Here is a 60948-nt window from a genome sequence, read left to right as displayed (position 1 = left end):
CACAAATAAAGCGAGTTTTTGATTGGGGCTACGTGGCGAGCAGCGCAGAAAAAATCCATTGTGCTGTCCTGGTATGCTCCCAGACATTTACCAATACACGCTGACCAGCGGGGTGAAGTATGGTCGAATATGACCCCACAAGCCGCATCACGTGGGGAGGACCTCATGCAAGCAGTGGATTGACTTGACGATAGTTTACTTTGTACAGCCACTTGTTATTTTTGTTGGATTAAGAGCCATTCCAGTTGCACTTTGGTCATTTTTCACTCTCAAACTCACCCCCCTATAGGTTATACAGCAACATCCAATGGCATCCATCAGTATTGCGTTGACATTAGTTGATGTATTAGAGAGCAGAAGTGTGAAACCCTCTTGCATTTCCATTTCATGCTTATAAATCAACTTTATTGAACCTTCTCCTGCAAAAAGGATTCAGTAGGTTAATGTTAAATGAACGCACACGGAGATTTTTAATAAAACCACGAATGGCATTTGAGTATTTATTTTAATATACAAAGTTTATTGGGTTAATAAAAACTTAACAGAAATCTAATTGATATTAACAGTGACTACTTGACTAAAAGTAGCAAGCGAATAAACAACTAATTTGCATACATTACCGAAGGAACTAACAATATTTGAACAGGATAATGGATTTCATATAAGTGGTGTAAAATGTAAGTTTTGTTAAATTTACTCATGATTATTTCGACAGCCCCAAATCACGAATCAAAACCCCCGCTCTAACTCATGAGATTGGAATATGTATTTAGACTACTGTTTTCTAAAATAATTTGATAGCTTTATGAAAAGAAACTCGTACAAAATGTATTTTTTGTTGGAAAACAAATGGATGTGAAGCTGATAGCAGAGGCCTCTTTGGAAACTGCACATGTTGAACTGTAGCAGAATATACTAAAAACACGTACAATGTAGTTTACACTTTCATTTAAGGGAACAAAGTAAATATACATTTACAGATTGCAGGTGAGAAGATATACCGTATATTTAAAAAAAATCATCTTTGTTTCTTTTTCAGGCAAAGTACAATTTAATCATTTCAGATCAATCATGTGTCAAAACAGCTGTTGCTCACTTAAAGACTAGAAATTCACCAAGTCACCAACAGTAAATGAGAAAAATATACATGTTTGTATCTTAATACCAGAAAATTCCGAAAATAATCCTCTGTAGCAAAACAATACACATCAAAATATTATTACAAAAGCAACAGACACTTAAGGAACCAAGGCATTTTGGTCATAAATTGGGGGAAAAGTTCAGTAGTTGAATGGGTATATTAAACAAGATAATAATACCCAAGCATGTCAACCCTACACTAATCATGTCAAACAAATGCAAAATAAACCCCCCCCCCCTTTGGTGGGAAAATATTAACGTCTAATCTTTCTTTGTACGTGATTCATAACCAGCAAACGCACTGTTACACACACACACACACCCCCAGATTCCACATCTACTCTCAGTGTCACCCCCTATCACAGTAGCAGAGGCACGTTAAGGTCTTGGGTTTGTGGCGGATTTTTCACAGCTGTATCCCTGAAGTTGGCTGCATCATTTTGGCTGAAGTTACTATTTTCCATTAGGACCCTGCCCTTAAAGGCAAGTAAGTACACCCTTAACCTGGGCCTCAGCAACTCTGGAAAATGCTTACTGCTATTAATGGCAAAGTACGTCAATAAAGTATTTTCTAGAATTTTCTTACATCTAAGTGGCCATTTAGGCATTGTTAAGACTTAATTCTGGCGAGGACTACGTATACAATTGTTGGAGGATAAATCATCTGTTACACAGTGTTGCGAGCCGTTAAAGTGAATTTAGCATTTTTAAGATGTCGAGCTAGAATGTACAATGTACTATCTAATTAATTTGCAAGAATAGGAAAGATAAGAATGCCGCCCCGGGGCTAAAAGTGGTCAATAAGCACTGAAACGCAGTTTGCTCCCTTGTAGTTGGGATCGCTGGCCTTCTGCCAGTTACTGGGCTCACCTGCAATAAAGAGAAAATCAATGTTAGCAATTTTACTCATAAAAGATCAATCATAAACAGAAAAATGCATCGCATTTACACATATATATCATTCCAGATGTCAAATGTGGTGCATTTTGAAATATATATATTCTCCACTCGATCTACTGTTGGGCAAAGACCTGCGCATATTGAAGCCACTGTATCTGAGAAATGAATTAAAATAAGTTACGGCTAAAGGTTTACATTTTAATGTTGACATCATTACACAAATGTGACACGTATACGCTAATAAAGTACAATTCTTATTGCTGCTGTAATTAATTACTGGACTCCAACAATGACATACTTATTAGGTGAGAATACTTAAGATGGATTATTACATCGCAGAATCATGGGAGATTGTGACAGCTTTAGGAGGCCTTTGCCCAGCAGTGGATTGATCATGGACGCTGCTGCCGATTTAAACATTCATCTTTCCTTTCAGCACACAAGTGCAAAGAAGGCGTACGGTGTTTGATGGCACTTACAGTGAGGGAGTCGGAGTTCCACTGGCTTAAGGAATTTGAGGCCATGGGGGCCACACATCACAAGAGGGCTCAGCAAGGTCTCTCCTGCACAACGCAGAACGAGTAATGATCAGACAGCCAACAACTTTACAAACATGAAACGTGGGGGGAAAAAACCCTTGAAACATCAAAATCTTTTTTTTGTAATTAATTTCATATACATATAAACACTTTAGATGTATTACTGTCGTATTTACATATTTTGAAATGTTAAAATATACATTTTTTAGATCAAACAAAAGAGCATCTACAAAAACGTATGAAAAGTAACATAAAAAATATATACTTCATAATCAACGTTTTTGGGTTTAGATCGCGTTATTTATAAATGTGTCGTAACCCTCCACCACCCGACCTAAACCCAAAAACGTTGATTATGAATAATATTGGCCGCGAAAGCCTACGTGTTAAATAAAAAATATATAGTTTGATAATGGTCAAAACATCCAAGCTTTTCCCTTGCATCAGACAGCACAGCAGGCAACCAACCGGGGGGATGGGGGGGATGGGGCTGGACCTCGCAGACTCCCACGCTCCGCCAGACTTCTTACCCTTCTCCTTGTCGAGAGGAGGCAGGATGCTGTTGTCTTTGCAGACCTTGAAGTAAATCTCCTGCTCCACGGCTGGTGGGATGGCTCCCTTCGGGATGATGATGCTCACGCCCGTCTCCACGGAGCTGAGCACCCCACCGTGCGTGTCGAAGACGCCGCGTGCTGTCGCCAGCACCGTGTGGCTCTCGTCCTCCAAGGCACTGGAACTTGAGATACGAGACGACAAGCGGCGTCAGAAAAAGCCACATGACGCGGGTAGATTTCCGCGCATCAGTGTTTCACAGCTTTCCAATGTAATTTGGGGGTTGTTATCGCGTGTTGTGCGGCATGATGTCCTGACATTTTGCTCTACGTGCCGGGAGCACTTGCACGAAAGCTCCCAGCACATCGGAGCAAAACCTTGAACGTCACGCGAAATAACACACAGCACAACGCATCCGACAGCAACAATGTTGGTGACGGGGGTGGCTCGGGAGAGCTAACATTAGAATCGGAGGAATGTTGCTGAGAATTTACAGTAGATTCAATTCCAGATAGCTACCTGGGGTTAAACCAGGTTCTCTCGAGTGCAGTTGATTCTGCCTGCTTGCACACCAAACAATATATATTTCAGGATTTTTTAATAATTAGGCCTATTCAAGTTCGAGAGACAAAACATTTTTTTGCCCATTACCATGCAATACTCTTACCCAGGGCATATAATGGAGCACCAACAAAAGGCTCATTGAAGTGACTTTTAAAAGTAATTTCTGCAATGTCACATTTGAGAGCTATTCTCTGTCATGACATGAGGCACCACTTAATGAATGTGGAAATGTATTTGGCTTATAATGAGGGCGATGACAATTTAGATATAATTTTTGCCAAGTTAAAAATAATTTGGCAGTGATTCATCTCAATGTTACCAGCAGCAGCTCAAAAACCAAATATCAAATTACTGACGGAAGAAATTACTCATTACGAGAGATAATTCGCAGGGAGTGCAGGTAAGGAGTATTTTTCATACAGATACAATTACTTAAGACAGTTCTGCATACCAGAAGCTAACATGTTTAACAGTGGGATTTATTAATTTTAGTGTGGCATTCCATTACCATTTAATAGGCACATGCTTTCGGACTTCTTGCAGTACATCATGTACTTTTGCAAGATTCATAGAAGAAATGTCATGCTGTTAAATATCATGGAGATCATTTATTTGTATACCCAATTGAAACATCACTGAATTTCACTTATGTTCAGAAGGTTTCTGCTTAAGAATGTACACAAGTAAAAGCACAAATGTGAAGCGATAATGCAATAATAAATCACACCGTTATGTCAGTAACCTGTCTTACTGCCTCATGGGCAGCTTCAAGCCATGCAGCACTTTGTTCATCCCCTGGATAAGCCAACCTCACCTCCGTAAAAAAGACTCTGCTGTTTAAGTTCTCATGTGCACGTCCACAACGTTTGAGCATTGTAACTGCGATGGGGTCACATTTAAAAATAACCATTCAAATCCGAACTGTGTTTTACCGCAAAACTCATCTTATCCGTGGTGATTTGAGGAGGTGCTATTTTTTAGGTAAGTGGTAGTATTAACATTAACTTAAAATGCTTCCTGTTATCAGTGCCGTCATCTGTCTAGATAAAAATAGAAAGCTATTACCACCACTTCTACGTGAATCCTCCAATCTGCAGAAAGATGCGGATTTTAGGATGAATTTAGCAAATCAGAGAGACCATCCATACATTAACCATCGCTGGATTACCACCGCCATCATCAACTAGCACAACACTCGTTGGTTTAAGCCGATTGGGTGAAACAAATGCGAGTACTTGATTCCAAAGGAGACTGCAAGAGATACGCACCTGACAGGAATGGCTTTGGGGGCAACAGTCATGGTCTCGGATTGGAACTGTTGCTTTGAGGGCTCCTGAGGTTTCGTTGTGATGTTGATGCTTGCGGGCTCGTACTGCTGGCTGCTGGGCCGGAGCCCACTGCTGTCCGCGTCATTGGGAAGCAGGTTGTGTATGAACTTGGGGCTGTCGAACTTCCGCTGGAAAGGCTTGGCAGTGCCGGGCGTGAATCTGCTGTAGGACAACGCTGAGGTCAGTCCCGGCGTTTAAGACGGAGCAATGGCAAAATGGGTTCTCGCTTGACAGAGGCGACACTTTAAGTGCATGATCTACAAAATATGTACAAGTGCTGCAGCAAGTGTGCTTACTCACACAGGTAGTTCAAAACATGTTATTCTGCCTCTTTAAATACTGCACTGGTTTCCCATTTACATCAGGATTTATTTTAAAGTTCTGCTTACTACTTATAAGGCCAGCCTTTAATGGTGTTGGGCCCTCATGTTTACAGGAACTGTGCACACCTTATTGCTTCGATTTGCACATTGAGATGAGTGAATGCTGAACTTTTTGTAGTTCCTAAAAATCGTCGAAAATCATTACGGGGGAGAGGTTATCGTTGGTTGTATCACGATCTCTCGATGGAACTCTTCCAAATTATATCAGGCAGGCACATCGGAGATTTCATTCATGGATAAGATATTTTATGTAATATTTGATTCATAATTAGTGTATTTTGAAATAGATCACGTAGGCGCAATTACAACGTTTAGATATAACCCTCCCCCATCATCCTACACAGCCAATCAAAAATCAAGCAAAATTTTGATTTAAAGCTTTCGTGACTGCAGGGATTCATATTCTTGGTTCTTTCGGTAAAGTCACGTAGAAGGGAAACAATAAAATAATAAAAAAGTAAAATAATACAAATACAAATATAAAACAATTATTGTTTTCCTTCTACGTGACTTTACCGAAAAAACCAAGAATATAAAAATCAAGTTGTCACGTGGGCGTGTATGCCAGTTCATTTGGTTTATTGGCTAAACCGAAGGAATGTTTGAAAGGGAAGCAAAACTCGCGAGAGTAGACCTCTTGCGACCACCTGATGACGGCTGGATGTAATCACCAGCAATACGTTGCATGAAAAAAATTGTCATAAATTTTGCTTGCTTTTCAATATTCAAATTTTGGCTGATAATCTAAATCAAATGGCATATTTGCCCACATGCAAACTTGATTTGATTGGCTCTGTTGGGTGCTCGAGGGTTATAGTTGGGACACTGGCATTCTACAAATGTAATATACACTGTAAAAACGCGGATTATGAATCATTGGTCACGAAAGCCTACGTATATAAAAATATTAACACTAATTTGTAGGAGATTGCTTATTTAACAGCTATATTGAGGTCAATGTCTTTTTTAGTTTTTATTACAAGGAACCCAGAGATGCAGAGCATTATATAAAAGCAAATTCCACTATATATAACCTTAATGGATAAGATTTGGTAATCTTTTGATTAAAATTGTTTGTTTAAAGCACTGTAAACACTATCGTCTAATCGAATAGTTTCTGTTACACAGCCATTGACTGGCCATGTATTTCATTCCCTGTAAGAATTTTCTTTCATAAACCAGAAAGACAAAATATATCATTGCTCATGACCTCACCATGACATAAAAAGGTTCTGAAAAAAAATTCCCATCCTTGCATAGATAAATAATTACGTTAAAATACCAGGGTGTCTTAATTAGATCAGGGAACGACGATTATCCCAAAGGTAATTAAATTTAGACACCACACAGATCTAGTTGTGACCTCTTGAAACCAAAGCGACACAAAACACCTGGTTGAAGTGACGTAGAGAGGGGGCTGTCCAAATGTACGATTCCTCAAAACAAGAATGCACCAATTTAAAATGGCACACAAACGCCAGAGATGTGTAAAGCAAAAAAAACATAATATCGTGCAAAACATTGGGAAATTAATTTTCAATCCACATGACGTCATATTATAAGAAAGTATTTTTTGGAAATCCCAAATTACATTTTGAAAATCCTTAACAGAGGTGGTCAGGAAGCTCACGAGTTCAAAGCACTGAAATCCTGGGTTCAAACTGTGGGTTTCGACCACCGGTGATGGAGGTGGGGTCTCAAAGTGTAGTGGGGGGGGAGCTGATGATGAGTCTCGGCCTGGTCAATAACTGCAGAGAAAATCACCATGCAAAAACTTGGTTCCGCGAGCAATATGCTGGGGACCCTCGCATGGTGGATAAAAGGTCAATTGAATAATTTCCAGGAGCAAGTTCTGCAAGATATCCGTTTAACAGACAATCCTCCAACATGGGGTGATACGCTGCTCAGCATCATGTCAGGACAGAGAGTTCAGAACAGTTTAATCCTCCTGACGGTATGCCGAAAAGCAGACCTGGGATAAAATGAATAATTTCCTCAACACCTAAAGAGTTTGTGGATGGATCAGCGACTTGCAGTAAAGGAGAGTGGAAGTAAACATACGTTTTCTAAAATTATAATTTGAAATAATTCATGCAAACACAGAAACTAGTAATGCAAGCAACTAACAGTCAACCCGAATACAACACTTAAGTTGTTTATTAACAGCATTATAACCATTTCATTATGGTCTAAATAACAGTCGTTTAATTGTACTGTAATTACTTAGCATTAAACAGCTACATTTATTGTAAGTCTTATTTATTATATTAGATTAGAGTCATTTACATATATTATTCAATATACAGTTGACATATTTTAACTTATACCAGGTCTCCCTTCGCCTAAAATATTTGCATCGCAATGGGCTATTGGTTCTAAATAAAGGTCGATTGATCTACATCTGTTAGATTAAAATTGCGGGCCATCCATCACTATCAGCTTTGCAACTACATTTTAGGGCTCATCACCACTTAGACTGCATATAAGTGAACGTTCAGAGATGGATGGGGGGGGTACCTGGCGGTATAGGGAGTAGGGTTGGCTTTGTACGGTGCCGGAGTAGACCCGTTCACGGAAGGCTGGGTTGTAGCTACGGACGCTGGCCCCGACTGGAACGGCTTCTGCACGGGAAAACTGGGCTTGGTTGCCAGCTGGGGGGGATCCGGCTTGGCTTGGATGGTAGGAACGTTCTCCCGAGACACTGAGCAACAGTAGGGCAGGAGCAGATGTGAGCACACTACCCCGTCAGTCTTATTTACTCCACAAGCCTCGTCACATCGTGGCAGGCAACAAGCCTACGTGTTTTGTGCGTGAACGTGAGGTGCACAGATATACGTGCGCACAAACTGGCGTCTATGCAGGTTTGTAACATTTATTTACTTTTTTTACCATGAACATGTTTACGTATTATTTGTATTGTTAGACACATTTTGAATTATGAATTAAACCAATATATATCTTTAATGCTATCTACAACAAATATATGTTATCATTCTTGCCAATGTAATGCAGCATCTTTAAAAAAAACATGTTTTACAACAGTCTCATTATAAACACGCACCAAAGTGTAATTTATGAACATTGCATTCTCTTGACAATCACTGCCCTTTCAGATTAATAATGAATTTGCTAGCTCCAGTAAGCACACCACGTGTACATTTCAGAGTCATTAACTTATGAAAACCATAGGACATGTTTTGTTAATTACCTGCATAAATTGCCTGCCGAGCCTTGGAATCAAACCAAAGACCCGAGGCAAAATACTAATTTGGCGAGCATGTTACCTATGGCCATACTTAACCTGCTCCAATTTTTGTTTCCCATTTAACAGCTCGATTAAGTTCAAGTGTCAGGTGTTCACTTGCGGCTTTGCGCTTACAGGGCAGCAGTGGGCAGGCATTGTGCTTACCAGAACTCTGGTAGGTGTCGGTGCCACCAATAGAAGCTGGTTTCTGTGTGATGGCTGGTTTGGGATAAATGGGAGGGGCATAGCCGACGGCCTTGTGGGCAGGCGAAGCCCCAGCCGGTGGATCGAGGGGCTTGTCTGCCACCTTGGGCTTGGTATCCAGGGATTCCAACTCTCCTGCCCTGACCCTACACACATACACACACGTGCGCTTTTAACGCTGCAATGGCTCCAATCGAAAATTTTCGTCGTCGGTCATGGGGCATACGCAGAGAGAGAAGGCAGGCTGAAGCCTCGTCATCCATGAGCGGTGAAAAATGTAAAAGAAAATGTGTGCAGCTAAGCAATGAATAAATTATGAAAGCATTACATGAAATCTGTTCGGCTCTGTGCATTAGTTCATGGAACAGCTTTCTGTGTTTAGCTTGTTGTCCTTCCCCCGCATCTCCGATTAGCACGATTGGCTACGTAACGGTGCGAAAGAAGTTCGACATACATATAAACACGGACTGCACACCCCACGAAAATTGCACAGTAGAATGTGAAATTTTTTGTCATTGAAAAAAAAATATTGTTATTTAAAAACCACTCAGGTTTATATATTTATTAATTAACGTTAAATTGTGGATTTGGTCATTGTGTGGATTAGTACTAATGGCACAATCAAATTAAAATGGAAAATGGATGCTGTTGCTTCAGCGATGTTAGAGATACATACATCAGAGATCTCCCAATATATACGAAAGCGGATGGAGTGGTTTCCTGTCAGTTCTTACCGATAGATGCCTCTCCTGTCAGTGGCACTTACATTGTAAAAGCTGAGACAGCATGAAAGGGAAACATTCAAGAGGCGGTATCAGGTTAAAGTAGTGAGGGGCGGGGGAAATGGCCACACAACTTGACAGATGCCTTGCCAAGTGTAAGAGTATTTTATATTAACATGAAGATTTAGATTTGGAAGTGTTCCATAGGTTTCACTGGGTTGTAAACACAATTGGATGACCCAGCCTCTGTGTGTAATTTAATTCATTTATAAACTGATCAATGACAAGACAATTTAATTTGGTTGGATTATCCAAGGCACAATATAAACACACTTATGCAGTTGAAGGTTGCGAGATGCAATGCTGGGTATATCCATCATAACCTCTGGGGTTGATAAAATTGAGTAGCATTTTTTGGGAAATCAACAGCAGTCATCCGATGGAGGGTCTATCTCCACCACTGGCTGAGCCACCAAGGAAGATTTGCTCATAAGAGCAGGGAGACACACAAACCTTGATATGATGGTATAATTTCATTAGCACACATGTAATAGAGTACTTTATGCAGTTATGCAAATATAAAGTCAGTCAACGCAACAACGATGCTAAGCGGAAAATAATGAACAGCATTCATGCAAAGTATATTAACAGGCACATGTTATGGGCACCTTGGACATGGTATTATGTGCCTATTTTGTGACATATGAAAAACAATGAAATGCAGTTAATATTTGAGCAGCTTATGAATTTGATATGGAGGGGCTCTGGGAAGCACAAACCGAGACAACACACAATGTGGCACTGTTAGCGAATCCCAAACGCTTCATGCCACAAAGCACAAAATGAAATCTCCGCGGAATATTTTATGCACACACGTGCATATACCTGTGCACAAAACGACTCGTGTATATTTTCGCGTGTGAGCACAACCATGCACATTCACATGCACGTGCATGAAAGTGGAAAGCACAGGAGATGGGGGAGGGGGTTTCACCTGACTCCGGATACAACTCAAAACCTAGAGTCGTTTGTAACGCACGAGAGAATGCTTGTGGATTAATATAGGAAATAAATAGTAACGATCTCTTGTAAAAATATATATATACACACGAAGTGCGTCTTGTGGTGTATTATTTTTAAGGCAGGATGTTGGTGGTAAGTGAGAATAAAATCAGGCAGGAAATAACAGGTCCTTTTTCTATAACCCTGGCTCCAACATCTGATATTACTGCCGAATAACACATGGGTGAGAACTGTAAAAAGAAACAGCAGCACTGGCGCGTACCTTGGAGCAAAGCTTCGTCTAGCGGAGGGAACCGGCACGCAGCAGGCTAACAAAAATTATTAACGCAATATGATACATGTCCAGAGTAAATGCATCCTAAGTCTCCATTATTTCTCTTTAATGTCTGCAAGAATGAAGGAGCACATGCACTATATAAATTCAAAGGTAATTCAAGCTACATGTTTTATTCCAAGTTTTAAGGGGATATATTTCCAGCGTTTCCATAATAAACTGTGAAAAGTATTTCGTGCTCTTCCTGCTTTTATGTCTGTTTTCATTTACCAAAACCCTCTAAATTGAGAAAAGCCGGCACATCCCCTTTATTTCATAATTTTCTTTCTTTGACCTTTTAAGAGCCCTAAAGGTTAAGACGTGTAATCTGAAGTCGTGGCGTGCTGCTCTGTAGCCCTTTGACATGCATTATTGCCTTCCTGGGACTAAAAGCGAAAGGCGACAATGGCCCCAACAGATGGCCCTCCCTCTAGGCAGTCACAACTGACCTTTTGAACTGCAATCAGTGGGAGGGCGGCCAAAAGCCAGGCAACTAAAAAAAATGAATAGCTATCGGGGACACAATTCTTTCAAATGTGCAGTCTTCATCCAAGAGGGTAATAAAACTGACTGCTGAGAATAAGTATAGCTTTTGTGCCATGCCAATAATTATCCTTCTATGAATGTATATAAAAAAAGTGCCAAAATTATTTGTATTTATATGCTCTAAATGTATAATTACGTGTAATTTCGCATGTAATTAAATCTTACAAACTGCCACAAAAAGGACAGGGGATTAAACAACCTGCCCTTTTCAACACTAACAGCATATTATGCATAATTCACTTGTGTTTAAATATTACGGGCAGCTTGCAGTGGAATAGCAAACTGCAATTTGACTTGATGCAGCGGATCTGGCTGTGGCGGTCCCACCTGATGACGGAGACTTGTGTTGCCTCCGAAACGTCGTGATTTTTTATTATTTAATTTTTATTAATTTTTATTTCATTTTTTACCTACGTGACTTTACCGAAAAAACTAAGCGTATGCAATTTGAAGCTGGTAAAGTAAAAACACAGTGCAATTGAACAGAATAAAAATTATATATTAAGACAAAGAGAATAAACGCCATCACCACAATCATAATCGATACCGATTTATAACAAAAATATATAATTGGCCAATCCCAATGACAATCGCTCTTCTTCAGAGCAGTGAGGTCAGTCACAACATCTGCCTCGCTTATACGAGGATATAACATTTTGGAAACTAATGCCTTAATATCACGAGGCAATATTGAGTGTTGAACTTTGAAACATACAAATGGTTATCTAATTGGATACTTTCATCATCATCCATCATTGTTAGCCATGATCAATCAACTGTTAGATAAAGGCCTCCCCCAAGTTGCCACCATCCTTCATGATACTGTGATGTAACAATCTATCCAGACCCTGTACCCAAGCCCATCTCATTGCTCCATCTCCATGGCAGACGGCCTGAGGCACTCCCTCCTTTGGCTGCGAAAGTCGTTATTTTCATCCAATGACAATTATCCCTTCTCGGAACAAGTCCTGTCCAAGCCCAATTACTTTTTAAATCCTCAATATTACGTCTCTAACCTGCATGTTCTCTAATCCAAATGTCCCTATGTCGTTCTCTCAGCGAAACCCCAAGCATGCATCTCTCCATGCTTCTTCCTGCATTTTTAGCTTATGTTCCAACCTCTTCATCAGTACCCATGATTATGATCCGTATATCATCGCAGGTAATTGGCACTAATTAAAAACTCCCTCTTCAGATACTTTGGTATGTTGGTTTTCATCATGAAGTCCGGCATTTCAAAAGCGCTCCAACGCATTCTCAAAATGTAAAATAAACAAATGTATTTTCATTGACGAAGGCAGTAAAGCGAAAACCTGAAAACCTGCACGAGAGGAGGTCAAAAGGCAACGCCTTACATTGACATAGCAGGTCAATATACAGCTAACGGCTTTAGGTAAATTTCTAAAATGCCTTCCGTGGGCCCCGTACCTGTTGTGTGCGGCGAATGCCGATTGGGCGGGTGGCTCTGAGGGCTTGGGTGCAGGTGGGTCCTGGCGGCTGAACAGGCCGAGCTGCGTGCGGTACCCAGCCGCCTCGTCCTCATCCTCGTCCTGCGAGTTGGAGTAGCGGTTCACGGGACGTAAATCATCTGCAGGTTTCACCTGCAACCTTGGCGCTTCGCCCGCTCTGAAACAAAAATCAGCAGCCGTGAATTAAAATCGGAGCAAGCATTGATTGAAACGTTATTAACCAACGCCGGTCGCACTGGAGCTCATCCTGGGGGCGATACGGCCAGGTGGCATTGTGGCAGATGGCTCGACTCGGCAACATCAAGTTTGCAAGTTCAAAGAACGGTTCGCGGTTAATCCCGATAAAAGTGGTTATTTCACCGGAGCTGATAAAAGGAGTAGAAATAGAAAAATTTACCTATCCCCCACTATGTATTTTAATCGTTTTGATTCCAAGTCTCCATTTGACTCAAGTAACAAATAATGTTGGTCCCGTTTCTATCGTTTCCTGATGTTTTGTTGTTGACTTGTACTGTTGCGTTCGATCATTAGGCTACATGTATTATTTGCATATTTCTCAAATAATATGCACAAAAAAATACATTTGATATACATGTCGTATAAGTAAAAATACATTGAATACGCAAGTCAATGCATGTCTAAAATCGGCACCACTTTTTGGTGAGGGATACTTTCCCATGGAGATACTAGTCCCTGCCATATGAACGTAGAATTTTCACTCCAAGCTGCCAATGGAGGCGTGCACCTCTCACGAATCAACGTGCATTTTGACGTGGACACTTAATGTAGGTAATGGCAGTGAGGACATCTTATTTTTTTTTCCACAAGAGGTCCCCATTGCGCAAACGGTACACCGGGACAAAATGGACGCTTCTGAGATGCAGAGCCAAGGGGCTCATCGACGACGATACTGTTTGGAGTGACGCAGGCTTTGTAAACAAAGCAGTGAATGGCACGTCGGATAGAAATACTTTACATTTACTCCTCATACTCAACTCACAAACATTACCATCGGTTGGATTTGAAAATGTTTCAACTGAAATGCCAATAGCTAAAGTAAATGTCATTCCACTGCGATTAGAATCGACAAGGGGCTGGCTGTAACGTCATTTCGCAGCTATGAAGCACTGGTACCTGTAGGTCTGCGTCGACTGTTGAGCGGCATGCGTCAGCGGTGGGACAGGCTGAGCCACGTGAATGTCCACCTGCAACGGAGAGAAGTCACCATCTGCTGATCGTGCAGGGTAACTACACCAACCGCGACCATCCCTCGTGCGAACTACACGCTGCAAAGACCAAGCTGCAGCGCGTCTTGGTTATGAACGATAGCAGTTGCGCACGATTAGAGCCAATGATTCATAATCAACTTTTTGGGTTAAATCGCGTTATTTATAAACGTGTCGTAACCCTCCACCCCCCGACACGGCCAATCAGCAAAAAAGTGTCACGTTGACAAGACAAATAGTTCACTGCTTTAGCCCACCGGTGTGTTGAAGCGTGAAACCACAACATTTACAATTTTTGAGTACGACGTTTCGCTGGTAATTGCATCCAGCATCATCGGGCAATTCGCCAGAATGGTGAGGCTCTGCTCTGACGTCATCATTTAGATCCAATGCGTTTGGGTTGATACACAACGAGTCTAAGCTCAAGAACCCTACACGCTGAATACAATATGGTTGATTAAAAAAACGTCCCGTAGATAGATATAACTGCTTAATCCAAGCTATTCATGCTTGCTTGGCTTTTGCATTGTACTTGTACTGATCGCCTTTTGGCAGCCTTTGGTCTAAGACTGGTTGAGACAAAGCCATAAACAATTGCCGTCTCTGGTGCAGGCAAATCAGTTTTAAGGACAATGCATACATTATCAAAGCATATGGTTTGCATGTTTTACCACAAGTTTGTGTGGTTTGTACACAGTCGATGCCTTGTAATTGATGTCTATCTGTTGTTTGAACATCTTAAGACCTCCTGTAGTTATGCCAGAAAGGTTAAAGCCCTTTTTAACCATCTTGATAATGCCAAAAGGGTCCCCTTATATACGAATGCATTATGGTTGTTATAAATTGGATGTGAGGCTACGAAGGAAAAAAATAATTGACTCACTCCCTTGATTAAACATCTAACGTTACCAATCCGAAATTACCAATAATAAACTGAAAAACTGATTAGTTATTGTGAATTATTTTACATTTTGAACACTGTCAAAACCATACATTTTTGAAATGTACACAGACAATCAAATTGACCATCAGCAAATATGAATCGAGTGAACAGTTATATCGGGTTGGTAGAACGTTTAATTTCACATGCCAACGTGCATGTTTGATTGATATTCTAAGAGACTCCCCACGAAAATACGACTCTCCTCAAATGTGTGATATGAGCACCCAATGAACTATACACGATTGTGTCAGCTCTTCTTCACAGTGCATTTTTCTTATTGCTACCAATGACACAGACGCAAAGACCTAATATGCAAAAGTACCCAATCACTGAGCACTAACAGCAGTAAATCAGATGAGCGAGAAAAAATCTTAAATTGAACAGGACTAGGCACTACGGAATGGAGCGTTGATACAGTGATTAGTGCACTGCTCTATGAACCAGCAAACAGTAACATTCTCAGCCATGGCTAACATCAGCCACCAATTAAATCTTGAGTTGGTCATGGCCACCCCTCTTCACCAACCCACAGTGATGAGTGTATGGCGAGACAACCCACATGACCGACAATACAGGGGAGGCCGTCATCTAGCAGTGGATTGATAAACGGCCATATGTTCATTTTAATTAGGTAATGGAAAAAGACAACGGGAGAGTTCAAATGTGGTCGTGTAATTTTCCAACACATACACACACCTTGGGCTGCTGTTTCTCAAACATCTTCACTCTGCCAAGTACAGACTTGGGGATGACGGGCTCCGAGTCGCTGTCCTCCCGAGGAGGGTTTGTAGCTGGGGCTGGTGGTGGGACCTTGATGGTGGCCTGGCGTGGGGGTTCCGTGGCACTGGGTGGCGCAGGTGCGGCAGAAAACTGTGAACGGCTGGGCTGAGCTTCGTGGCTTCGGACATCACCATCGTCGAAGCTGTGGGGCTGCTGGTAGTTTCTTTGCAGGCTGCCATACTGGCGTTGAGCATTGTCATTGGCTCTTTGACTTGCGCTGTCGTACGAACTCGGCTGAGCATCATATGGCCGCTGCGGCGCATTATTAGACCGTGGGATACTATCATATGACCTTGGCTGCTCATCATAGGCTCTCAGCGATCCCTCGTCAAAGCTTCGGGAATGTGGGTGCTGCTCATAAGCACTTGGCGGTTGGCGGCTGTCATAACTGTGAGGCTGCCTGCCGTCGTACTGTAGCGGTGACCGAGGCTCTGGAATCTGCGCTTGTCTGGTTTCGTATTGCTGCGGTGGTCTAGCCTCATACTGCTGCGGCTGGCGGACTTCGTACTGCTGCGGCGGAGGTGGTTGCCTGTGATCCTGGACCTGCGAAGGTCTAGCCTCGTATTGCTGCGATGGCGGTCTCTGCTCCTGAACCTGCGGAGGTCTGGCATCATATTGCTGCGGTGGTGGTCTCTGCTCCTGAACCTGCGGAGGTCTAGCCTCATATTGCTGCGGTGGTGGTCTCTGCTCTTGAACCTGCGGAGGTCGAGCCTCATATTGCTGCGGTGGTGGTCTCTGCTCTTGAAGCTGTGGAGGTCGAGCCTCATATTGCTGTGCCGGTCTGTGCTCCTGGAACTGGGGCTGCCTCGTCTCGTACGATTGAGGTGGTCTGGCTTCATATTGCTGTGGCTGTCTTCCTTCGTACTGCTGCGGCTGCTGCTGCTGCTGCTGCTGCCTCGGGTCAAACTCCTGTCCTCGGTGGTCTTGGTAGGGGGAGGAGATCCTGTAGTCGTGGTCATCTGCCTGCCTCTCTGTTTGGTGGTGAACGTGCACAGCCTGGGACTGGTACGAGTATTCGTGGCTGGATTTGGAGCTGTGGGCGTAGTTTTCTGGCGGTGCATCATAACTGGTCCTCTGTTGTTGTTGCTGCTGGTATGCATGTTCGTCATAGCCTCTAACTTCCTGGCTCTGACGAGCAGGCTCGGTGCTGTAATTCACTGGTCTTCGCTCCTGAAAGCAGAGTTTTACACCAGAGTTGAATAAATACAATTGAATTGATAAAAAAATTGGATTGCAGAAAATGAATTATCAAAGTATCTCACTTTTTAAACAAGTGCGGGGAGCTGTTCATTTCTTTGGGCAGTACAAAGCCAGCTAATTACGTAACAATCTCATGACAAGCACCAAACTATTCATATAACTATTGTTCACATCCTACACCGTGGTACCTATTTTATTGACCAATGGGATGATGTGTTTGACTTAACCTCCATTCAGGGACTTTAATTACATTTTTTGCAACTGTTGCACAAACACAAATATGCATGGTTCCCTAATAGGTAAATCTATTAGAGGAAAATTATTTCTATCAATTCAAAAACGCTCAATCCGTCACCACGCATAAAAAAAACGAATGCTCCAAGTGCAGTGTAACCACACCGATATTACCAGAGGAATGTAAGGTTTGAAAATATCCCCGTTTGAAATAAGTAAAGGAGACATGCTGAGAAATAGAAGCATTAGAGCACAAATAATAACCTGCATCACCACATTATTCAAAACACATGCACACATAACAAGTGGACCTGTCATGGCCGTGTCACTTTAAGCAAAGAGAAGTGTTGGACAAAACGTATCACGTCATGACAGCAGAGAAGCTTGCAGAATGTAGAAGGATAGACTTGTGAAATGAAATCACACCAGCAGTGGAAGTGACACCAATGGTGGCCAAACGAACATGACATCAGCAGGCAGTGCTGGGATTGGAGTATACCATTAACCATTGGAAGACTGCGCCTTCATTCCCTAGTTTGGGGCCTACTCATTGAGTATATCCCTTGAAAATCAGCTGTAGTCATCGTTTGTAAAGTTAAGCTCCCGTCATAGGAATGTGAAATCTCCACCACCAACTCAGGTCTGCCATTCGGGATGAGCGCTTCCCATTTAAGTTAGACTGACTTGAATTTAAAAACTAGATTTTGTAACATCCTTCAGAATTTAATCGCATGTGATCATTATTGGGAGGTATAATGAATGAGCAAATCATTATCATTTGCTTGCTTTAACAAATACTGCTGAATATTGATCTGGAAAGAATAAAATTGGTGAGGGACTTGGAATAATGATACATGTATGTGTAGACACAGAACAGAGTTCTGCTTACATATTGTCTGTATCTAGGACTTTAATAAGAAATGTATTTGTATTCCGGAGCCTGTAAACTCATCTCGGATGATCACGATGGCAACAGTGGGGTGCAGCCTGCGTACCGGTGACGGCTCGGCGAGCATTTCTCTGCTCGTGGTGCGGGGAAGGCGTGGTTTAGGAGCCCCGGGCTCCGGGCTTGGTCTCCTAACGGGCTCGGGGCTGTTTCTGTGCACGGCCTGGGGCTCGGGCTGGGCACGAGGGAGCGGCACTGGCTCCTCAGGCTGCCGGGCTGCCGGACGCTGTCCCTGCGACGCCCTGCTCAGGAAGGTGGCGGCGCTCAGCGGCTGTCGGGGATCCAGCTGCGTGCAGGGCACAGAGCGAACCAAATGTTTACGATCGTTACAGTTGACAAAACAAGTGTCTTTCTCAAAGTAGTGTCAATGAATAAAAACACCTAATTTTATTTTACTTGTAGTACTGGACGAGTAAAACTACAACCTGTGGAAGTAAAGTCTTCGTCTGGGATTCATTAAGTTTAGTCTCGGTGAGTAATTCAGTTAAACATATCATCCACTATTAGTCGTTACATTTTGGTGCGAGTGGTGGACAATTCACCTTCACCCATATAGTCAGTGATCTCAGTAAATCTTATGATATATGCATTTAGTCAATAAGCATCTTTGGTCTAAAACAATGCATTGCAGTCCCTAACAATGTTACTAATTATCTTAATCTGTGTCTTAATTTAGATTAGTATTATTCTTCATAATCTTCATAAGTTGATCTTTGGTGAATCACATTCATAATCATGTTCAAAAACTCCACTCAGTCATTGGTGACAAGAAGAGAAATTACATTGTTGCTGAATAATTTCATCACTAATTCCCATCAACAAAATGAACACTGCTTTTTAAGCAGCCAGGATACAAGCATAAGCAGCAGTGGTCACTTTCCCAGGTTGAACAAAGCAAATTCCTTCTACCAACCGCAGATCTCAGCATGCCAGCGCTACATAACCTCCCAGTTAGACACACTAATAAACAAAGTCTTCCATGCATGTCGAAAACGTTATTCGATTCTTGCATTTGTGTAAAAAAATTTTAGCCAAAGAAAACCGAACCAAATGATTCTACTTTAGAAGTTCAATACAAAATATATTACAGCATCTAACAGAAACACGGCCGCTGGAATGTAAGCCTGGCAAGCCTGCTCCCATACCTCCTGGGGAGAGGCTCTTTTGGTTGCCGCATGCTCCCGGTCAGACTGCACAGGCTGAAGCTGCTGCGAGTGGTACCCCTGGACAACCTACAGGCGTAAACAAAGACAGATCTAAGTTTCGCTGCTTATAGAGCACATTGATTTATCTGGAGTTGAAGGAAACAATGATTATCAATAGGCCTTTTTAGATCCTTGTTTTTCACACAACGGCCAAGTTTACTTTAAAAGAACCCTTTGAAAGGCCACGATAAAAAATATATAAATGTTCTTTACAAAATTGTCAGTCTTTTAAGAGGCTGCCAAAATTGCATTCCAAGACTAAACCTTTAAAACAGTGGCCAATTTTTTTTTCGAATGCATGATATCAAGCAAGAGTTCGAAACATGCCCCCGCCAACTCCCACATTGGCAAATAAGTTAATATCCGAAAACACTTTCCAGAGACGAATAGAATTAATGCATTAAATTATACATTCACCATTCTAATAGCTGTGTTTTCAGGCCGTACCACGTGTTACTGGCCAAGATCTGCAACATCTCAATCCATGTGCGTGCTGGGAGCCCAACAACAGATGGTACAACCAGAAAACACATGAGAGCGATTTACAGTACAACTACAAAAACCTACCCACAAACCAGCAACCTATAAAGCGTTTGCGATTCATTTTTTTTATAAACCCTTAATGGTGACCCAGGCAGTGCAATTTATATTCATCCTTTTTTTTCAAATGCACTCATAAAAAAAGAAACTATAATATCACTAAGGAGTGATCGAACCCCACAATCTCTATTATGGATAACATTGGTCGTGAGAGCCGACGTGTTAAACAGCACTAAGGAGGTACGCAAATTTAATGTTGCTTTCCATTTTATCACCAAATTTGCACTCGTTATTCAAAGTTAATATCGTTACACTGAAAGCAGAAAATTTGCATGGAACAATAAGAAACATTTATGAAACTGGTTTGGCAAATGTACGCAGTTCTGCTCTTTTCCACAGCATCGGGAGACTTGGCATCGCCAAGTTCGAAAAGAGCAGCATTAAAAATGTAAAGCTCCACATCATATTTTCACGATAAGAGATGGAGGTTTTAACATACAGGATAACTGACTAGACTTCTAGACCGCCTATTCACCAGTGGGTTTAAGAGTTACTTCTGCCAGATTTTTATTGGTCCGCCTGGCGGATGAAGTGGAGTAAATCCATATCTGGGGTGTGGACGTGCAGTAGTAACTCATGGTACTGATTTTATGACATCTTAGCCAATGCCTGGGGCGTGACAGTTGTGTGTGCACTCGTGCATCCCAGACATGACGTCGGGCGTGCACCCTGATACAAGTACACATTCTCCACTTTTCTGTCATTCTGCACGGCGTTCTGAAGTCTCACGGAAGAACCGTCTTTGTTGGCATCATTCTTGACAGACACATCCCTTTAGGAAAAAATCTGCTCCAGAAACAATAGGACACATGATGGACTAATGCTATAAATAACACGCTGGAGGAATTGTCATTGTGTGTGCTCGGCGAGAGATGTGCAGGTCACCTTGACAGATTCCTGGAACAACTTAATTTAAAATTTGTCGTACTTTTTTTATAGTTCCATATAGTGGGTATTTTTTTACATCGACCTAAAATGTGTTTCAAGAAACTTTCACTGCACTGCGCATGTAATTACTGGTATTCACACTTCCACCATAACGCTGCCTAGATGCCGAGTTAGTTTTAGTTTTTTTTCCCCAAAAGTGGGTGCCAATTATATTCTGCACAGATCCAACTTCATAATTAAACCGGCGCACGAACAAACATTTCACGTTGTGTTTTTTTGCTAACACGGTTTACAATCGGTTCAGGGATAACAGCTTAGTCAATGCCTGAGGGGTGACAGCAAAAAGCAATTTTAATACCGCGTTTGCTGCCCTTCTCCTGCACCTCCGATTACCAAGGTTGGCTGCGTACCGTGTGAAAGAAGTTCAACATACATACACAACAGACAGTCAACGGTAATTTTACACCAGGAGCAAGGGACATGAAAAAATGTATTATACCGGTGCCGGCTGCTCGTGGTGGAACCCAAACGGGGCCTCGTCCCGGACGGGCTCAGACGAGCGGCTCACGGCGGACGGCATGCCCGCGACAGGCATGCCCAACACCGGCTCTGTGTCCGTCTCGTTCATTGTCTCGTCGAGTTCCTGGTCGGTGTAGATGCCACCCTCCGTGTCAGTGTCCTCGCAGTCGCTGGTGACGCGGCTGTCGCTGTAGAGCGACAGCTCGCTGAGCGGCGCCGACAGGTGCGAGATGCGGTCGTCCTGCATGTCCAGGTCGTCCGTGTCGCCGTCCGCCTGTCCGGGGAGGAAACGTCAACGTTAATGCCGAGTGAGGCCATCGTCACGATCGTCATAAATTAATCAGCTGCGTCACAGTCCTTATATATTATTATCAACTTTCAGTATTGTCTTCAACATAACCGTCATCATTACCACGCTCATCGTCAACACCGTCAAGAGTCATCCCTATCCTCAATAGTATCAATACATTCTTAAGAACACAAGTGAATGCAGACTCAAACATAATTGTGAATATAATACCAAATAATGCACCCAAAAGCACTCCATTAAGTCACTGAGTGAAATAGAATACATTACTAAACCAAAACAATCAACACCATGGCCCAAGCAATGACTTCATAAAATTATACTTTTTTCTTGTTATTACAAAGTACTTTGGCCGAATAGATTGCACTTGTTAATTGTGCCTTGGGGTGGAGTCATGGTTCGCACACTACACTTTGAACTCAGTGACCCGAGTTAAATTCTAAGCCACGGCTAACATCAGTGGCAAGAGATGTGTGGATAACAAAAATCGCCATAACCAACATGGAGTGGGGAGTGCTTCATCGAGCAGTGGTATAACAGAGGGTTGCAATCCTATTACTTAATTATTATTATTCTGTTTTTATTTCCAGATAACCTCATACTGTGTAAATATCTTAATTTCTGACCACAATTTATCGGATATTACACTACCAAACACAGTCTAAAATCGAGAGCCAGTGATTGAGAGAAGTATTATTATAACCTGAAAAACATTTGCTTTCAACTAGTGTGCAATCACTCGACAAAACCTGTCCTATGTGTGGCGATTAGGATGTGAGTGTAACGTGTTATATGTTAAGTAAACGGAAATATAATGTTCCACAAATGGAAACTATCCTGGGCTAAACACTTATGAGAGAGCTTCATGGCTCATCGGATTTTATGGACCTCACACTCCTTGGAAATTTATCATGTTGACGAGGTATTAGGAACCAAGGGATAAGTGTCAGCGTGCATCTTACCCTGCCCTCAGAGACCCACACCAGCTGGTTTTGCTGTTCTGCAACGGAGTCCTTCAGAGCCCCATACCATCCCTCATTCATGGAGTTTAAGTTGATCACAGCTGAAACAATAGAGGGGGAATTAAAGAAATGAGTGGTAATAGCAGTAATCAGGAATACTTGATATGCTAATTCTCTTCCTTGTATCACGAAACAGCCATAGAAAAATCAGGGTTTGTTAAACTGCAGAAAAAATATATTGACTCAATCATAGAATATTTATTCTGGAACAATGCACAGAAGCATCTGCTTAAAAAAACCCTGGACTGATTTCACCGAGCCATCGGCATGGTGTGGCCAGTTTGCATCACATATCTTACAGCTTAACAGTATTGTATATTCACCACAACTCACAGAGGCAAGGATATTCCTTTTCCGAGTATTTGTGTGGGTGCATGCACAACGCTTCAATATCCAGTCATGGTTACAAGTGGCAAGTTGTATTTCTACTTGTTCAAAGTCATCCCTGCTGTAAATGAGTGACTGGTGCATTTATGCAAAAACATCAGCACTTAGCAGGCAAAGGTAAGCCAGGAATGGCGCTGGCCGCACAATTATTGGAGAACCCACTCATTTACAGTGGTTGTCACATAATGTACTGATATTGACCATTTTGAAATTTGAGCCACTTAAGTTATGCCTACCTCAGGTGGTACCGACAAGTGAAATATCTGCTCTGGGCTCATGAACTAACCACACGTGACCTGCCGATCAACCAATTTTGATGTATCCACTTGTAACGGGTAGAAGAAATACTTTCCAATTGTTGCAACTGCCACGGTAGCTGGCTAACCATTACACCATGACAGCATTCCAGCCAGTCTTAATAGCTGCTCAACAAACATAATTATTGGGGTGGTGGGAGGTTGTGCAATCTGTGTCTTTGGCCATTAAGTGTGTGTGCGGAAGTCCACACGTGCACGTGACAAAGTGGCGTACATGTGAAGAGGTGCCAGTTGCTCTTGCGCAGCTTGGCGGCGCGCTCGTGGAGCTTGCGAGCACTCTTGCGCGACTCGGGGCACAGGCGCGTGCGCATGGTCTTCACGCCGCTCTTGCTGTCCGGGTTGAGGAACAGCACGATGGGATACCACTGCGCGTAGTTGAGGCGGTCCACCGCACCCGGCGTGATGTCCAGCAGCGCGTGCTTATCCTGAAAACAGCACCGCGTATGTCAAGCGACTAAATTCATATCCACAGCAGGCAACGGGGACAAAAGTACTCCACCGTTTAATATGCAAACGAGTGCAACCATTCAATAAGTAATCAGCAAGACATCACAATCCCTATACTGCCGGTGCATTATTAGTTTTCTCGCCCATTTTCTCAAAAAGTGTCTGGAGTTTCTTCGTGACCTCATTGGGAAAAAAGCAGGAGTGTTTTGAGACATTTAGTGAGTGTCATGCTGGACTTAATACGCATGATGAATCATTGCAGCGAGCATCAGACCTGAAAGGTTCTGTCTCCCATGTAATGATTTTACCATCTGCTACTGGTGGGGTAAATGGCCAAGGATTTACAATTACAGTTTGTATTCTGAGAGTGCATTAAGCACTTTACTGCCAGTACATTAATATTTGTATTTATTTATTTCCTCCCCATTTTGCATTGAAGCCACTCACTTTATCAATGATCTCTTTGATGGTGTGCAGTCGGATCACTCCGGAGTTCTTTGTATCAGTTCCTGCATCCCTTGGTTCATTTCCTGCAAAGCACACATCATTGGACACACACATAAAACAAAGTCTACATTGATGTGTATATTTTAGTTTTGTTTTATTCATGATATGGCAGGCCTCTGCTGGATGAAGTCATCTCTACACTGTGCCAGTAATGGAAGTTGTTTGACCATACTTAAAAACACCAATCAGTGCAATTTAATGAAAGTGGGGGACAAGGCTGGTTTGCACATCACTTGCCACTTATGTTAGCATGACTGGGAATTGAACTCAGGTCGCTGGGTTCACAGCGCAGTGCAATAACCACTGTGCCACTGCTCCACCCTTGTTTTGTGTAAATGCAGCTTTTTTCCCGGAGGCAATATTTAGGTATAAATATATACACACACTTGACAAAATATATGTTAAACATAGCTAGTTGAATATGAATACACAAACTTCACAAGTTTTACATGAGAAAGAATAAAACGGTTTTCTTACGTGCAATTTCAAAGCTGTTGGGTTGCTCCCTGGCCAACTTGTCTCTTGCAACGTCGGCAATGGGTCCAAAAATCACCACAGGTCTCAGAAAGCCAGCTGTTGGAAAGACAATCAAAAGGCTCGTGTTTGCACCAGGAAAAATATGATGTAAAAGGTAACAATGGGAAGGCGAGAACAAACAGCTATCGATTTTCTAAAAATGCCAGGATAATACCAACAAGTTTATCTTTGTTCAAACAGTTGGCCGACACCAACAATGACACAGAGTAATGGCGAGTCAATAAAGTGACAAACTAAAGGAAACCGTTTGGGAAAATAATACGTTTTTGAACGTATGCGAAAGCATCAATTCTATCCTGTGTCAATCATCAAGAATGGCCCACCATCCATGTAGTCTCCAAGCTGAGCATCTCCAGTAAATGGGCAATGATGTTTCAAAACTTCGTGCAAGTCATATGCATTCAGGCATATGTATATTAGTACAGTATATGTAAAATGGAGTCAGGAAAACAAGTTTTATATTTGTTTTCAAATTTGACAAATTAGCATAAAAAAGACAATGTTAAATTGATAAGACTTGTCCCACCATTAATGTTGAATTTCTACCACTGACAGACGAGCGCCGCCCAACACCCATTTGAGCCGAGAGATAATTTTACTTGACATGGGGTTGTGGCTTGTTTGTCTTTTATCCATAATGGTGCATCTCACAGAGCAGTGCAAGCCTGTGTGTTAAAGGATGCCCCGTGGAAGCGGGCATGACAACTACTTTTAAGGTTCCCTTCTGGTGACCCACTGGTCCACGGGGTAGAAGGTAGCCCCCCCTTTCCCACCCGGCACGCTACACACATCGCATGACAAATTTTTTATTCTCAAAAGTAGAAATGTAGCCAAATTAAGTGCAGAACAAATACACTTGTTAATTTTCAGTTGTTGATAACCACGCTGAGAACATCACCTCACTGCAATTGAGAAAACTGGTTAATCACGTGCTGCTTGCCTGGATTTAAGCGCAGGATTTTCAGAAGTGCCAGCACAGCGCTCTGACCTCTAAGGCACCCGCCCGCCCACCCACCCGCACGGCCACCTCACCCCACCGGGATATGTTAAGTCGTTAAGGTTGTGCGATTGCAGAGCAGCCCGTCACTCACTCACCCTCGCGGAGCACAACCCGCTCGTAGGCAGGGAACTTCGTGGGCACAGGCTGTGCAGACAAATCCTCGCGGCTCTTGCGCAGGTTCTTTTTGGCTGAGCGGAGGCCACGGAATCGCCAGAAATCAGCTCGGTCGTTGGTCCCAACTTTGGCGAAGTTCTGGACAGTCGCTAACTGTTCCGCCCTGTAAAATAAGTGAACATTAACAATACATGTATTGATTTATGCAAATATCGGCAATGGCAGTCGAGAATACATGATTCACATGAGATGTTTGCAGTACAGTATAACAATTCACAAACTTCAAAGCAAAAGTAAACAAAGCCTTAAACTGCCAAGAGTGTGAATATTTGATCTATTAGTGTTTTTATTTCATAAGTTTAATGTGTTTTTACTTTTCGTTTATGCAATTAACATTTTCTTTTATTAATCTCCAAGAGACCAAACTATAAACAAAGTGAAATACGTTGAAAGACTGCAATATATAAATATATATAAAGTGAACATGATCAAAACAAATAACAAATCGTCTAATCTAATTTCACTGTGCATTTACCACCACCACTTTCAAAAGCAATTTGTGCACGCAAAGCGAAACCGGCAACATTTATCAACCACAATTGCCAATTACGGAATGCCACATTCCACAGATGATTAATGTCCGAGCGAGCAGTACACCTCCAGCATAAACGAGAGGATTGCATTTATTATATTCATGTAAACTGACCAGTGCCGCTAAAACTGAATACATGACGTAAAAACTGTGAAACCCACTTGTGGTTACTCCACTCTGGGCAGTCCTCTCGAATCACTCAAATGAAGTGACAGGCAGGGACTGAGGCATGTTTTATAACCCATAGTTTCACAGCCTGTTTTCACTATTTCTCTGCAGTTAAATGACACCCAGTTTTGTAGTACATACATTGCCTCTTTGGCAGCGTGAATTTAAATCTGTCACATAACAGGGCATGGTGGCACACTTGTATTCCAGTCTTTTTCGAGGTGGGGTTTTTGTTCAGCATCTTCGTTCTGTCTTGCAGAACGACAATCCATTAAGCACCTGCAACAAACTGTCTCCACAGTTCCATATCCACGGTGGACGCCTTCAATCGTGTTCCCACTTTTGCGCTGCCATTCTGTTATTGGTCCAAACACCGACCATCTTCCCTTTTGGCAAAGCGTTTTGCCCAAGCCCAATTACTACTTTTCTTAGCAGTGTATATGTTTCTAACTTGTGCATGTTCTCTAATCCATGTGTTGGAAGATCACACTGAGGCTATTGTGTGCAGGAAACAACCACCAGCCTCTATGGCCCTCTAGAAGTCAGTACAAAAACTACATTGTTGATATCCATGTGGATTCTTAGAGTCTTATCTCCTGGTATGCAGAGCTATGTTTCTAAACACTCAAACATGCAAAAAAAACGAAAGGCATTTAAAAAAACCTAAGCAAATATCTCAAGTATCTGGTAAACAGCCTTTAGACTCACTTGAGACTTGTTTCGGTATACACAGTAAAAGTAATTGGTTGGCACACTTTAAATTACTGAAGGTGGAGTGATGCAGCAGTATATACCGCACAGCGTTCAATGTGAAAGTTGTGAGTTCAAATCGCAGTCTAGAGATCACTTGTGTTTTCATCCCTCTGAGATGAATCAAAGGAGTACCCCCCCCCCCCCTTTGGGAGGGAATTCAACAGTAGTTGTCCAATGGAAAGATTTGCTGTTACCATAGGCATGTGGAATGTCCATAATGCTCGCAGGGCTTTAAAAAGGAAACAAAGTGTTCTGTTGGCCCATGCTCAATTGAGCAGGGCACCAATGTGTTTTTTTACTTAGATGCTGCCATGGTGTAATGGTTAGCACATTGGACTTGCAATCGAGTGGTCACAAGCTCAATTTACATCTCTCGGCACCAGTTGAAACTATGGGACACTTTTCTTAAATCCACTCCCCCACCCGTCTCTGTCCACCCAACAGTATAAATGGGCAACAGTACAGCGAACCGGTGGGGCTGCATGCGAGTGCCGACTCGGACCCTTGCCCAGAGCAGCGCAGTACCTGTTCTTGTTGGGGATGATGCCGCGCTCCACCTCCTGGTTGTTGCGGCCGATGCGGATGGCGAGCCACGAGCCCAGCTTGCCGTTGTAGAGCGTGTCGACAACGCGGAAAACCTCGCCGCGCAGGAAGCTCAGGCCGTAGGGATTCTCCTTCTCGTAGTCAAAGTGCGTGCGGATGTAGAACGAGTCGCCCACGTCCGATTCCACGACCCGGCGGTAGACTGTGGCCAAAGAGGGAAGGGGGGGGGGCAAGGGGCAAACACGAAGCATGGTAGAATTCATGGAAATGCCACATGAGAACCATGCAACGCAGTGGGCTGCCAGTGTCCCAGGCATTAATCCCCAACAAGAAATAAATAAAATCAGGCACAATAAAGAAAATAAAGTCTTCTTGATAATCTTAGAGGACTGCAGGCCAAAAAAAGCCTTCTACTAAGCCTTTATTTATATTTCCGGTACTTTATGTATAGTCGGGCGCCAAACCTTGCCGCCTTTCGACGCCAACACCACTAGAATGCAAGGTGAAAGTGCTAATGGCAGATATTATTGGACGAGGTGATGCCCTCATTAAACAGAGAAAAATCTATTTTTTGTTTTATGTCTGCTGTAAATTATGGAGCTGATCAAAGCTCATAAAAGAGGAACGAACAATGAAGTATCTGCTCTTCCAGCGTTTTAAGCCCAACCAAAGAGTCGTTAAAATATATTCAGGTCGGAGAGGTAATATAACAATCCCCATGACAGAAGTGATCCATCGAGTGTGACGATTTTTCCCCACTCACCATCTCTCTTCCTCTGGGCATGCACCAGCACCTCCTCCCCCTTGGGCAGCTCCAGGAGGTAAAGTACTGCCTCCTCTCGCACAATGTTTCTGAAGTCCACATTATTCACCTGAAATAATAAACCATTCAAAGGTCAAAGATCACAGCACCCAGGTGGCGTCACAGAGATACTGGGTTTGAGTCCAGAGTCCAGCCATCCACAATTTGACCTATGACCAATTTACTCTGAATGCAACTGATTTGTCAGATGGATAAAGCTAAGCTGGGTTGAGCCCAGATAGCAGGATCGAGTACTTTGATGGGAATACCATGTACTGTTGATTTGGGCTGCAAGGTGACCAAGAAAATGGCAAAACAGCAGTGTAGCAATGGATTATTTAAACTATCTATTGAGCTTTGAGTGTTACCACTTCATATCTGTGGGTATTCGTCAGGTAGTCCACTTTCCTAAAAACATGCTAAACACTCATTGATGAAAATAGCCAATCATCTCAATGCAGGACCCTCCTGAAAGATTCCTGAGACTCCATGAGTTTTGTGGGTAAATAAAGAGCATTGTTATCATTATCTTGAAAACTGTTTTCAAAACTAGCCAACTCGTAGACTCAGCCCAGCCTTTAATAACAGCACAAACTAAACATCACATTCAATCTGGTCTGTCACTCTGCATTGATAATTCCAGCTCCGAGCAGAAAAACACGAATTTGATTTGACATATCAAAAATGCTTGACAGAGGATAAATAAGTGTCACCTTGTGTTGGTTGAAACAGACCAATTTAAGTCAGCATAGAAGTAGTTCTATATCATATTACAGGGGCCGTTCCCTCGGAGAGCATGATGGGTTACCGCAATAACATGTGAAGGAATGTTCAGTTGTTTAATGTTTTCCCCATATGCACACGTTTTATAGAATTTCAAGGTCACGGTTAAGCTTCAAGGGGTTTTTTTTACAGAAGGAGGGAAAGTGGCGAGCAACTCACGCTGAGGATTTGGTCTCCCTCGTCGAGCCCCTGCTGGGCAGCGGGGCTGCCATCCTGCACGCCCGCCACAAATATCCCGACGTCGTTCCCACCAGCGAGACGCAGGCCCACACTGTCCCCCTTCTTAAACTGCACCAGCTTCACCTCCGGGCTACGCACAACAACAACAACACGACATGCATCAAAGAACAGAGTCGTCCATCGCACATCTCAACCGGCGAGGATGGCACCTCACCTTCCACTCCTGGCTTTGGCCACTCGGATGCCACTTTCTGCCTAGTTTTATTTTATGTTTTATTTTTACGTGTGCTTGGTAGTTTGTTTGACACGTAGGCTTTCAGCCAACCAGTAAGGTTTTTCGCGTGAAGTAAACGTGCCAATTAGTTACGACTGCACCGGTGTGTTGGAGAGTAAATCCGCAATATTTACAATTTGAGTACGACATTTCGCTGTTAATTACATCCAGGATCATCGGGCGATTTTGCCAATTCTCATTGTGTCGGGTGGCGGCAGGGTAACGACACATTTATACTTACGCAATCGAACCCAAAAACTTTTATTATGTGGATAGTTTCTACGTAATTTGTTGGTTTCCTCTATATTATTCAACCTAAAGTTCCTGGTACAAATATCTGAATTTGCTCCTCGTATTAAGATAAAATACATCTAAATATCATCATTGTCCTCTTTAACCTTCAGTTTCCCCTTTGTGTCCCCATTATTTAGACAGTAGTTAAATACAAATATTTAAATGAATGCAAAAAAATAACCCAAATATTAATTTATTTTCTTCAAGCCAAACATTTATTTTGAGCAGAGTGGCAATACTGTAAACGGACAAGCAGTGTTACTTCTCATCTACCGCTATGCTCTCATTGGAGAGGCTGTCAATATATGACAAGGTAGGTGTAAGATTACATATGCATTTATATTTACTTTTATCTGGAATAATATTTTTGTAAACGGTTATCTTTACTAGTTTTAATTTTAGTTATTTCAGTGCTGTAGCTGGAAAGTATACAACGAAGAAACGCACGCTTGGAATTAAAGACCACGGAGAGAGGAACAATTAAGAGAACATAACCAAGCTAGATGTCAAGCTGACCGTTCAAAATAGAGAACATGTCCAAGCTCGACATGTCATGTAAACCGTTCAAAACAGAGAACTTGTCCAAGAAGACGTCCACCATAGAAATGGGAGCGATGAAATCTGCGTGTGTTTAAGTACGAGACCAATTGTTAAAATTACAGGACTGTGTGAAAAATGTAACAACTTCCAGAGGGAGGACCTATAAACAATATATTACTTATGGCCTACGAAGATGCAACAGCAGTTGAGCCGCACCTGAACAACTGATCATCGTCATTGGGCACTTCAGTAAGTCCAGGTGGAAGATCCACATCAGGCTGCCCTCCTTGGGAATAAACTGGCTTGACATCTGCGGGAAAAAAAAAGATTACTTTATTTGGAGTTGAACAAATAAGACAATCATAAACAAGTAGAATATTAAGTGATTAAATGTGTAAGTTAATATTTGGCATCGGAGGCTTAATGGTAAACACCACAAGAAAACATGTGTGCATTATTTAGAACTGAACTGGTTGTGCATCTTTAGCCATGCGATATGCTTTAAAGCATGCACTGACGAATTAAAGCAAGAATGAATCACTTCACCATCTTGACCTTATAACAACAATACTATATGACTCGCCTGTATGGTATGTGTGCGGTATGTGCACAGTAGATGGGGGGGTGGACCTAATGGGAAGCGTGCTAAAACCGCAAAACACTAAATTTAACTGAAGGCATCCAAGCAAGCACTCTCCAAATTCTACCCACGCCCATAACAAAACTCATTTTAAAAAAATTACACACCTTGCAACTGGGCTGCAAAACAATTCACAGTATCATTGTTTGCGTAAATTATGGCAATTGGGGCACAGCACTCATCACACACTCATGTTTTTATGCCAAAATCCCAATCTGGGGGTAGTGGACTCTGCCCATCGTCCTGCTGGGATTGAAAAGAAGGGAGTAATCATTTGCGGGAAGCCAACCCGTGGGAGTCAAAGGGCGAGACAGATTGCAACAACATAAATACAAAATTCCTAACACGGGCTTTGCAATGCCAATAGAAATGAGCACCTGTTTAACACGTAGGCTTTCACGACCAATATTATCCATAAGGTTTTTTGGTTTGATCGCGTATATATAATGTGTTGTTAAACCCGCCACCACCCGAGAGGCAATTAGTAAGGTTCGTCACGTAAACAATACATGCCAATTCGTTACGGAGTACAGCACACTGGTGTGTTGGAGAGAAAATCCACAAAACATTTACAATTTTAGTACAACGATTCGCCAGCGAATACAACTAGCATCATCAGGCGATGGCCAGATTTAGGGATAAATCCTCCTGTTTTGGAACTAAATATTCTATTACGGAAATAAACACCATCCAATGCTCAGAGATCACGGGGAGATACAAACCCGTTTTAAAATGAGTGCAAATATGTACGTAGAAATACGCATTTTCGTCTGTGTAACACACCGGGGGACACGCAGGAAAAGAAGAAAAACGAGTTGGGGAGGGTGGGGTTAGCCACACTGGTGAGGTTGAGGGGTTAATTGGGCTGAGGTGCACGGGAGGGGCTGATGATCTCAGAAACACTGGGGTGTCAGGGAGAGGAGCACCCACATCACGCAAGATCAGGGTGATGTTGTGAGGAGGGGGGGTGGATGACATCATGGGACAAAAAAGGCAGTGAGGAAAAGAGAGGGGTGATGACGTCACACAACACTGGTGAGTTGAGCAGCATAGCTGATGACGTCATGATAGACTGGGGTGCGTTAGTGAGGGGTGACGTCACCAGACTCGGGGGGGGGGGGGGGGTGAAGAGAGTAGTTTATGATGTCAAGAGACGCCGGAGCGGTGAGCAGAAGGGGCGAGTTATGGCACATACCTGTCAACCCAAACAGTTTACCTCGTATTCTTGTACAGGGAAATTGAGTTCAGGTCCGTATGGCGTACAGCTGTTTCAATACGGGCAAAAGATGTTTGTCTATTTGTTTGTATTTCTCCCTTGTGATGATGGGACTTTGTAGGATGAACGTTGAGATTTATAAAGGGCACGGGGTGACCAATAAGGTCTGAATTGGTCTGTAATAAGGTGGGGCACTGATAAGGGGTTGACAGCTATGATGGCGTCGTGCAACATTGGCGACGTGCAGGAGAGGGAGCGATGGTAAAAACGTGCACATTCGCCATCCCCTTTTTAGTGCTGAAGTTCTGCTGGGGGGGGGGTGGTCCCCCCCCTTGCCCAACACGAATGACATTCAAACAAAATAATGGCGACAACTCACCAGACGATGGCGCTGCCTTCTCTGTGCTCTCCTCCGAACGCGTCGCCCTGGCTTCATCCACCGGCTTGAGGGCTGGCACGACACCATCATCCATCTTGAAGGGGGTGGGAACGCCGCCCATCTTCGACAGCTTGCTCCCCACATCCGCACCCCTCGAGCTGCTTGGTCGAGGTTCGGGGGGGGGGAGGAGGAAAGGAAGAGGCACCGCTCCAGCACCAGCACTTCAAACGCACTCCGTGTCAACCCACACGGTTTACCCGCCCGTATTGTTGTAACAGGGAAATTGAGTTCAGGTTCATACAGCGTACAACCGTTTCAATACGGGCAAAACATTTTATTTTGTTTATTTGTTTGAGTTTCTCCCTTGTGATGGAACGTTGTAGGATGAACGTTGAGATTTATGAGGGCACAGGGTGACCAATAAGGTCTGAATTGGTCTGTGACAAGGTAGGCACTGATAAGGGGTTGACAGGCGTGGTGTCAGAACGCATCGCACAGTTCCAGTGAGACTCTGTTACATTTAAAGCTGAAGAGATGCGCCTTTGACTGGGTTGTGAATAAGGGGATGGCGTTCCAGATGCATACCTGTCAACCCATATGGTCTACCCGCCCGTATTCTTGTACAGGGAGATTGAGTTTTCAAGTCCATACGGTGTACAGCCGTTTCAATACAGGCAAAAAAAACGTGTCTTGTGTTTGTGTTTCTGCTTTGTGATGGGACTTTATAGGACGAACGTTGAGATTTCTCAAGGCACAGGGTGACTAATAATGTCTGAATTGGTCTGTAATAAGGTAGGCACTGATAAGGGGTTGACAGGTATGCAAACGGCACAGCCTACACAGGGGGAGTGGTGGTGGGGGGGCACCTGTCCTTGCACTTCAAACGCAGACCAATATTGCACTCACAATAATACCAAGCTTTAAGAACGTGTGCGTACCAAGTGTGTGAACTGTTCACGTTCCAGATTACTTCGATTTCCGAACAGTGCCGCACACTTGACATGGTGCTCCCTTCGATGCCATGCGCATAAATACCCCCCTATTCAAATTATGTGTTTAGGCAAATCTGTAATTTTAGAGAGCGAAAACAATGTCTCACCCTGTGTTTGTAAAAAAAAAGTTTTACAATTTTAGTAACAAAGCATTTAGTTGCAAGCAAAATTTAGTCTTGTAATCAAAACAAAATTTTAAATCCATCTTTAATTGTCTTTTTTATATTTTCATTCGATTCCCAAAACGACTGTTCTAGGACATTGCAATTGTGGTTCAGCCTCTGAATCAGTTTGTTTGAAAAAATATTAATTCCGTGAAGAGTATAATTACTGAATTAGCTGTTCACAATCGTGTTTTGTAGTCGATGCAACTCAAATCAAAGTGTGAATCCAGAGCAAACCGCATTTTATTTCAATAAGCCCTGAATGCTGACGAAATCCAAATACCAATGCAGCAGTGCGCATTCCATGTTGGTTCATTCGTATGGAATGTGTGCGTGTGGGATGATAATGAGATGACAGAACACAGTCAGCAAAAGACAAAAAAAAAGGCACACCATAGTCTAAACCCATTGTCTCAAGCGGTCATAAGCAACACAATACATTGCTACACGAATGGCAATTATATATGGGGGTGGAAACATTCCCATGGTACAACAGACTCGGGAAAAAATCCACAACTGAACAGTGATTTATAGGCAGCTGCTCTGAATCACCACAGTGAAATACTGAATCACCCCAGTGATTCAGTATTTCCTTCACCTTTCTTTACTTGCGGTCAAGTGTCCTTACTATTCGATAGAATGCACCACCATTGCAGTTCTGTGATTTTTGTGTCTGTGGTGCAGCCCCCCCCCCCCCCGAATGATCCCCTAAAGGACTGCTCTAGGACACCTGCATATTTTAGCATAAATCAATTCACTAAACATACAAATGAGAAGCTATGCATCTAAGGAAATTGACACATCCACCAAGACGTATACATGTTACTTACTGTGCTCATCAAATATTTTCAAGGTTATGTAAAGGTGTGTGGTGCGTTTCGTAATTACAAGGCAGACAGTTGACACAACAAAAACCTTACTTTGCTGAATGGACTGTTAACTCAACCTGGAATGTGTACTGCACTATGGCCCTGTATCAGACATTCCTGTTTTTCTAAAAGATTAAAACGCTTCAGCCCAGCAGCCAGGAATTATCAACTGCACAAAGAATGATAGCCATAGTCGCAAATAATTAAATGTCATTGGTAGCGCGAATTTACACAGGCACCTTTTAGAATCTGTTACCGTTTAAAATGTAATACGTGTGCAGTACAACTATCACGTAACTTCACTTATTTGAAATAAAAAAAAACTTCAACTCTAGTATTGACTATTAGGCAAAGTCATCCACATTGCCATTTAAAATAAGGTAAATGCATAAACGCTGCACTATCTTTTATTTCTAAAGGCTCCTATGACATGCCTTTCAATAACAGCATTCGAACTCTGCCAACTTGTACACACATTTAAACAAGAGGTTATTTGTTCAGTTGAACTCTGCTTAAGCAAACTTATTCCATTTCCTCCCATCCAAAGCTTTTTCAATTCGGTCAAACCTGGCACTACTTGTTTTGGCTAACAGCCTTTTCTAAGAAATCTTCAAAAAGGCGATTGGTTGGAAACATTGACTGCATCACATTATTCCCCTTCAATAGGATCAATTGCTTAATTAGAACCTTAACTTCCCATTGAAAATATGTCTCAAGGGAGGCCGAGGGAAAAATGTGCAAGACACGTTCCCAAGCTAAAACTGACCACCTAAAAGAAAAATTTGCAACGTTGAATTTAAATCAAATAGTGCCCATCCCACTGTACTGTCTGTATAGTCTTCCCTAATGAATCATGTCATCTATATAAAAGTGTATTAAGACAGTAGCAATAGCTTATGCTCTTCGAGAAATGCAGGTTCTTACGGCAATGGCTGATTTAATATTGCATAACTAACCTTGGATCACAAACAAGGACATTGCCAAAGAAAATTTAATAAAACTGAAAAACTGGGCAGAGAAGCATGGAGAGGTACATGCTTGGAATTACACTGGGACACCGAAAGAGGAACACGTGGATTTGAGTACACACGTAAGTTCGAAACATCATATTGAATGTTAAGAAATCCATGTGGGCTTTGGCAGGACATGTCGCTCGAGGGGATGATATCCGATGGTGGAGACTAACGTCAAAATGCCAGCCGGAGGGAACACATCCAAGAGGTTGCACCACCAAAACAGATGGAGCATTGAGATCACAGCTCGTGTGCAGGTACTACGCGAATTGTAACATCGCAAGACCGCGAGAGATGGTGACAGCCTTTATCTCGCAGTGGATTAATCATGGCTTATGATGAATTACCCTTCACAGTAACCCCACAATCACAACTTGGCCATCAAACACGCACATGATAAGGCGACGCGTTCACATGAACATTTGCATACACAACCTTGAAAAGGGACCCCGATTGTGCACAACATGCAATAATTTTTTTTGCCTGGCACAAGGCAAGCAAGCAAACATCTGACCCAGGGGATGCATGAATGAACTGTGACACTTTATCCCTGAAGCACACATTGAAGGTGATCGCTCACACCCACTGCCCACTATTTTTATATACGTGGCCGTTGGGGTAAACTAAACCTTAATAAAGGACCAGCTGCAACATTTAAAAAGTTTGGATTTTTTTTTTTAGCCATCACCATCCCCTCCCAACTCACCCCCCCCCCAAGACACACTTAACTTTACTGAACCAACCCTAAAGTGACCGCATATTATATGCGAACCAGTTTAAAAGGCAACGTAACGTGCTATTCCACACTTTACACGAGCATTCATATGTTCTGTAAGAAACCTCAACGGTAGTGTTTCAAATGTGCACGGCAAAAAAAGGCCACACTATAAACATAGAGTCTATTTCATTTACCCTTGGGTACCATGCTAGAAAATAGGAGCTGAAGTGCAGTGCATGAGAGCTGACATGGCAAAGCATTGAGACGTTCACAGAAGAGTACTGTGGGCTAGACGAGAAGGGCTCGGTCACGGAGCCTCGAATTAGATTTGGGGTGCTGCATGCCAGTCCCTTATCATAACTGTTCAAAAGGCTTTGCGCACACACGGGTATTCTTCTTGGGAGTCAGATCGCCCACAACTATGGTATGCAGGCAATTAACATGCCCAAGGCAGGCAAATAGACAGCACAATCATTTCCTCTTTCAAGATTGCAAAATCCAAAACTTTAATTTGTATTCCAGCTATTCTGAATCCCCCAATGGATGAAGGACACCCCATGCCATGTCAGTCATTGTTTGTTTTACCATATGATCAGTGGGTTGGCGAAGGGAGGATAGCAGGACCAGTTTTGTTATCACTGTGCATCAGACTCGAACTCGGGTAACTCGATCCATCATGCAGTGCACTAACCGGTGTACCACAACTTCAAAACTAGAATTACATTTTGTTAAATCGACAGTATGAAAATATCATTTATTTATTTTCAATAATAATAATCTGAAAATCTGTGTGAGCATAAAAAAAGTCATGACAATGCAAGTTGGCCATAACTTGGCAGCATCAATGCCAGACATGGAAGGCTTACAAAATTGTCTCTCCCTATGACTTGGCCAAGTAATGCTACCCCCCCCCCCCCATGCATTGTGTGGAGCTGGAGGCAGGTGAATAAATATTCACCGAACCCTAACTGCCAGAAGATAATAGCGTACTTGATCAGCAATAACGTGTGCATAATTGCGGAAAGAGATGTTTTTAAGGAAAAATGTGACTTCATGAGTACCAAGAAAATAACAGCTTAACAGGGAACTACAATAAATACAAAACAGCCAAATAGTCAAATGGTCTCCCTGCTCTCACGAGCTACACGGCACCATTCATAGCTTTAAACGACATGGGGAAAATTCTACATGTCCACAGAATGACTAGTTGGAATGCCCACAACATGGTATTTAAGTAACGCCTACTGCCCTCTTTCCCCTGAAGATGATTTTAGCTCGACATTTTTCAAATGTAAGTCAAAGGGATTTAACCACAGCACCACCTACATAAATATGCACTGTACCTAAAACAGAATTGACCATTAATAAAGTATTTGTGCCGTGGTGCAATGGTGAGCACACTCGACTTGCAATCTGGCACGGGAAACAATGGGCAGGTTTCTTAAATCGTCTCGTCTCACTACCCAACAAAAAGAATGGGTGCACCACATTTAGTCAATTGGCAGGGCATGTGTGGTGGGGTAAAGTGTTAGTACTCCCACCTCTTCCAAGACACCTGGCCAGTGTGGAATATTAGGGCAAATTACAGGTATTTTTTTTGCTGTATCTCTAAGATGGCCTCCATAATTGAGGGGCTTTCTTGAGCTCCCTATAGTGGAAGACCTTCCACATGCAGTGGCGTGAGCAAGTTTAAGGGCACGACTATACTCTTTACCTGCAGCTATTGATATATAACACATGATGTGCTGTGGAACATTATGGGTAAAAGCATATACAAGTTGAACTATGCTCTGTCTAAAAATATGAATGAAACGTATTTAGTCCACAGCAATATTATCCAGCAGCGTTTGTTAAAGCAGAAAACAAATTAACAGGTTTAAACTTTCTGGGTATCATTAGCCGTCACGCTTATTAATAAAATGCTGCTGGGTGAAGAAATGTTATTTGGCGAGAGCACTCCGTCAAAGTGCTCGGTTGGACAGGTGAGAGAGTCTGTGGCAAGCACTTGCCCGACGGAGCTGGTGGGCTGGCTGGCGGAGCCGCGGTCCGACTGCCCGGAGCCCCGGTCGTCGCGTGGGGAGCGCGGCCGTGGGCCGGAGCGAGCATTGTCACCATTGGAGCGGTCCGAACGGTCCGAGCGGTCTGACTTGAGGGAGCGGATGTCCGAGATGTCTACAGAGAGCAGCAAGATCCGTGGTCAGTTCGGTGGAAATGTTTTTGCGCGCAGGCTTCTCCACTCATCGAAGCTGGGGGCGAACCTCAATAAATATTCAGTTGGCAGTTACGAGGCAGTTAAAATGACTCTAATGGATATGTGCTCTTAAATGTGTTTTGCCGATAGCCCCGAGGTTGGATGAAAAATTGTTTAATATGCATTTCATCTCATCAGCATTTTACTAAAAATAAACACTGCAGGCTTCATTAATTATAATACAGGAAATAGACACTATAACTAACAATTCGTGAAATATATTTTGGATGAATCATTGAATTACTGCAACTAGGGTGAAGCATTTGCTTTTCAACTATTTTCAAGATGAAAATGAGTTTCAGTGATTAGTAGCAAATCAAATGTTAGCTTGGTAATATCCTCATAGTAACTGTAGGCTTAAAGTTCAGAGGTGTGAAGGTTAGGACACTCGTGAATCAAAGCCAGGCATTAAACATTGATTCGATATATTAAAGTTTGCAATGCATTCATGCACTGTCATGAGAAACTTAAATTCTATAGACAGATATTTACAACACCTGAGGTCACTAATTTGATAGATGCCGGCTCATAGCCTTAGGCCAAGTCTGCTGATATTAAAGTCTGAGACTCATTTAAGAGACCCCTGAGGAAAGCTGAGACAATGACCCCTGCTCCAAATGATTCTTATCCGAGTAGGAAATGCGCTACGATCTAAAGTATAAAATCCACTTGCACACCACATAACTTAGCATTCCACGTATATATTGCTTATTTAACCAAGAAAAAAAACTGCTCTGACACAACAAGTACGATAGAAAATTTAATTTCAAAAACATAGTTAACAAAAAAGAATGACAAGGCAAGGTGATATGCATATATAACCGTTATCCAATATAACACTCGGTGTTTTGTTTCCAGTTAAAACAATTATATGACCTAAAGTTGGGAGAACTCAATCTTCCTGGAAATATTCCAAACGCACTTGCTGGTGCCTTTTTGCCCCAGCTGAAAATATAACAGGCCGTAAGCTTAGTCAGAGCATTCATTATCAGCACCAGCAGGGCAGCACACATGGAGTTCATATGAATTATAGCAGTCACTCTTGACCTACAACATAGTTCAGCCTCTTGTCTACTTATCTAATGCATGCAAAAATAGAAAATAGTGCATCACCCATATATTACAATTGCCATTCCTCCACCACTTTATTTTAAAAAGACAAAATATATGGCTACACCATTTTAACCCGGCAGGTGAGACACAGACAGTCTGGAGATAACAAGACAGCAAGACTATTGAGAGCCAGTTACTTTAATATATACCCATTTTCTAAAATAAACTGCTTTAAAAACCACATGCAAAAAAATGACCAAAAAGGAATCGGAAAAACATCCCAAGCAAAACCGTCTTGTAAGCGTCTTGAGAACTCAGCTGAGACTCAAAACAGTCCGTGTCTTCCAGATCAAACGAGCAACGAGGTGGTGCTCATCTACCTTGGCGACCCCCAATCGGTGGTGGACATTTCATATTGCCATGGTTGGGGGAGGGGAGGGGGTCAGCCGCTCTCCATAGGACGACCACTGTTGACTTCCCACAGAGTGATAATCATGTTATTCATCCAAGAGGCAAGACAGGCTGATTCCAGACTGCCAAAAGAGATTTGAACTCGCAAATCATCCGACGACGAGCAAAGCGCTTTAACCGCGTTTCCACCTGGAAAGATATTCTGTAATAGTTGAGGATTGTTGAGAAAATAAAGGACAATTTTTTTTTTGACGGGCCGATTGAAAGACAAAGGCTCAATTACCACTGTGGTCAGAGCCGTCTGATGAAGGCGGGCTGTCATCCAATTCCGGCATGTTGGTGAGCGTCTTCCTCTCATCGCGCTGCACCACCAGTTTCAGCTTCCCCTTGGACTTTTCAATCAGCTTCCGAGCATCCGCCAACGACATGTTCTCAGTCACAGTGCCGTTTATCTGTCAACGAAGACAAGTTTCAGCGAGTGTCAGATGAAGCCCTTTGCACTCTAGCACACGTACACAACGCAGAGATTAAATTAAATGAGACAAGGCGGCTTGTGCTGATCTTGCGCTGCTAAAGGTTACGTGGATTTAACTATCTCTAGCTTATCCACACTGCAATTCCAGATTTTTTTCATAATAACTCTTCATAATGCAATTTTTTCAAGACAATAATACAATTATGTTCTAGAAATTAAAAAAACACTATTGTTTTTATACACCACCTTAATTTCTCTATTCTCAAACAGAAATATGCGAGTTCAAATACCAATAGGCATCGACTGTCCATCATACCTCCAGGGTGGATCAAATATACCACTTGTGATAAGTCAGAAGATTGTTTTGGAAGAACACAATGGCTCTAGACAGTCAATTTTACTTACCGACGTAAACATTCTTTTAAATTCCAGCAAATAAGAAAAGACACGAAAGCTAAACAAAAAGTTGTGAATTGAGGTGTTCTCGGCCCACCTTCAGTACAATGTCACCCTCTTGAATGTTGCCATCCCGGGCTGCCAATCCATCGTTGCCAATGTCTTTCACATATATGTGGCTGCCCAGTCTCAATCCATAACCTACAACGCAAAAAATAAACCACACCATGCACTTCGATTTGTAAAAAAAAACATGAAACGTTAAATTCGGGTACATATAACTATATTAGATATGGCAATACACCCACACCGACTATTAGACATTATCACGCAAGACATTTTCTCCTCTGTGTGATATATTACAATATTTTATTTATGTTAATTACCATATTGCACTGAGATTCATATTTTGCTAGAAACACCAATGACATCAACAAAAATGCAGATTTAAATCAACTCACCACCTCTGCGATTAACACTCCATTATAACCAAAAAACACAATATACATTGTTATAACAGTGTTAATGATGAAATAGTTTTTTTAGATTTTGTACACGACTTCAAGCACACTTCTAATTTTCATAGTTCACAGGAAAAAAAAACATTACACATGGACCAACATATACAAACACGAGATTCAGTCAGACACATCCTCAAGCAAATAAGGCACGAGTTAGAAACCTCAGGGACAGCACAAGAAATGGTTAATGTGGAACGAGCGTATCTACTGCCTTTGTGAAAATTGGGAGAACCTTGCAATATATTGTCCGGTGACAAGCCTCAAGGTAACGGGACCGTGGGGCTACATTTTGTACATTCGCGAGATGCATTCGTGGCACATTGCAATTATGCACACACAAACACACGTGCACATGGGATTCCATATGCAAGAGTACACTTATTCATTCGTATACGTGTGATAAATGTGCATGCAAATCTAAAAAGCAATTGCAATAAGACCAAAGCACCCACGTACTACCTATGCACTCACTCAATTATGGCGAGACACACCACCATAAATTAGATTGATTTAATTCCCGAATCTAAAAGCATGCACGAAACGAGCACCGAGATATGGCACTTGCAAGTGTGAGCGTGGCCACGTGTGTCGACGTTATTGACAGCCGATGTGTAAACAGAGAACGTGCAGCCAAAATCCGATGACAAAAAATCACCACAAAAGGAGCCACACATTGGTTAAATCACCAATGTAACGTCCCCACCCTCACTGCGGGTCGGGCAAATCACTTGCGAGCCCAGATTTAATTATCGGCGTTAAAGGAGACTCCCCTGACAACGGACGCCAGGGGCAAGAGAGATGGGGAAGATTTGCACGTCATCCCGGGCGAACACTTATTTTTTAAATTATAATTAACACAGTGGCGTCTCACCCTCAGAGGGCTTGCTCTTGACCAGCGTGACCTTGATGGGGCGTTGCGGGCGGACGGGCGAAGTCGAGTCCAGAGTCCCCATCGACTGACTGCGGCCCTGGCTCCAGATGCGTCCACGTGGCGCCGCGCGATCGCGATCCAGGCTGCGCTCCCTGCTCCGATCCACGCTGCGCTGCCGGCCACCGCCGCCGCCACCGCCGCCCCCCCCCCCTGTCGAGGCTGCGCTCCCAACTGCGCCGGTTGTCGCGGTCAACGCTGGGATCCCTGCTGCGTCTCCCGACCTGGTCGAGGCCGTACTCCCTGCTGCGGCGGCCCGAGCGGACGGGGCTACGGCCGCTCCTGTGGTTGCGGCGGTCGTCGTCGTCGTCAGGGTGGAAGCCCACGTCCATGTCGTCGTCCTCGTCGTCGTCGTCGTGGTGGCGCTGGAGGTCCAAGCGGTCGAGGTCGCGCCGTGGCTGCAGCTGCGGGTCCATCCGTCGCGAAATGGGGATCTGGACCAACTTCTTGCGACGCACCGTCTGACAAAAGTGAAACAGAACAAAATGGTGAAAATGCGATATATACGTGGAACAAAAAGTTGTATTTAAAAGTCTTTAAGTTAATGTAGCAAATTGTGGGGAAAAACTTTTTTTAATTATATAATTATTATCCGGCTGCAATGTACCTCCTTATAAGCAGTTTTTGCTACTGTAAAAAGTATTTTATTACGACTTCAAAAGAATCGTCCATTTTTATTAACGTTAAAGTAAACGACTAAATATTCTTGCGAGGCAGCTCAGCGGGAAGTTCTTTGTTCTACAAAATTCCGTCTTTGCACAAGGAAACGACAAACTCCAGTGCTGCACGCTTTAAGAACAAATTAGACAAAGGCAGGAAAGGTCCCTTCCCAAGTCCAGAGCTCCCCTGGTTGGTGGACTCTTGAAAAATAAATAACTGCTAAATTAATAAATTCACTTCGTAACATGAAAGAAAATGTACTTACAATCTGTGCAGTCTTTCCACTTTTCCTCAACTGCTGGACAGCAAATGCATGATCTACATTGTCCATTGACACTCCGTTCACCATGACCACTCTGTCATTCTCACTGTTCACAGAAACAAAATACAGACCCCGTAAGAATTCAACCACAACATATTTTTTTTCTGATCATTAAATGTTTTTATTTGTAGCCACATGTATTTCAGGTGTTTTGTTGACAGCATAAAACCATGCCAAGTCACCAAAACATCTGTACTACACACACACATACAAGCATTCACATCCGGGCAGGTGGCTTGGCAATAGGGTAAACGGTTCACAATTGGAAATTTGCAAATTCAAATCCTGGTTGGGTTGACGACTCAGCCCATCATCATCATCACACACTTTGCAGGGAAAGTCAACAGTGGCCTTTTTATTGATAGACTCGCCCTAATGTGGTGCTCATCTTCCGGTTACAGCCCAGCAACTCAGGGCTGTAAAGAGAAGAAGACCTCTACTCTTTATTTTAGCAGAAAATCACTTCAACTTTGAGTAATTCATAATCGATTGGTCGGGGCTATCATCTCTGTGTGGTATTTCACACATCATCATATATCACTGTGCAAAATGTGAATACTACATTACCATACATGAATAATGCAGCAGATGCTTCCGTGATTTTAATAGCAAGTTAAACATTAATACTGTACACGCTAACACAATACGAATAAAGAATGAATGCCCACGATTTAACTTTAGGTCTTCACGTTGTCCTTTTAATACCAGATGTTTCTGCTGGTGCAGGAAATTGTATCACAAGGTTGCACCGGCAGAACTAAAAGGAAGCTTTCCAAACTAGACTTGGTCCCCAGCTGCATAAGTAACAATGGCGGGATTTGTTTTCTTTATTTTATTCTTCATAAAGGGATGTTATACGCTTTACATTTAATAGGAAAAAGGGACTATCGCAAGGTTATTTAAATTGTAAAAACTGTGGTAAGGCGTAGTAGTAATATAGTTTATGAAAATGTATGAGCCCATTTAACATTGTATTTGTTATTCTATTAAATGGAAGTTGGGTTAAGAACTGATTGAATCTTGGGAGAATAATGGTTGATGGCAATTTTTCAACATAACATAAACGAGCATTGCCTAACAATAATTTTGGGATAATTATGAGCTTATAATTATTTTTAGCTTGTGCTATTAGAAAACACTTTCAGTTGAGAATCATGAACACATATGAGGTTTTAAAGTAATTCTGTGAATATCACCATCAGTGTGTCGATTCAAATTAGCTTGGTGCAATGAATATCTGTTATTGCTTTCAGCTAGTGGTAGATATTTCGTTCCTTTCAGTACAACCAAAGCGGTCTTCGTTTTATCACCCCTGGAGGTCCATGCGGACTCCCGACCTGAGACATGAATCGCAACCTTCCATCTCTGAGTTACGCACCCCTTCTGCGATGTCAAACTAAGGCATTGCTAATTAAAGCATAAAAAAAGAACAATACCTTCATTCACACTTTAATGCTCAAAGATTGGGTCAAGTGTTTAACGTATAGTCGCACTGGTGTTTGACAAAGATTTCGCATTTATATCTCCCCAACGCTCAAAACAAATTTCCATGAGTGGCTTTTCAGATGTTTGGCCAGTTCCTTTGAGTATTATTTTGCAGATGGGAGGAAACTGAAGCATGCAGAGCAAAGTAATACATGTCAAGAGTAGAATAAGGTCAACAGCTATTTGTATTCCGCTTCCTACAGGCACTTTGATGACCCCCGCAGGTAGGTTTCACGAGCCAATCCATTACACTCCACTTTTAGGTTGTTGAACTATAGGCACGTGTCACCACACACAACTAAACAACGTGTGGAAATATAAGCATTGTTTGTCTAAAAGCAAACTGTTTTACTAAGAAACTTGGTCAGCATTCTGTAGATTATTTCTAAATCAAGTTTTTAGAGAATAACAGTGCTTTAGATGGAAGTAGCTCCATCCTGTTATCAAGCATATGACTTTCATGGTGAGGCGTTTTGTCCTTACTCGAGCAGGCCATCTGCAGGGCTTCCTTGCAGAACATCCGAGATGACGATGGATGTCTCCCCACTCTGGAAATGAGGGTTGTCTTTCCCACCTGACACGGCAATCCCAAAGCCCATTCCTGGAGCCTAGGATGAGAAGACAATTACAAAACACAATGTTTCTCTTGAAAAATAAGAATAGGCTCTAACCGTTCTGGCAATAAAACAGGTGTTAAGATGTTCAAGCACCAAACAGATATGTTTTAAATGACCCAAGTCTGCATGAACCACACATGCATGTGACAAAATATGCAAACACACATGCTTTGATTATATATTCACGTGCGGTTAATATCTATTTGGTGTTTGAATGTCTTAACACCTGTTTTCTTGACAGAAAGTGTAAACTATTCTTATTTTTCATCCTGGCAAAAAGGTCCCAGAAATGAACGTTTCTCTTACCGAGTAGTGAAAGTAACAAACATTTTATCAACAGGAATTATATTTGTTAAAAAACTTTTTTTTGCGGGGTTTTCAATGTCATAAATCAGACTATACGTTTAAACAGAATGAAAAGGTATTTAAAATGAAATTTTATTGTCGACGTTACCATCCACGTAGCATATAAAACTATGAAAATCAATGTGTTATAAAAAAGAGAATTTCCATTTTGTGTGGCATGAACTTACATTTTTGGCTGTTCAAAATAAAGTGTTTTGGTCACGGTATATAATAATTTGAGTCTTTTGTTACCTGAATGAGATAATTATTATAACCATTCTGTCCCAACCATTTACAAACAAAACATTGCCCCAAGGCTCTGGGAGTTCATCAGCCTCTGTAAACATTGACTCACCCTGTTCAGGTTCACGGTGTACTGTTCCCATATCTCGGTCTCCTCCATGCCTGGGCTCTATGATCAAGACAACACCACATGGGCAAGCGAACGTTAAAACACAATTTTACCTCGAAAACATGTTCCACTTGAACACGCCCTGCAGCGTGGCAGATCTTGCCGGTCGATCAAAAGGGACATTACAAGATTATAAAGCAGGCATCTAAAGAGTGCAAAACAAAAGATGACACAAAGCCTTTCTACCATCCCCCTCCATAATCTGAAGAAAAAAAATTAAGCCGAAAGATTAAGGAATTTCAGGCAAATGTTGATCCACATATGTAACGCTGCGGTGACGCACTATCACACAAATGCACATGACGCAGCTGAAGAATGTATCTACGTAGCTGTTTTCGCAATTGTATTCTTTACCCCACCTCTGTCATAGTTTAATCTATCTAAATTACACAGTTTAAGTGACTTCTGACATAATTCCACAGTAGTGTGTATTTTTAAACCTTGGTGGCAAATTATACATTCAGCACACTGGGATACAAATGACAAACGGACACAAAACTTGTTAATTATATCAAGGATGTAGGAAACAAACCAGCTCAGAGTAGTGGGAGCACCGGCCGACTTAACTCAGAGCAGACAGCGAATCAGTGAAGAGGAAATGAGCAGTGCCCCTCCCTTCCTCCTAATTGATGGCTTAGTTGGGAGCGGGAACAGAGTCTGTGTGAGAGGGTCTATCTTATTTTAACAAAGACAACGTCACCCCTCAAAAATGCTGCACGAGTGGCTTGTATTAGGTCAAACGCGCACTCCCCCAATTCATGCCAGGTGCATTCATCAGGTTCACTAACTTTTACCGTGTGCTTACATACCGCGAACCATCTGCATTATAGTGCATGAACCTCATTTATTATTCATGCAGTATTTTATGGAAAACTATGTTTGCATTATAAATGAAGCACTACATATGAAAAACTACACCCCCATACACATTTTACGTGAGAATGTCCACAAAATTTAGGGAGTGCTACCGATGGATTCTATTATCTGTACATATAAACAAACTCTTCATATCCTGTGATCATCCGTGGACATATAAAACGGAGAATGATGAATTTCACTCCATTCCATAACGTTCCTCATTTCCAGAACAGAAAAAAACGTTGGCATTAGGAAGCACACATCTGCAGATAATAGGATTTTTTACTTGTCAATTTGGAGCTGTCGTTAATAGGAATTGTAGGTAACAGTCATGAATATAAGTTGATTTTCACCGTAGTATATATTTTCTAAGGTGGTAATAAAGGTTTGGGTGTGCCCACGCAGTGCCGACCACATACGACTCAGCAATCGACCGCACTGCATTTAAAAACAAAAACATAATGTACCATAATAAGCAATTACAGTCCACAGTCACAGCAGCAATCATTGGTTAAAGAAAATAATTCCTTAATTATAAAAGCAACCGGACTCATTTAAAAAAACATCATCATAATGTTTTATCTCTGGACCTTTATAAATGGTAATTTTTTACATACATTCAGCCCACTACCATGTTAAGAGCTACTCATTACCAAGACATTTCAGCACATGCAGAACTGCTTGTACTTGATATATATCCTGGCACCTTGACCTCAAATATTTTTAACGGAAACTTGGATTCGAATGTTGAGGAGAACCAATTAGAAACGTGTATGTGTACACACATTTCGCTCAGATTAATGCTGTCTGTAAGAGAATGATGGTTACTCTTTGGTTCTTTCGGTAAAGTCACGTCCGTAGAAATACAATAAAAAAAATAGGAATGATGGTTGTCGGCGGAGCTAAAGGATAAGGAGGCAGCGAGGATATGACAAGATAGGCGAGGAATTCAGTGGGAGCGTGCAAGTGTGGTGGATAGCACGTACTGTTCTACGAACCCATGGCCTACGTTAGATTATGTACTGGACATCTTTGAAAAAAAGCTTCAGAGCTCAATGGATCCCCTCCAGCATAAATAAATATTCTGAAAAAGACTGATTTTGATTCTCGTCCACGGCCAATATCGTGGCAAATATCCAAACAAGTTCTGGGCCTCCCTCTGGTCAACACAGCCTTAAATAAGAGTACCTGGTGAGGTGCACAACTATTCCAACTTGTGGAGACACGTGTCGCCGGGCGTAGTATGGCCACACCACCCTCTCGTAAGGTCCTTGCCAATAGCACTTGCCCCAACAGCTTATGCAGACTACAAGTAATATTTAACTTCAAACTACGACTAGCAACACATCTCTATATGCTTGCCTACAACAATTAACTTACAACCACATGTTTTATGCACTGACGGGTGTGGTGGGGGATGGTGGTGAGAAATTAATTTAAGAATTGTGTTTGTGCTTTTAAATTGCATTTTTTAAACATGTTATATTTTCTAGTATTGTTGTATTATTTCATTCAAAGTAATAGCGCCTTAGATGGCAGATTGTGCCATAAAGGCATCAGAGATTAATATAAAGTGAAAATTTACTTTGCTTTGCACGTATGCGTGACTCAATTGGGATCATACTCATCGCCCCGTACCGGCAGGGGCAGCTGCTATTGGAGGGTCCTTTCAAATTTTTGAATTGAGATGTGATATAAAGTGCCAAGATGCCCGGCGTACATAGGGCCCTGTAAATGTGAAAAACAATCTATTCTTGCGTGTTTTTTGTGTGCGCGCATGTTAAGTGCAACTGCTGGCCTATGCAATTGTCCACAACTGGTGGCGTGCGTCCGAGGCCGCGTGCACCGCTCATTGGGGCGTGGATTATTGTGCAGCTGGGATTTCATCAGGAAGGCTTAGCGCTCAACTCCGCATGCAGCCTGGTGGTCACCATCCACCCAAACACTCCCCTGGACCTCTAAACCACCACCCCCCCTCCCTCACTCTCTCTCTACACATGCACGCTAACACACGTGCGCATACACATTTGCTCATGCACACGAGCATGCGTACACTTGAGCCGCTCATGCACACACCACTTATTCAGCTGCGAGTCGCTGCACATTGAGCACGATGTTATTCTATTGGTTATAAGCATCTCTGGCTGGAGGGCAGAGAGGAATTATTAAAACGAGAGGGCCAGAAACCCCAGGGCTATTTATGTCAAGTCCATCAAAACTTGTCAACTTCAAAATGTGACTGTCACAATGTTCCATGACATGGTACGATTGAGTGATTACCGCCCAGTGGTGCAAAGAACTGTTGTTAAACACAGTTGCACACTTGTGATTGTTTTGCCAATGTTGCTATTCATCATTATGTAAGCAACATTTCAGTAACGTTGCTTTTGGAATTCAACTGTGCAATGCAAGTCCCCTTGATGTCATCGTTACTCGTCAGTTACTAAGAGATGTGTACACCCTCAGCAGGCTGCGATCATGAATGAGAAAATTCCCGTCTATGGAAATAAGAAATTACATATAACATACTTCTTCATCATCAGGTCCGCAAGCACAGATTCCTTCACATCAATATGCTAAACTTCTGAAAATATCAATTGCATTTCCTTCTGGCACAGTTAATGCAGCAATAAATATTACTTTTCGTCAAATCCTAATAATTATAGGAGAAATTTTGATTTAAAGCTTTCGTGACTGCAGGGATTCATATTCTTGGTTCTCTCGGTAAAGTCACATAGAAGGGAAATAATATAAATATAAAACAATAAAAATTCTCACGACGTTTCGACTGCAACACAAGCAATCATCATACCTAAATTAATTCATACGTATGCATATATGATGTAAAATAATATATTTTTTAACAAAGTGTCATATTTTTTGGCAAAGCAACTACACGACAAAATAACTGTGATAGAATTATGTTCATTTTACAGCACAGAAAACACTGATATTTTTTCAAGCCATGTTTGGCATTTGGTCTTCCTGTCAGTACATCGTATTTCATAGAGCAGCATAACATTTGAGTGGACAACTTGGAAGTATTTTTGCCACTGTGTCAGTGTTGTCTCCTGCAAAATTAAAAGCGGGCATTTTTTCTGTTTGATGTCAGCACAAAAAGTAAGTACATTTATTTTCACAAAATTCTTGCAGGAGCAATTTTAAAAATCAAACAGCAATACATTTCAAACCTTCAAAAGTTATTAGATTTTGTATCTGATGTCCACAACATTCTGTTCTTTCTCAACCACTCGTGTACGGTGGGTACTGGCACATGCAGTTGGATAAAGCTGTAACATTTGTAATTTCCACTTCATTCAAAAATGTACTAAATAACGCACACAATATATGGTGGTTCCCGGCACAAGTTGACACATTTTAAAAACAAACATGCTTCCCAAAAAGTACAAGATATAGTACAATTAAATTCCTTTACATTATTTACATATAAATCCGTGCGTTTATAGAAGCATTGAGACAAATACCTCAAGCTACTTACGATTCTCATCACACCCTTTACGGCTGTCAATGTTGCCACCCACTTTTTGATAGACTTCATCGCACACGATAGCAAAGAATGATGGATGCAGCCCCCAGAGTGCTCCCGAGCACGGGGCAGGAAATTAAAAAGGCAGGCCCCAACCATGAACAAGCCAGGGAGGGCTTTGCCCTGGCGGACTAGGCAGGGGGGGGGTTGTGGCTCGGGCGAGGGAGGGAGAGACATGAGCACCCCTCAACTTGCATCAACTCACCCAGCAGATTATGCTCCGCAGCAAAAAGCAAAATAAATCACATTCCCAGCCAGTACCAGTTTTTTTACGCATATCCAGCATTCCGCAGCACCACTGCCATAAGCAGGTTCCACACATGTTGCCACACGTGACAATCATAGCGTGGAAAGGTCTCCAATTGTCCTTGCAGTCTTTTTATCCAGCAGATTAATTGTCACAGCAATACTGCACTGTATTGTATTGAAATCCACGACGCAAATGGTCAAATGTACCGTATTATAGTGGATTTGTACTCTTATAATGCCAAAAGTTTAAAATAACAGTCAGAGAACATTACACAAAGTTCGTCATTTTAAGATAATGTTTACAAGCGAGAGAAAATGTCAAGTTTCACTGGAACAAAAAAAGTCTTGTCTCAAACTAAAAAATATGCACCAATGTTTGGGGGTAGATACCGAGTATGCCCTGTCAACCTTGCTTGTTTAAACCATCTCTACTTTTCAGATGTCCAAGAGCCAGAAAATGTCATACACTATAATGAACGCCTAAGAGTACAATTCAGAGCACTTGAAAAACAGTCAGATTGCAAAGTCAAGTACTCCATTGCAAGGAACAGATAGCGAATAAGTAGTTTACCCTGGCCACTTTCCTGAATGTGCTGTGAACCAAAATTGACCACTTTGCTAACATCCTTATTTTTAAGAGATTTGGACCCTGCATTAAATCGCACATTTCCCCCCCCCCCCAAAAAAAATCATAATTTGATGCCTTTGCTCAAAAACTTCACAGATGGAACATTAAATTTAGCACCTGCTCAATATCTGCTGGACCAAATTATAATAACACATGATTGGTTTGGTAATAGAAGGCACAACATATGGATATTGCATGTAGGTTAGTAGTTACATGAGTACACGACTGTTAACTTAACCACCACAAGGATGCACACAATACTCACTCATCAATTGTACTGTCTAAAAAGAAAAATATATAATAGGCGACATTCCTGGTAATGACCCTTCTTCGTCATTGCACATAACTGAGAAGGGCAATTTCCCAAACGTCACCTATTACATGTTTTACTTTTAAAGTAGCGTTATTGACGAATGTGTAAAGTTTATCATTTGTGCACCAACTGCAGTATCAAAAAAATAATTCGTTTAACAATGATAAACATACCTCTTTGTATGCAAAAGAAATGCTTATTTCAGTCATTAGAAAAGTAAAGACATCAGTTTCCACATTACCCTTTAGAATGTTGAGATGCAACATGCATTTTAATCCCTTTAGCAAAGTGGATATGCATATAAAGTTAATTACCATTATTGTACGCAATCTATAAATCTGTACACTTACAAATAATTTTATAAATGTTGGCTTTTGGCTCCGTGAGCAACGCAGGAGGCAACTCCTGAAAATTACGTTTTACAGTGTTTAATATTCATTCAGACACACTTTGGTAACACAAGTACACTACCAGACAGCTGCTTTACTTAAACAGTTGAAATGTCTACCCGGAAGAGAGACCATTGCCTAAAACGCAGCACCTACTACAGAACAGAATGTGCTCTTACTTTATAATGCAGTCCTACTTATGTTGCTGATGGGCAGTTTCCAGTTTGAATGTGTATAAACTGGCTTAGTGAGAAACATGCTAACCACAAAGCTATGCAGTCACTTGATGACTCTAAAGATGCCTACATATTTGGAGTTTGCATGTTCTTCTGCGGGTCCTCCGGTTTTTCCCTCCACATTTAGAAACATGCGTTTAGAGTATTTGGCTGCTCATACATTTCCACATCAGCCACTTCGTTGAGCTATCATTTGTGTCCAGGTCCCTTCTGAAAAAGAGCTACTCTATAGCTCAGTGGGGCTAGCTAAAATAGAAAATAGTTTAGTTGGAAAAAAATATTAAAAACTTTGATTATTATTTTCATGATAGTACTATTTAGGTAAAGATGCAGCCCTGGAAATTGCTGACTCAACACCACTGTTGGAGAAAGGGCATCCACTAGAGCAGCGGTCCCCAACCTTTTCGGCACCAGGGAACGGTTTCGTGTAAGACAATTTTTTCACGGACCTGGGCGGGGGGGGGGTCATCATTGGGTCTTTCCCCCTTTTCAAAAAAGCTCTCCGGCGACATTTGTTTATTACTCATTTTGGCTAAGGGTTAGAGCTTGTGGGCTTACCAAAACTGTGACATGTGTGCAGTGTGGGAAAGAGGCGCGGACGGAAGTGGTAAATAAAATAATGGGGGCGGGCCACGCGCGGACTCACCGCTCTCACCTCCTGCTGTGCGGCCCGGTTCCTAACAGGCCACCGACCGGTACCTGTCCGTGGCCCAGGGGTTGGGGACCCCAGCACTAGAGGAAGCTCCAGAGAACCCTCTAGAGCAGTGGTTCTTAACCTTTACTGCAGCCTTGCACCCCCCTTTGGTTCCCAATCGTAAACAAATGTATACTATTAATAAAGGTTTGAAGAAACAAATTAGTTGTACTTACGTGCCTGTGTTTCATTTGTGTTCAATGATTTACCGTCTAAAAAGATCTGGCATGTCTCGGCACCCGCACAAAGGGCATCTCGCACCCCTGGTTAAGAGCCACTGCTCTAGAGGGTATTTGGCATAATTTCACACTGGCCAGGCCTCTTGGCAGAGGTGAGAACAGCCACATTTTACCCCACCACACGCGGCCTGCCGATTGAATAGCTGCACAATACTCTAGAACTGATTTTCGTGTTTAGCTTGATGTCCTTCCGCACCTCCGATTAGCACGGTTGGCTATGTACGGTGCGAAAGAAGTTCACGCCTTACATTACTGTATAGGACATGCCGTAGTTAGGTTATGAAATAACCAAATCAACTTTGTATTTGACCTCCACGCAAAAACGAGTTTTCATAGGACTGTACAAATACATGGTGGGCAGTGTGGATACATTTATCGTAAAACTATACTTCCGCACCGATGCTTCCCGCCTTCACCAACCCGCTTTGAGCTGCCTTGTTACGTATGATCAAATACGACCCACACAAGCGCTGGGGGAGGCCTTCATCCAGCAGTGGATTGACAAAAACGGGCACAACATATACATCATATTTACAAATACTCAAACTCACATTTAAAGAGTTCAGCGCACAAGTGTAAAAAAAATTGCGTGCACGTAACATACCAAATGAGCACGATAACCTATTGTGTTTTTTAGGGATCGCATGTCTGCTGACATTGCCATTCACTGTGGACGCAGACTAAACAGCAACCCCTGGCACAAAATGGTTCGATTGAGTGTGATAGATCACCCCGAACAGCGCGATATCCTCCCTTGACACAGCCGGACGACCTGCCAGAATCATTAAGCTCCAGTCAAATCGCACTGTACGCCACCCTCTCAGGGGCTACAGAAATGGGAACACAAGGCCACAGGCAATTAATTAGAAGTTTTAGTGCTCAAATTAGTTCACAAGAATTAACAGCCTGCCATAAAGTGGGAATTGCTATGCAAATTGCTCAATTGACAACATGTAAACACAAATTAATCACACTACACTGCTGTGTTAAATAACGACTATGTCGGTTTATGCACCATGTTTTGAATTACTTTTTTTGACTGGTAACGTGACTGCTACAAGCATGTGCCTTCTCATAACCTTCAGTCACGGCAATGGGCTCAATTCTTCAAAGTCAAGGTGAGATAAAGCCTTCCACAGCATCTGCCAATATCCCATCAATGAACTTGTCTCCACTCGCATGTCATTAAACAGGCCACCAGTCCACCAACAAAACAATGTTATTCAATCTATCTCACATTGTTGAAGATGGTTAATGTTAGGAGCAGTAGGAGCATGTAGTGGCATTGCCTGTATACAACCATGAATAACCCATAATACAGGTTTTTGGGGTTAGATCGCGTAAATATATAAATGTGTAATTAAACCCACCACCACCCGCCAAGCCAATTAGCAAGATTTGTCACGTACACAGAACATGCCAATTCGTTACTAGTACAGCACACCGGTGTGTTGGAGAGAAAATTCACAACATTTACAATTGAAGTACAACATTTCGCCAGTAATTACAACCAGCTTCATCAGGCAGCAACCAGATTAAATGGCTGTGTCGGGTGGTGGCGGTATTAACGACATTTATATTTACGCCATCTAACCCAAAAAACCTGTATTATGGATATTGGTCGCGAAAGCCTACGTGTTCAACCATGAATAAATGAGCTTGGAATATTAAAAATAGATTTTTAATGAAATACTGCATGCAATATATGCTAAAATTTATATTTTATAAAAACAGGTTTGTCCGTCCACGAAGATAGATGTTCACAAGCTCCAATAAGCACAGTTCTATTGGCAGTCCTGAGCGAGTGGCAGAATTTCAATTGTCCTATGCAGGGGCCAGTTTTCAACAGGACAACCACCATATGGTAGCAAGCACATATGTGGCAATCACATATGCTAGTACTGTATAGCAATTGGGCTGACAGCATGAAACTGTTAAAACCCAATGAGAATAAAAATGCAAATTATTGAAACAAACCCCAACGACAAGAAATTGTAAGGATTGCTGTAAAGACCAATATTAAATTATGTTTTATAAATAACTTTGCTGAGTGGACTAGGAATCTCCAGCCACAAGAAAAACACCTCTAAATAACCTTGCCTGCATTATGCCATACATTCACAAGAAAACGTAAGAGCAGCAGGGTCAAGGCATTTTCTCAAGAGCTTACTTGGCGGACACAATAAAATATCCCCATGCCAATCTGCTACTGCTCAACCACAATTGGGCATTTCATACTGCTTTAACAGTCCATAACATTCCCTAAATCATGACAGTAAGTGGACTCAGCTATGTAAATTGTTTCGTATATTAAAGCATGGAAATCATTTGCATTGTATTTTAAAAAGAGATTCTTGGAAAATGGTTTTCTTTTTCATGAGCATTATGCAACGTTGTAGATTGTAAAAAAATACACACAAGCAGTATTCTTCACTTAATTCCATACAAGTTTTATGCATTTAGAGGGACTGAACTGTACATTACTACATTGAGGTTGTGGCAGATTGTTTTAGTGATACACAAAGGCTCAGTGTTTTAATCAGAACTTAAATAACCAGACAATAAAGCCTTCCTCTCATATATTTCCCTCCGCACGAAAAGTGTTGGTTATTTTACACATCCCATCAACCACGTGGACATCCAAAAGTGATTTTTTTTTGCATTAGTTTGAAAAAAAAGGACATTCTGGACCGGTTTCCCCGTGTTAAACCAATACTGCTGAAATATGACTCACAAGAAGACTGCGAGCGATACGATTGTGTAAAAAATAAACTTTTACTCTTTGTATGGAAGGACAAATAAGAGGGATATTATCTGCTTAATTTGTTATATATATATTCTCCACAACAACACCAGTGATTAGTCTACCATTGTATTAAGGTCGAAAATAAAAAAAACTAGAGATCATGATCCAATAATTTGTGGCAAGGTCGCTTCTGAAAAAGAGGTAATTAAGCTCAGTGGGCTTTACCTAGTAAAACAAAGTTTTAGTCGTAAATACCACAATCTGTCTGCAGAATGTCCACATTCTTCACCCTCATGAAAATGTCAAGTGGCAGGCACTACGTCACCAAATAGGTGCTTTTTTATTCCATACTTAGCCAAGAAAGCAGCCAAACATCTTCTATTGAGAAACAAAAATATTTAAATAAAGCTTGTTCACTGTTATCTCAGTAGATAAGGGTTGCCAAGGGGAACTCGAGGTCATGTAAATTCCAAACATTCTTTGCGATATTCAATCCTTTTTACCTGTCGTAAAAGGCACAGTAAAAGGAAAGCCAGCACTTCCATTGCTGCATTTACAGACTTTGTTTTATAAGTCAACATGGACTGCAAATGCCAATAAACAGTTTTAATTCGTGCAAGTGTGTATTTCTAAGATTCCCAAAACTGAGAGTATTGCATTTTTACATGCGGTTAATCACAGCACAGGACTGTATTTGAGTTAACAAGCAAAACGTGGATAATACAAAACTGTAAACCTTGGCAGAGGATTCTTAGAAAGCCTAAAGTGCACACAGTACACAAGAATACCTCTTATCCTTAGGTGAGTGATGTGGGTCAAAATATAGTGGATCCTAAAATCCATGGAGAAAACCATGATTTTACTCCACTCACACATGGGAAAATAATAAATAATGGGATAATTTTGTCAGTAAAGGCCTGTTATCTGTAGAAAAAAGCACAATAGCGACACATTAAGCAAATAACTATGGGGGGAAAAGCACATAATTGTGGAAAATTGGAACAATTGGGCATTAAGTAATATGAGTTTTGAAAAATCCAATGTCTCCAGCAGGTAATGGCAGTCACAGGTAATAGGGTAATGGATAAGACATGCTCCTGTAATAACAAATGCAGTAGGTTAAAACCTTACTTCACAATTTTAAAACGCAATTGTATTTATCATGAACACTTTTCATACAACATAGTGTCAGTGGTTTCCTGTGCATGTTCAATTATCATTGGGGTCTGGTCAATCTCATTTTAACAGCTGTGCCGACACTGGTAAAAAAACATCACATTCCTAGGGCAGAGGTTTGGCTATTCATAGAAAAAAGCACTGTTAACGTCCCACAAAATACTGTAGTACTCGTTTTATTGATCTGAGGATGTAAAGAGTTAAGATGACCCCTTGAACAGGTCTTAACCTTGCAACCTTCTTCGATGAGCCATGTGCCTTAGGATGACGGTCGTGAAGATGGTGATGGTGATAAAACACACACATACCAACGTCCCTAATTCAAATAAAAACAACAAAAAATTCCACCTAGTGTTATCTGTTATAAACTGACACTTATTTATACAAGAAGTCTTCTCCGTAGATTACTACGTAGATTTACCACCCAGAGGCCCAAGCTGCATTCTTCTAAAAGATCAGTTTTTTTAAGCTCACGTCACAAGAGGACAAATCTTGGATTCGAGTGTCAACCTTATTAGTGAATTACAGTTGACAGGCCATTAGTCTGGTCAAAATATACCACGAATCCTCATTCTGCTATTGACTACCAATTGTCTGTAGAGTAAGCACAGACGAGCACAAATTACAAAAAGATAGTAATTACAAACTGTCCAGGGTCCTAGCCAGAGTAAATAGCCATTAAACTACAGTTTTTTCCACGTTATGGTGAGAACATTGACATTTTTAAAGAACAACCAAAATTAAAATTGACTTTTCATTACCGTGAAGCATTTCATAGACATACAAATGGATTGAGCTCTTGTAATGACAGCAATAATGGGAGCAAGACTTTAACTGGAAATAGATACGCCATTTGAATCTTTAAAATGTAAACAAGTACTGCAGGAGCAGGGCAAGTTGAGAAAGAACCCGTGTGGATAAACAGCATATGGTTTGCCTAAGCCTCCATCAAGGTGTGCTTTCTATTCAACACATCTTCTATTACACGTGACCACAGATGCGTTTGACACTGGGTTTAAAAGCAGTGTGGGCTTCAATCCATTGCACGTACAACACCAATTAGTTTGCTAGATTAGTCAGCTCATATCATGAGGTCATCAGTGAACAATTACCAGCTTGCTCAGAACACATTTGTCAACAGAATTCAGTTCAATATTAACAGAAAAAAAACTAGTTTACCTATGAAGGTAAAACAAGGTTTCATTCATTAAAAACACCATTTGCATGGCATTTATAGTTAATGAAAAAGACAAAAAACAGTAGATAATTGAAGTCGGTAAATGAAAAAAATTTTGGCCAAAAAGTAAGAAACAATCACTCATGCCAAGTTAACTTTACCATCCAATTAAAGTTATAAATGCTGAGGCTTCCTCGCAATTTTACAAATGTATAAATACAGCTAGCAAAAGGCATGAAAAAGAACCAAGTAAAAAAAATGTGTTTTAAACTCTATTTGGACATTACCGAGCATTTCAAAACACATTAATATTGTTGTGTTTTTAAAAGATCTTATAGACCTCATCAGATTGTGTTCAGGGTAGAGTGCATACCACTTTAAAAATGTGTAAACAGATTCCAAGAATATTGTATCGGAACAAGATTACAAGTGCTTCCATCGCATTTTCATTCCCCGAAAAGCACTTGTTTATTAAAAACTTTCCAACTAAAATAATCAAGAGTTTAAAGCATCTTGATAGATATGACCCAGAAGACGAGCGGACTGCACCGAGTGAAGTCGACAAATAACTGCGGAATAACAAAACGACAACTCGGAAGTCGAATGTTTTACTCAATTCATTGCCATACGGTATATCAGTTAATACAGAACTTGATATGTGTGCAAAGAGTAATTTAACAACCAAAAAAACATCACCAGTGTTCCCAAACAGCAGAGCGGCCAAACGAGTTGGACCGAGCTCGCTGCAATCCAATCTCTCTGCAACGTTTTAGCCGGGCGACAGCGTTTCCAATTTCGGCAATAAATTATTGATAACCTTGCTGACCTTAATCAGACAAGATGACATTTTATGCGGAAGATGTTTTTGTTACATTATTATGGACCCGGAGGTGGGGTGGGGGGGGGCCTTCATGTGTGGACAGTAACATTCTGCCCATGCAATTTTCGTTATAAATAAGTCAAACGTGCTGCAATAAAGACAACAAAAACTGAAACACTTCATGGAGTAAAAAAAAATGTATATGCAGTAATGGGATACGCTTAGTTCCGAGCGTTTTTCCTCCGGGATATATAAAATATTAAGACAATATGATACTACGTAACATTCTTGTCATTCGCATTGAATATATCCGTATGTTTATGAAAGTCAAATATCAATCACTTTGGCATTTACAACGTACACAATATCTGTGCAAAACCGAGCTCTTCGTCTGATATCGAAGCTCCCAATATTCAGAGTGTTACGGTAATAACAAAGTACTTTTTTTTCAAAAAGTTCACACCGATGAAACAGCAGGTACAAACTCTCTTTCCTTCATAAATATGCTAACGTTTTTCAAGTAACTCGCACACTCCTGTGCACTTAACAATATGCATCGTGTATATAAGTACACCCATTCATGCGCGTCGATTTACATCAAACAGATACAATAAAATTCAACATTATGTGAATATCCTTACACGGCAACCAGTTTCATGTTTCTCAAATCCCGAAACAACATATGTCCAAGCATATTTACGATTCCTGCAATGTATCTATAAACTAACAATTAAGGAATGCTATCAGCAGACATCACTTCCTGTAGTCGTTGAGTCGTTAACTACCACTACACCTGAAAGACTCGCCTTCTCAACATCATCAGTAGCCGGCCACCGATTTAATCATTCCTGCTTGCTTCGGTGTTACCACTTGCACAACTAATTTACTCGACAATGCTGATATTGCAAGGGCACAAACGGGGGGAGGGGGAAAAGTGTGGAAGGTTAAAATATTTTGGCCCAAGAAAACACGCC

At 41.8% G+C, this 60948-nt stretch overlaps 1 protein-coding gene across 1 annotated transcript; it reads right to left on the bottom strand.

Moving 5' to 3' along the window:
• Positions 1–486: 486 nt before the first annotated feature.
• On the bottom strand, positions 487–51283 carry LOC144955771 (tight junction protein 1-like). Its single transcript, XM_078885910.1, is given in 31 exon segments — positions 487–2010; positions 2520–2603; positions 3110–3315; positions 4964–5185; positions 7924–8107; positions 8816–9000; positions 12887–13084; positions 14062–14132; positions 15793–17046; positions 18306–18542; positions 19402–19488; positions 21449–21742; positions 22738–22838; positions 23716–23926; positions 24396–24478; positions 24933–25028; positions 26088–26269; positions 28145–28364; positions 28926–29034; positions 29907–30057; positions 31252–31345; positions 33271–33428; positions 39036–39198; positions 41025–41193; positions 41710–41813; positions 43005–43212; positions 43214–43522; positions 43987–44089; positions 46012–46136; positions 46846–46902; positions 51260–51283. Coding segments are annotated over 31 exon segments (5757 nt in total). The 5' UTR covers positions 51269–51283; the 3' UTR covers positions 487–1927.
• Positions 51284–60948: the final 9665 nt, after the last annotated feature.

Source organism: Lampetra fluviatilis, chromosome 3, assembly GCF_964198595.1.
Source record: "Lampetra fluviatilis chromosome 3, kcLamFluv1.1, whole genome shotgun sequence".
In the NCBI taxonomy this organism is placed as follows: domain Eukaryota; kingdom Metazoa; phylum Chordata; class Hyperoartia; order Petromyzontiformes; family Petromyzontidae; genus Lampetra; species Lampetra fluviatilis.
The sequence above is the reverse complement of the archived record's forward strand: the minus strand, read 5'-3'. Positions and strand labels throughout refer to the sequence as shown.